Genomic DNA, 67,016 nt, shown 5'->3' with positions numbered 1-67,016 from the left:
ATTTAAAATGTTAATTTTTTTTTAACACAGAACCGAATTTAAATTTAATAGAAAAAAAAATTCAGATAAAGCGAAAAAGAGGACAATGACGACTGTGGGGGGCACCACGTACATAAAATCTGGTGCCCCGAGTAGCGGTAGCCTAGTAGATCTTGTCTCATTCTATTTGATGATCGGGTATTGTTTCCTCCTTATACGTTTTTTGTCAACATTTTACGCATGGGGGATCCTATCTATCACATCACGTGGGGCTCTTTGTACGTAATCTTCATTTTTATTGATACATCCCCATTTAAGAATTTTTTTTCTTACCACGCAGATATTTTCGCATTTCACAAAATTTATTGAGCTATATACAAAAGATTTGTTTTTCGTTTTATTTATTTATTTTATTTTTAGTGAATTTCTAATCTTGATCTTCTCTTATTATGAGTAAAGATTTATTAGTTATTTTATTTTATTTATTTTCTCGATAAAGATTATAGACGGAAAATTTTATAGATATTGTTTGAAAGTATTTTAATTTAATTTTCAGAAATATTGTTCTCATTGATCATTAGAAAACAACTATATCCTGCCACATTTCTCTTTGTCAATGTAAATTAAAGTGCATGTGCTATTCTTCTGGTCTATTATATTTATATGTAGTTATTTACTCCTTCTTTTTGTATTGATCATTTTCATATGAATTTTATTATTGACTTGTATTGTCTTATATTTTATAATAAAGAAAATACAATTGTATGCTGCCGATTAAACAGTGATCAAACAGTTTTTTCGGTGATGTTTGTGTATTTTTTAATTTTTGAATATTTTATTTAGTTTGAGTTAGTTTAATTTAATTTAATTAATTTTTAATTAATTTTTTTATTTAGTTTAATTTAGCCTAATTGAGCCTTATAAGATAACTTTCAATTTCATCTATTCAATATTTACAATAACCATAACAAAATATATTTATTTTAATTTTCATCTAGTGTTCATGCAAAGCCGATCCTTCCAGCGGATTGAGATGCTGGGTCGTAGATTGGATGGACCTGTTGATATTTGGTCGCTAATTTGTTTCCATTAAACTTGTACTAATGTCGGTTTTCAATTTAATTTTTTTTCCAATTGGAAAAAAAAAAAAGAAAAAAAAAAAGAAAAGAAAATGACACTCTATGGAAGAAGCGTGGACCGGCAAATCAGGGAATTTACTCGCATCATTTCCAAACCCGAACAAATAAAATAATGCCATTCTTTCACCGTTAATAGGTACTTTTCCGTTAACGGTCACGTTAGATATAAAAGCCATTGTCCAGTGCCCACTGCCCATACCGCCATGACTGTTTTTCTCACCCTCCAACGGATCAGAAGGCAAAAATAAAACCCAACAAACAGATAGAAATCCAAAAACGGAACCTGAATACGTCAAAAGCTTGAAACTTCTTCAATACTGGTGACAGAGTGAAACCAACGATATCTTCTCCAACAGTCATTAGAAAAAAAGAAGAAAAAAACTCTGTTTCTCTCTTTTTCTGTAAGCTCCAGTTCTGTTTATTCGATTCAACTCAGTAATGGAGAGTTTGGCACTGAGTTATGAGCTCCGAGTTGCGATTTTCAGTATGATATCTCCGCTCTTGGATCCTCCTCCATTTACTGTCACAGACAAGTCTTACTTGTAGTGTTTCGCTTTCTCTTTTGCGTTCTTATGCTCGCCGTAGCTGTGATCTCGCTGTTGATTCCTTGAAATCTCTCAGATCTAACCTGTATTTTCTAATAATCAACGGCGTCGGTGATGTCGGTGCTTGCAGTCGTAAATACCATTGGTAAATTTTTGCCTCTCATTTCTGTTTGCTCTTTTTTACTTATTTTTCTTCTCTGTTTTGATGGTAGATGGACTCGAGCGTTTATCAAATATGCTTTTGGTAACTGAGGAAATTGAAACTCATATTTTATGGGTTTTCTAATTTAGGAAGTGCTGTAATGGAGATGTTGGGTTGAGTCGAGGCATTGTTAATTTTTGCTCCTTGATCATACTAACCTTGAGAAATTTCCTGGGCCAATAATGCCGTTACGGTTTTCTCGAGGTGCAATTTCTTGCCAAAACCGAGGCAAAAGAATTTCGATTAGTTATTTTTGTTTTTCTCCTTACCAATATCAGCAACCAAAATTGATGTAAAACTGGAAATTTTCGAAATACTCAGCATTATGAACGGAAGCGCTGTATTGATTGACTAGTAGATATTGCAGTCGGTGTTAACTGTCGGTTAATGAGAGAGATAGATTTCTGTCTGTATCTATATGAGTACAAATGTGTGTGGGGTCGGTTCAATATTTGTATGATTTTCAGGAGCCAATTGAAGTCTGAGTCATCCAAACTGAATTTGCTATTACTTCTTCTGTCTTGATTTCTTGCTCTTGTTAGATTGAAACTGATTTGAATATGAGGTGCAGAAGTATCAAGAAATATCCGCTGTCTGTTGCTGCATCTTTTGTTTTTTTCTTGTTATGCAATTACCACTACCGATGCCAACTTGGTTGATGATCAACACTTCAAGGAACCAATTGTACTTCCAAGCAGACTGCCTGCCGCTGCACCTGCTATTCATGATCAGCCTCTCCCAGCCAAGCTTCCGCAGTTTCGTAAACCACTAAGAAAACATTTATCACCACTTGGTGCATCATCAATCGCGGAAGCACCAGCAGGACCTCCTAATTATGGTCCATTAGTAACTTCTAGTCACCCCCCTACTAGTTCAAATTTGTTAAAAACATCAATAAAGAAGAACGTTTTAGTGCCTCCCAGTGTTGGATTGCTAGACGTTGCACCAACACAATCCAAAGCTGGTGTAAATGCTTCTGGTTTAGCTCAGCCACCATTATCTCCGTATGTCTCTGGTAAGACATTCTTGATCTAACTTTAGTTTTTCTATTTTTCATGCTATCCCTTTTACTTCATAACGATTAATTAACCATCTAAAATGTAAGTGGGTGAGTTATGTATTGTTTCCTACTGAGAACTACTAATTTAGGGAATGAAAATGTACTGAATTTTATGCTTGTAATTCACTTAGGTAGTAAGGAACCTGTGATTATGCACTGATCTTAGATATTAACTATAATTGATTTCTCGTTTTGCCAGATTGTTGCAAACCTAACATGGTGATGAAACAAGGGAGTCATAATTGCCATTGCGTGTATCCCATAAAGCTTGACCTTCTCCTTTTGAATGTCTCACAAAGTCCTAACTGGGGCAAATTTCTGCAAGAATTAGCTTCCCAGCTTGATTTGCTAGATTCACAAATTGAGCTTATCAACTTTTATGTTCTCAGCTTGTCAAGATTAAATATTTCTATGGATATTATTCCTCATACGGGAATTGGCTTCTCTGCCACTGATGCGTCTTCAATAAATTCTTCACTTGCATTACATAAGGTTCATTTCGACTCCACCCTCGTGGGTGATTACAGACTCCTCAATCTTACCTGGTTTGAACCTCCAGCCCCTTCCCAAGGTAACTTTTATCTTGCATTCTATTGCTTCATTGCTTTGAGCATATCAATGTGACCTTCAAAGCAATGGGTGGTTTTCTCAATCAAATATAGTTTGGCCATGCTATATGCTTTTCTTGATCGCAATGAACTTTGCCTCAGCTCTCTTCCCCCCTATATTTGAATTATATAGATCCATGCTATCTCATTGCTTGTGTGTATTTGCACACCCATTACTGCTCACAGTTGCTACTAAAAAAGTTTTCCTTATCAATTAAATTACTTTATCCATTGCTATCTTCTGATACATGATATGTAGTATTGTGAAAAGGCCTAGTCGGCTGGTTGGATCATCGAAAATTAGGATATGGCTTTTGTGCTTGTGGTGCTCAATGGTTTTAATTTTTTTAAAAATTTTTTTTATTATTAGCTTTACTAGCAACCCTTGTGTAGTTTTGTTAAGTAATTGCCTTGGCTTTGGCAAAATCATTATTTAGTGTTGAAAATTATAGCAGTAAACATATTATAGATGTTGGCTCTGTTATTTGTATGTTGAAGTTTCACTTTTCCTATGCAGCTCCTAGCGTTGCTTCATCCCCTGTGAAAGCACCAGCACATCAATTTGCAGCTTCCTCATCACCCAGTGCTTCAGGCAGAGGCAAACATTCAAATCTAATTCTTATACTCAGTATTGGCGCTGGCATTGTGATTATTTCTATAATACCTATGCTTATAATTTGCTCATGTGCATTTTGTGAAGGAAAGCCTGAAGGATCTCCTAAAAGAACTGGTATGTATGATTAATATTAGGTCAAACTTTTTTGTTGTTTCTCTGATAAAGTTTTTTAAAGAACCTTTAAAAATATCAGCAAAACAAAAAGTCAGTGTCAGCTTTAGATAATAGCTTCAAAGTTTGCATTACTGAATATATTATATATGGCATTGAGAAAGACAATCATTCAGATTATCGTCATTGCTATTTGCTATCCCTCTCTTTCATTTTGGACATGGTCGTTTTTCTCAGAAAGTGTTTTTGCTTGAATTGCAGCTTTTCTGATTTGCTTTTGTAGAATGAGCTGGAAAGTTCAGTTTGACACTAAACTTCATGAACCTTCTCGAGCCTTTAAAAACTTAACTAGAAGACTTCTTAGTATGGATGAATTAGGAAAGCTTGAACCTCCAATTGAGAATCCAAGATAAATATATTATTGCTGTTATTGCAGGAGTACACTATGCATAATGTGCAGTCACGGGCTTAGCCTAATGGCAATTGTACCAAAGTTGAACCAGGAAGGTTCTGGGTTTAACTCTCCCAATCCCCCTACCCCTTTAGCGGGAAAAAGAAAAAAATACTATGCATAACGTCCAATCTTTTATACTACTGGTTGCCAAGGTCCAATCTTTTATACTACTGGTTGCTAAGGGGCTTCGTATAATTGTAACTGCTTATTGATGTTAGATGACTATTTGTACACAAATTTCAAATGTTTCTTTGTTAATTTATTTTATATTTTATCTTTTGAATAAAAATTGTTTTATCTTTCAGTGAAGCCAAGGACTACGGATGCAGTTCCAGCAGGAGGGTCTCTTCCACATCCTAGCAGTACACGGTTTTTAGCCTATGAAGAACTTAAGGAAGCAACAAATAACTTTGAACTTGCAAGCATACTTGGAGAGGGAGGGTTTGGTAGAGTTTTCAAGGGTGTCTTAAGTGATGGTACAGCTGTAGCAATTAAGAGGCTTACTAGCGGAGGGCAACAAGGTGATAAAGAATTTCTAGTTGAGGTTGAGATGCTTAGCAGGTTGCATCACCGGAATCTTGTGAAGCTTGTGGGCTACTGTACTAGTCACGACTCTTCGCAAAATCTACTGTGTTATGAACTTGTTCCAAATGGAAGCTTGGAGGCCTGGCTACATGGTAATTATCTTAAAACAAAGATACTCCTATCATCAAAGAGTTTGCTATTTTGTTTTGTCATGATTAACTTTCATGGAGATAGAATGTTTATTGTTGAAAAGAAATAGATATTACCTGCATTACACTGATTCAGCGCTTCAGTCCATGGTGCCCAAACTTGATGTGACATTAGATGTATGAGATTGAACATGCTTGTCTTTAGCCATGATCACCTGACACCTGGTACCTTTTACTTGAACTTCCTTTGGGCTTTGGATGCAGTCTCATCAACATTAATGGCAAGAAAGTGAAAATTTCCATCCCTAGTTTGACCCTTTGTTGGTGGTCTATTTGTTGAACTTCAACTAATTTATGGCCTCGGTGAATATCAAGTGGCCTAATGATCTAAACCCAATTATTCATAATAATAAAAACACTAATTAGCAATAAACAGGCAATCATGCCCATACACAACTTTTTGGATTATTGTGCTGGCCGAAAACCTGAATTCTAACATGTTGAGTCTCTTGTACATATCTGCGCAGGGCACTTTCAACTGAGTTCACGCAACATCAGGATATTTCATACTGTATAATATAGTATTAGTACACAATACTGACACAGGGAACTTGGAGCTGAGTTCATGCAACATTGGATATTTCTGATGTATAATATATGGTACACAATAGTGATGCTTCTCTGATTTTTGCCTCAGGTCCTCTGGGGGTAAATTGTCCTTTAGATTGGGACTCTAGAATGAAGATCGCACTTGATGCTGCAAGAGGTCTAGCATACCTGCATGAGGACTCACAACCATGTGTTATCCACAGAGACTTCAAGGCATCCAATATATTGCTTGAGAACAACTTTCATGCAAAAGTTGCTGATTTTGGACTTGCCAAACAGGCACCTGAAGGCAGAGCAAATTACCTTTCCACCCGTGTCATGGGCACATTTGGGTTAGTATCTGCCTCTTCTCCTTTCATTCATTGTTTATTTTATTCAAGGTCATTGAGAGAGGGGAATTTTTTTTAGGTATGTAGCCCCTGAGTATGCTATGACTGGACATCTACTGGTAAAAAGTGATGTTTACAGCTATGGAGTTGTTCTCCTTGAGTTGCTAACAGGGAGGAAACCTGTGGATATGTCACAACCATCTGGGCAGGAAAACCTCGTCACTTTGGTTAGCAGGCCTCATCTTTTACTTATTGGCCCTTTTGATACTTGAAAATTTGTTTCCCTTGTCATATAAATAGAAGACTAAGCCAGTTAACACAATTGAGTTGTATTGACTACAGGCCAGGCCAATTCTTAGAGACAAGGATAGGCTAGAAGAGCTTGCTGATCCAAGGCTTGGGGAAAAATATCCAAAAGAAGATTTTGTACGGGTTTGCACCATTGCAGCAGCTTGTGTTGCCCCTGAGGCAAACCAACGACCCACCATGGGTGAAGTGGTCCAATCGCTTAAAATGGTGCAACGTGTCACAGAATATCAGGATTCTATGTCAGCCTCCAATACCCGGCCGAACATGAGACAGTCATCGGCTACATTTGAGTCTGATGGGACATCTTCAATATTCTCTTCAGGTCCTCACTCTGGTCTAATTGCTTTTGATAATGACAACATCTCTCGCACAGCAGTCTTCTCAGAAGATCTTCACGAAGGACGATGAATGCTTTCAAAGTTGGTTAACCTGGATCCTTCACTTAATTTGAAAAGCCTTCATAGTCCAATAATACAATCCAAGGAATTAGATTAATTGAATATAGCAAAGTATTAGTAGGAATTCTTTCAGGTAGTATCGAAGGTGTCGTAGTTGTGATTGGTGGAGCTGGGAGGGGAGTTTCTTGGCTGTGCCTTGTGGAAGACCGCTGCAAATTTTCCTAAAGGCGGTGGTTATTCTCTACGTGGTTGCCAACATTTTGTATATACGCTAGCTTTGTCTTATTGGATTGCCCTGTTTGGGTTCTTGTTTAATCTTCTTTTCTTTCATCACGCTATCAAATCCATGCAGTATTTTCCAGGCTTTTTCTGTCCCATTCCTCATGTCTGTTTCAGTTCCAGGTTCTCAGTCCATTGGAGAATACAGACATAACATTTACCAATCATGATTCACTATAATTTTGATTTCTGAAGTGACGAAGATCTGAATAGCACAAGCTAGTGGCTCTAGATTTTATCAAGAGTTTCCGAACTCTTCTCAATTTTGAAACCTCACTATTCCTCTTGCGTTAAGAAAAAAGGAAAATGAATATTGTCAATTTTATGTAGTGGTGGCCGCCGGTGGAAATCATTTGTTTAATTTTTGAGTTTTGTTATGGTCAACAATATTAGAGAAACTAAAATCTCAAGTCCTGCCTCCTCTCGAATCAGAGAAACTAAATATCCTCTTGTCAACAATATTAAGAGAGATTCAATGACCATAAACATGGAGCCTAAAAAGTCAATCCCCTTTCTTGTCTCTCTCTCACGCCGTCTCCTCTCATTTTCTTTGGAGGCCTTCGGCGTGTCAAATATGATTGCTCTTATACCTTCCGGCGCCCGGTCCATCACCTCAGCTTTACGTGAAAATGGTATCCCTCCAAGCGGCGAGAAGGCTGCTCTTTAAACCGGATTCGTGTTTCGGCACAAATTGCCCCCAGATCGACTACGAGAGTGATGTTATCCGTTACCTATGGCTAAGACCTCTAAAGACTGAAGGAATTAATCTATCTCCATTCATCATCTGTCCTTGTGAGATTCGTTTCTCTTAAGTAATGATCGAGAGCCACGAAATCTACTATTTTTATTGAATTGTTTTTCATTGCTTGTGCTATCCTGATTTTAGTTATATCAATGGTTTCCTAAGCTCAGTGTATTCTCTGGTTTTCAATTAATATCTTATTTTATCTTTAAAAAAAGTACGTTTAGAATTTTAAATATGTTAAAATTAAAATTATTTCGTAATTGTCGCTATTAGTAACTTAAGATAAATCAATACTGTTATCTAAATTCTTTTTGTATGAGTTTTATCCTCCGTTAAGGCAACTTGCATGTAAATTTTTTTTGAAAAACATTAATTAATTTTCTAGTGTTTAGTTGTAATATTTAAAAAATATTAATAATTTTATGTATTAAAAATAATAGTTGTATGAATAAAATTCTCAAATTATAAAAAACTACTTTTTTTTCTAAAAAAAATAAAATATTTTTTTAATTAATTAATATTTTTATTGTCTTAAATATTAAAAAATACAAATAATATTTTAAAAAAAATAGAGTTTTAATATTAAAATATTATATTATATAATTTTCAGCGCTCACTAAAATAAAATAATAAAAAATGAGTACAATCCACATTTTTTTTATTTCAAAAAAGTTATTTTCTTTTTCTTATAATCTATAATCAGAAACCAAAAATTCAAACAAAACAACAGTAAGGAGTAGAGAGAGTACAAGGAGCTTTCTAAAGGCGGTATCTCAAACGCTAATTTTCAAAATGATAGAGACATAAAAATAAGTATAAAATTAATTAAAAATAAATAAGAAACTTTAACAATTATTAAAATTAAATATTTATGTTGAAATATCTAAAATTAATTAAAAATAATTAAGAAATACATAAATATAAATCAAATATTTAAGGGAAAATTACTTTTTAGTCCCTCAGGTTTAACGTAATTAACACTTCTGTCCCTCTATTTTGGCGACCCAACACTTAAGTCCCTCACTTTCTCTTCCGTCCAATTTCGTAGTCCTTCCGTTCATTTAAACCGTTTGGTCAAAGAGTCAAAAGTGAGAGGTGATAATTTTTTCCAAAAATACCCTTCTCTTAATGTGAAATTCCTTTTTTTTTTTCTCTTTCATGCTTTCTCCCGTTGAAGAAGAAGAAGAAGAAGAAGAAGAAGAAGAAGAAGAAGAAGAAGAAGAAGAAGAAGAAGAAGAAGAAGAAGAAGTTGCTGGGTAGGAAGAAGAAGAAAAAGTTGCTGGGTAGGAGGAAGAAGAAGAAGAAGAAGAAGAAGAAAGAAGAAGAAGAAGAAGAAGAAGAAGAAGAAGAAGTTGCTGGGTAGGAAGAAGAAGAAGAAGAAGAAGAAGAAGAAGAAGAAGAAGAAAGAAGAAGAAGAAGAAGAAGAAGAAGAAGAAGAAGAAGAAGAAGAAGAAGAAGAAGAAGAAGAAAAAGTTGCTGGGTAGGAGGAAGAAGAAGAAGAAGAAGAAGAAGAAAGAAGAAGAAGAAGAAGAAGAAGAAGAAGAAGAAGAAAGATTTGCTGGGTAGGAGGAAGAAGAAGAAGAAGAAAAAGTTGCTGGGTAGGAGGAAGAAGAAGAAGAAGAAGAAGAAAGAAGAAGAAGAAGAAGAAGAAGAAGAAGAAGAAGTTGCTGGGTAGGAAGAAGAAGAAGAAGAAGAAGAAGAAGAAGAAGAAGAAGAAGAAGAAGAAGAGGGTTAATTTTGTCAATTCACGTGTCCCAAACGGCTATTTTGAACGGAAGGACTGCGAAATTGGACGGAAGAGAAAGTGAGGGACTTAAGTGTTGGGTCGCCAAAATAGAGGGACAGAAGTGTTAATTACGTTAAACCTGAGGGACTACAAAGTAATTTTCCCAATATTTAAACTAACAATTATTAACTTATTGTATTAGTTTAAGTGGTGCCGTTGTCCAGCTCGATCTGGTCCGGGTCAGTGTGAATTTAATTTCAAAATGAATCGAATTAAAAAATTCGTTAAAAAACAAATTTTTAATATTTAGGTTAAGCTCTGCCGCAGTGAATCTGTAGACGGTGGAATAGTACGTTTTTTTTTTAAATTGAATTAAAATTAAAAAATTAATTAAATTTATACTATTAATTAAAATTATATATAAATTAATAAAAAAAATATTATAACCAACCAATAAATTTTTAATTCTATATATTTTTTTAAAATCTAAATAAAATTTATTAAAATCATCTAAATAATAAAATAAATTTATTAAAAATTATACAAAATAAAAAATATCAATCAAATTATCTTTCTTTAAATTTAAATTGATACATCTTTCTCTAAATCAACATTTAAATTTTATTTTAAAATTGATACATTTTTTTTATTTATCATTTTGTCTTAATATTTATTTATAAAAAAAAAATGATATTTACTTTTAAAATGGATAGTCTGCGTATTCGGCGAATTCGTCCGATCTAATCACGCATGCTCGAGTTTCAAAATGAACCGAAAAAAAAAATCATTTTAAAAATAAATTTGAATTCTTTTATTCAGATCAAAAAATACGGAGGATCTCACATAATAGAGTAGTTCACTAAATAATAATGTGGTCGACAAGTTTGTAAAAAAAAAAAAAAAAATCCCTTGAGCTCCTCTACCTTTCTGAAATGTTATATGGTCCACTTTTGCATTTTGTTTGGCCGCCGCTCTCTCAGCTTCCTTGCTTTGAATCTTAACTTGCCTTGTCTCTAGTCGCAGGCTGCATATGGTCGACTCTTGCCTCTCATGCAAATCGATCGATTATCGAAATGCTAATTATATTTACCTAATTAAATTACTGATTGCTAATTATATTTTCCTAATTAAATCAATGAAAATTAAATAAGTTTTTCTCTCAAAACGCAGCCAGCCATATATATGTGGGCAACCCGTGGTCAATGACTGCTGAGAAGTTCGTTGATGCCGTGGAGAAAGTGAAGTCGACCTAGGAACCGTTTTGGGGCAGTGTAATTACATATCTAGAGAGCAAGTTGTTGAGAAATTAATGAAGAAGATGCTCCCTAATTAATTGAAGATAATAACGGGTGACTTTTCCTGGTAGGAAAGTGCTTGAATCGCTTAAAAGGAAAATTAAGGGGAAAAAAAAAAAAAGGCAAAATGCCATTTTAAATCCCTATCAAAAATTGAAATACTCATTTAAGCACTGGTCAATTATTTTAGACTATTTAAACCCTTGAGTTTTTGAAAAAAAGAAATAAAAAAAGCCAACATTATTGCAAAAGTGATTAAAGAAGTCCATAACGTACTTACATAGTCAACGTTAGGTTAACGTTATTAACAAAACGTTTATTTTATTCAATCTCTTTATTATTAACATAACCCAGTTAAATTCAAATAGTGAAATTTATATCAAGGGAATAGAGTATAATGATCTGAAATTCAGAAAAATAGAGTTTTACAATAGATTTGTGAACTTAGAAAAAACTTAGCCGTAGAGGAGGGTATTTCCTCCTTTTTATACTCTTTCCTCTTCCCACGCTAGATGGCCATCCCGCTATAGGACCACTTACCTCTTGTTGTAGGTTCGTACGTATAGATGACCTCAGGACCATCCCTGTGTCAGGCTACTATTTAATTCCCTTCGGCGCGTGAGTGGACAGGGCTGCGAAATGATTGGTCCCGCAATCATTTCTTCCTGTGCCCGGGTTTGAGGAAAAAGGACCGGAATCTAGGAAGGTCTGGCTTTAAAGCTGAACTGAGCTAGACCGGTCTGATCAAATGACTTAAATAGAGATCCAATCTGGAGGATGAACGGGTTGGGTCTGGCTTGTTCGAGGGCTTAGGAGCCTCCAGGTTGTGGGCTGCTACTGTCGGCCCGGTCTCATAATGGAGTGGAGAAGTCCAGCGATCATCAGAGTATACTAATAATATAAGAGTAATAATTTTCCATTCCTAAAATACACTAGTTTAAACTTTTCTTCTATGGAACGATAAAGCTTTCAAGCCAATAAATTTATTTGGGAATATGGAATAACGGGAGTGGAGAGAGTACTTGTTGCTAAAATTGAACTAACATGAAGTTGTTAGAAAAAAAAAAAACATAGATCAAGATCATCGAATTCTCAAACCAAGAAAGTTATAGATGCCATTTTATTATAAAATCAAAATATACATGCATATGCATATGTAAAATAAATTACAAAATAAAATTATATAAAATTACCAAAAAAAGCATCGTTTTATTGATATATCCATTTTAAATTTCTATTAGTTTGCGGCTAATATATGCTGACTAATTTTTACCTTAACATTGAGTTGGTAAATGTGAAAAATAATGACGCACTAAACTTAGAGAGAATAAGAAAAATGGCAAACCCTAATCCTCCGCATAACCATAAATCCATCCAAAGCCAACCAATTGTTATATATTTTGCTCATTTCATTAGCATTCCTCTCGTAGGTTAACGTGTCTTGTCTTCCCATTGTCTTTTTATATTTTCATACAATAAAAAAATAATAAAGAGAAGAAGATGATTGAGATCAGAAAGTTCATCCTCCTCCTCCTCCTCTCCTCTTCTCTTATTTCATCCTTCACATTCGCTCATAATGCCGATACTTCTCCCTCTCCAGAGAGCTCTAAAATAACATCATCCCCTCATAGTTCCCCATCTCCCAATAGCTCACCATCGCCCACTGCCTCACCGTCCCCTCATATCTCCCAATCTCCCGCTGCCTCTCCAGAAGCCCTAAACATGGATTCTCCAGGAGGCTTGCCATTGCTATTTCCAATACTTCATCCATTGCCTGCAGCCAATCCTGTGATAAAGAAGGTATGTGACGCAACTGATCACCCATCGGAATGTATGGCCTCCATCGCTCCTTTCCATAGTGGAGAATCCGATCCCATTTCCATATTGAAAATGGAAATGCAAGCTCTCCGTGAAGGTTTCAAGAAAGCGACAGTCAAGGCCACGCAATTAAATGAAGATCCGGCCATATCAAATCAAGTTAAAGAGTGCTTGGACACATGTCTTGAGACATATGATACTGGTCTTTTTGATCTCGATGATGCCCTTGAAGCAATCGCTGCTCACGATACGCCGAAGCTTAGAGCCGTCCTTAGCGTCACTATATCAGATATCCAAACTTGCGAGGAAGCTTTCATAGAGAAGGACAATGAAGAAGAATCCCCAATGAAGGCGTTAGATGAGGAGTTGAAGAAGTTAGCTACCAACAACTTGGCCATTGCTACTTCATTGCTCCATTAGATGTCGTATAATCATTATTATTATAGTGTAAGGAGAGACGTCTTTCTTCTTATAGCCTTTTTTTTTTTTTTTGTCTTGTTCACTGCAGTTGAAAGAACCATTCTTTCTGTACTCATAGTAATCAAATTAATTCCTTTAATTGTTATTATTCTCTCAAAAATACACCCAACATCTGCATAGGATAGATTAACTTTAACTCCAAATCAAAAGATAGCTTAAATTAAGATTGTCCAAGTTATATTTGAAAATATTTTGCTTAATGTCCAAATTGTGAGGCTTAACACATCAAATTGTAGGTTGTAAATAAATTTTATATACATTTTATAGTTAAGAAAAATAAAAATAACCCAATAAATTAAGTTATTTAAGGATTTTTTTTTCAATAAATACTAGTTTATTCATTGGAAGAAGAGGTTTTAAATTAAACCATAGATAACTTAAACATCTAAAAAATATTCAAATAAAGAAACAGCCGTAATCTTAAAATGTAGGCTCAATCTCATAACTTGACTCAGACTAAAAAAGAAAATAGCCCAAGTCCAATGGAGAATTCTAGTTCAGAAATCAATACAATAAAGAGAGAAAAATTATATAAAAAAAAAAAAACCGAAAAGAAAAGAAAAAGACCTGCTCAGCAGGGGAGAACACAGCTGTCGAACAAGTCTTCCAGGAAGATAAATCAGATACCATTAAATGCACATGCCAATCCAATGAACCATCTTCTCGAAATCTTATCAAACAAACAAAATATAATACAACTTAAATTATCTACAAGATTCAAAATACATAAACATGCTATTATCTTAAAAGAAACTGAAAAGGAAAATGTCCTAAGCTCAACAGAAACTCTAGTCCAGGAATCAATCCAAAGAAAAATAATGACCTGCTTGACAAAGGAGAAGCACAACGCTGCTCGCTCCCTTTGGTGAACGAGCGTTTCGGGGAACACAAAAAGAGACACTACTACTATGTGCACATGCAAATCCAAACAACTACGTCCCAAAGGCCCATCAAATAAATAAACTCAAGAACTTGGAGAAGAGCCCAAGAGCCAAAACATTGAGAACAAAGGACCCTGAAAATAGAAGTGATAATTTCATTTATTGTTGAGTTTAACTAGTATTTTAGTTAAAATTAAAATAATAACTTGTATTTAATTTAAATACTAAGAAATAAGCAGCTTTAAAAGATTAAATAAATTAAATGGTAAACTTGATAAATTTAGTGGGACAATATTAAAATGTTTTAATTACATGTAAGAGATTTTTCTAAAGAGTCAAGTGTCCCATGGTAATCTGTCCATGCATAGGGATACAGATTGTAGACTATTTGATATATAACTCTATTTTTTGGGACAATAATTAGACCACATAAGTTACTAAAAAAAAAGCTACTACCAAATGCTCGTTATTTGACCTACTTACTCAATTTCGAAAGAGAAAAAAAATACAAAAAATAAATAAAGATCAAATAATCTTAAAACAATCAAAATAGCTGCACCACAATCACATATTGAGCAGCCATCCACAGCTTTTCATAGACGGCATGAAGCTCAGCACTTGGGATGCCAGCTGACTCGGCCAACTCACAAATCCATGACCAAGGAATTGACTTTTATGATATTATCTATGGAAAATTTTCACTCAAAAAATATATAAACACTTGTTGAACGATAGAATCTGTGAATGATTCCGTTGTTGTATATTCTTTTCTGAAAATAAGATTATATATAGATATATTTACAACACAAAATCAGAAGAGGAAAAGAAAGCAATCCTATTCTAAGAAAACAAAATAAGCATATACAAGAAACAATATATATCAAATCTGTTAGTTGTACAAATCCCTATGATTACGTAATTTACTCCTAATTAGACAGTTTATTCCAACACTCCCTCTCAAGTTGGAACATGGATATTTATCATGTCCAACTTGTCAAACATATCATGGAATATCTTCAACGACATTGTTTTTGTGAGTTTATCAGCTAACTAGTCTTCTGACTTGACAAACGGGAACTGTATAATCTTATGATCTAGCTTTTTCTTAATGAAATGCCAATCAACTTCAACATGTTTGGTGTGATCGTATTATATGGGATTCTATGCAATCTCAATTGCAACCTTTGTCCATTTTAGATCTGCTAAGGCATCCTGAGTAGAAATATTGGTGTCCCGAACATTCTGAGTTGATTCTTTGGTCAATGGTTTTATCATGGGCAACTCTTCAGATGCTGGCGACTCTTTAGATGTTGGTGACTCTTTAGCAGATGTTGGTATTTATAATTTTCCATTCTGAGTTGATTCTTTAGTCAATGGTATTATCATGGGTAACTCTTCAGATGTTGGTGATTCTTCAGATGTTGGTGATTCTTCAGCAGACGTTGATATTTGTAATTTTTCATAATGAACTAATAAATCTTTATCACATCTTTCAGGGAGACCTTGTTGACTGTTATGCTGAAAACTTTCACTTACTTCCTCTAGTTCTAAGAAATCTGTCATGTTTTCTTGTGGCACATTCTCTTCACTAAAGCTCTCCCCCTAAAGAGAAGGAGGTGTGACTCCTCCAGAATAGTATGGTTCTGATTCACGAAAGGACACATCCAAGGTCACATGTAACTACCCTGGGTGGGTAACGTTAGCTGCGGGTTGTGATTTGTCCTCTATATTTTGTTGGACCTCTATTATGGCTGCCATCATAGGCGTTCCTGCAACCTTCTTTCTTGGTTTTTTTATGAAGTCCCACCATTCAAGATAGCCTATGATTTCATAGCACCTAATTTTGAATGCCCTATCTCGCCACAATAACTACATACTAAATTATTAGACTTGGCACTTTGAGTTTTTGTTGAGCCAGATGATGGTCCTTGCTGAATTCGTTTGGCTACCATAACATAGCTTTCAGGGATAGGTCGAGAACCTCTCATCGTCGTCTGTCTTTACTGGTATTCTCTTCGTACATATGCATAAGTGCTTTCTAGATTAAGTTTGGGGTCCTTCTGAAGGATTTCTCCATGAACGTGATCAAACTCAGGATCAAGCCCACTTAAAATATGGACTCGAAGCCTAGCCATTGTGAAATGCAATTGGACCACCCCTTCGACGGTTTCTTCCTAAGAGGTCATCCTGTGATCTATTCCTGAAAAATAGCAACAAGTTCATTATAATATGTGGATAATGGTCTACCATTCTGTGTAGTAGAGAAGGATTTTTTATTCAATTCAAAGAGAAAAGTCTCATCCGATTCGTCATAGAAGGTCTTTGCTACAGCTTTCCAAATTTCCTTAGCCGTGGAAAGACGAATGAACTGTTGCATCAGCAATAGATCCATTGAATCAATAAGCCAATTTTTCACTTTGTAATTTTCGGTGACCCATATTGCGTAATTAGAATCTTCGGGTGGTGGCTTCTTCACTTCTCCAGTGAGATATCCAGCCTTATTACGAGAGCCAATACGCATCTCCATGATTTGTGACCATAATGGGTAGTTGGTTTCATTAAGTATAACACTGGTGGAGAATGCAAAACTGTCTAGATTGATGATAATCGGTGGTATTTGATTGTTTCGTAGAGTTGGGACAATGGGGTTAGTCTCAGCCATTTAGGTAAAAAATGGGAACGCAAATGGTGGTTGAGCAATAATGGTGTTGGGGAATACAAAAAACGATGTTGCAGATGGTAAGCTATGGTGGTGGTTTCAAGATATGAAATTCAGGAAGCAATTCGAGAAAGATTAGAATTGCTATGGTACCATGTTGAATGATAGAATCTGTGATTGATTTTCAGTTGTTGTGTATTCTTCCGGAAATGAGGTTATATATAAATATATTTACAATACAAAATCAGGAGAGAAAAAAAAAAAGCAATCTTATTCTAAGAAAATAAAATAAGCATGTACAGGAAACAATATATATCAGATCTGTTAGTTGTGTAAATCCCTATAATTACATAATTTACTCCTAATTAGACAATTCATTTCAACACATCCAAATGATAAATTACCGATATACTTTAATAAATAGGTAGGGCAATGGTATTTTTAAATATTCAATCCATTTAATAGAATTAATTTGGATGGTTATAATCAGATTTAGAATGGATTTAGATTTAAAAATAATATCAATTCTGGATTCAAATTGAATTTAAATTTTATTTACAGGGTATTTATTACCGAATCTGTTATAAAAAATATATATTTTATAATAATATTTATAAATTTTTTATATATTTTTATTTAAAATTTTAAATTTAAATATTTTTTTAAAAATATTAAAATTTTTAAATAAAAATTATTAATAAAAAATATTTTTTATATAAATTATTAATTAAAATATATAAAACAAAACGAATTCAAATTTTATTCGAATAATAATCCAGTTTAGAATATGATTAAATAATTTAAATTAAATTTTAATTAAATTTAAAATAAATTTAAATATTACTAATATAAATTGAGTTCGAATAATTTAATTTTTATATGTATTTTATTCATTTACATTTCTATTTATAAATAAAATTTATCATCATTTTTATACATATAACATTTTTTTATTAATTTAATATATATAATATATCCTAAAATGTTATAGAATTAAAAGCAAGTTTGACTAGATGATAGGTAAAAAAAGTATTTGAAAATTATTTATTATATTTTGTCACTAAAATTAATATGTTAACTCAATATATTAAATGTATCTAATAACTCATTTTAATTCATAAAAATAAAATAATTTCTCTTAAAAAATTGCTAAAAAATAAATAAGTGTGGTGTATAGAGTAATTTTCAGAATTATAAACTATAAATTTATGATTTTTTTGAAAGTTATAAATTTTTCGATTAATTACAAAAGTATTAAAAATTGGAATTATAAAGTAGACAGTATTGAAAGTAATTCATATTTCATTTATTATTTCCTATTTGATATTTTTAATTGTCTCAAGGAAGACACGTGTCACACAACCTGAAAAATAAGAGAGAGTAAAAGCTAACGTGATCTTGTGGGTGCGCAGTATCTTAACATACGCACACATTTGCAGTGCAACCGTGTGTCGAAGAAGAGGGAAATAAAAGGAAAGGAAAAAAAAAGAGAGAAAACTCTAGAGATAGAAAGAAAGAAAGAAACGAAGGAGAGAGAGAGAGTCATTGGGTTCTCTGAGTGGGATCAGCCGAGTTGGGTGACCGAATCAATATAGGAGACACAACTCTACAACAACAAGACTAAGGCTAAAATCACCCCCCAAACAATAAGGAAAAAAAAAAAAAAAAAACAGAGGGTGCGGTGTGGCAATAGCCAAAAGATGGAGAACGAGGAGTGGATTATTAGTCCTCTTCTATGCCTTTACCTCTCTCATTCTCATCATTGTTGTTATCCTTCCTTCTCTAACCCTAATTCTAAGAATCCAACCATCACTAAAGCTATAACTATAACCAAACTCCACCAACAAATCTCTGTTCCTCAATTATTCTTCTTTTCATCTCCTCTTTCTAGCTCTCCTTTTCCTTTCTTCTCTCTGTTGCTTCTCTATGCTTTGCTTTCTTTCTTGCTGAGGGTTTTTTTTCTTTCTATTCTCTGCTACGAGGACCTCTCGGTGTCGAATTTTCTTCAAGGTAAATCCTCTTTGTCTGTTTGTTTGTGTGATTTTTGTGGGTGCCCGAAGGCGTTAACACTTGGTGTTGGGTTTTTTTTAATTTCTTTCCGGTGATTGATGAATCGTGAATGTATGATTTTGTATGTTGAATACCCGCATATTTGTCTTTCTAGGTTGGTTGCTTTCATTGCTCTGCTTCTATTATGGACTAAACTTGCTTTGATAATTTCATACTATTTTGTTGAATTCCCCAATTTACACCGTTCGCGTTTCTTACAGGGTTACAGTCCCCTGCAATTCCACCCTAATTTCGATTGATTAGATGATTTATGTATGCAATGTGGATCCGGTTGTCTTTTGAATTATATTTTTCTTGGTTCATTGATGTGAGCATAAGTTTGCTTGATGACACGTTATCCCTAAACTGTCATTGGCATTCGGGCGTGGTTAATCGTTTTATTTTTTGCCTTTCAATTTGGCTTACTTTAATCAATTTTGGTTGTATCATGTATTGATTGATGACTGCTCAACACTTTTACCCTCTTTTCCTCATTATCTTTCTTCTCTTTTTTTATTGTGGTACCTGAGGGAAGTGCTGCATTCTTAATTCTTGTTTAGATTTATTCAGTAGGACTTGAACACCGTTGGATACCTTTGATTTAGTCTTTGGAGCACGTGGTTTATCTTTATCTAATGAAACTGAGTGGAAGCAACTGGGCTATTGCAGATTTTTCTTCATGGAAGAGTTTGGTCTTGCTCGATTTGATGGTATCCACGGTGCTGTAAGAAAGAAAAGGAGTCAAACTTCTCGCCGGCCTAAGCCTGATGCACAGCCAGTAATTGACAGCTGTGGTCTTTCGCCCTCATCAACCACACCACCTTCAGATGATGTGAGCAAGGCATCCAGTGATGAGAATGTCGATACTAATTCTAGGAGGAAAGAGTTCAATCTTAATCAATGTATGTCCAGAGATTCTTCTACTACAGAAGCTGAGGGTGAAAAGTCCCATATAAGGAATAAGGAGAGCAGAGGATTGAATGCATTTTACCGGAATGATACTGGACGAAGTGCATTTAACAATAAACGCTCTAGTGAAGGCATCCTTGCTCCTGCTAATTGGAAAAACTCAACCAAGGTGAAGGAATCCTTTGACTCAGAGACTAAAATTGCAAATATGTATAGTGGAAGGAATGGTGAAAGCCAGAGTTCAGAGCAGTCAGGTGTTGTTCTAGATGCATTAGTTAATGATAACAAGGTTAAAAAAGTTAAACTCAAGGTCTGTGGTGTCACACGCACAATTCATGCCAACTCAACAAATGATGGTGCATCTTCTATTAAGAACTCACGACACTCAGAAACTTCAAGATCTCAGCAGAAGCAAAATGCTCAGGTAATTTTTTTCAGCTTGGCTCATTGGATCTTAGATGGTATGATTTATGTTAAAGATGGATGTTTTGTTGCGTAACATTGTTTTGTGTGTGTGTGTGTGTGTGTGTGTATGCACGCATGCCTGTGTGCACATGCAGGTCTGTGTTCAGTTATACAACTTCTCAGAATATTTAATTGAAACTGTAAACAGTAAATTCAAAGGTTTTGGGCGCTACCTATAGAAAGTAATTGGTGCTCTTTGCTTATTCAAGAAGTTTCCGCGATGAATGCTATTTCCTTATATAACTTCTATCTATTAATTTCACAATTTGTCTTGTATTTTGTAATTAGTTTTAAGGCTGATTTTCTGCTTGCGCACATAGATTTACATACGCAGAGTTGTTTTCTTCCAGGTATATCTTGCATCTTGCTTTACTTTTATGGAAGAATATCTTCTATGTGAATGTGCATCTTCTTGCCCAATTATTATTGTCATAAGTAACACCAGAATCCAATGCAATTATGTCATTTTGTCCTTATTTTCTTTTAATTTCAGGGGAATTTAGCTGAAGACCATTCCATTTTAGATAAGAGGACTGGTTTGCAAGGGGTACCCTGGAAGGGTTTTTCAGCAGGTGGTTTTAGTCTTGGGAAAGACAGTACTTTTATGGGGAAGGTGAAGAATACAGCATCAGGAAAACAAGGGGAGAAATCTGAACCAGTTCGCAAGAGCAAGCGAGTTCCAAAGAGGCGTGTATTGGATGGGGAAATTGGTGAGGACTCAGATGATGAGATTCGTTACCTGGAGAAACTGAAAACTCCAAAGATTGCAGCAGGATATAAAGATGATGAAGAATCAAGCAAGAAACAGCGAAAGCTGTCTAGCATGGACAAGATTGGTGCTTCAAAGTTGGTGAAGGATGGGAAGAAGAAATCCACATTAGACAAAGCATCACAGGACACAGATTACGAAGATGAAGAAGAAGATATAGTCTCTGAGGGTGAGGTGGATGGTAATGTGAAGAAGAAACAGAAAAAGGAATCCATTGATGCGTTAATGGATGGCAAGAGGGAGATGACTCTAACCACGCGCCAACGGGCCCTTCAGTCAAGCAAAGATGGGTCTACACCTGGTGCCAACTTAATTGAGTTTCCAAATGGATTGCCACCTGCACCATCAAGAAGTGAGTATTGATTACTGTCATTAAGCTTTTATTCTTTCTCAGAGTTTTGGATATTAATTGTGCTGTTAGTCCTTGTTATTGTTGTTTTCATTTTATGCAGAGCAAAAGGAGAAACTTACTGAAGTGGAGCAGCAACTCAAGAAGGCTGAGGCTGCTCAGAGACGTAGAATGCAAGTTGAGAAGGCCGCAAGGGAATCTGAGGTTTATTTCTCTCATAAATTTGACTTAACTGTCTCACGTATATTTGATATCTGTCCGAGTTTTAAGAAGTTTGGCCTTACTTTTTATTTTAATCAATTTCTGTAGGCTGAGGCTATTAGAAAAATACTTGGTCAAGATTCCAGCAGGAAGAAGCGGGAAGACAAAATAAAGAAGCGCCAGGAAGAATTAGCACAGGTAATAGCAGCTGTCTGATAAAATGTTTGTGTGGTCTTTAATTTAAGCTGGACATTTAATTTGTTTCCTTTGCTTTGTGCAGGAGAAGGCTGCTAATGCCTTGATGCTGGCGTCAAACACCATCAGATGGGTCATGGGCCCAACTGGGACTACTGTGACATTCCCCAAGGAGATGGGTTTCCCAAGTATTTTTGAGCCTAAAGCTTGCAGGTATAAAATTATGTGGTTGAAGGTTGAAATTTTTTGTTCCAATTGATCATGAATGCTAATGGTTTGAACTTTTGATGCAGCTACCCTCCCCCGCGGGAGAAGTGTGCAGGCCCCTCCTGTACCAACCCTTATAAGTATAGAGATTCCAAGTCAAAGCTTCCGCTTTGCAGCCTACAATGCTACAAGGCGATTCAGGAACAGATGCAAACTGAAGCTAGCTACTGATTTTGTCTGAAATCTTGCTCTTGCTATGATGCCTGAAGCTATTTTTTCATAGCTATGTTAATAATTCCATTTAACTATAGGCTAGTGAAAGAGCTTCTCCCCCCCCTCTTCCATAGTGTAGATGGATTGCAGAATGATGCTGCTTTATTTGCTCTTATTTACAGGCTATATCTATAGAAATGAAAATTTGCCATAAGTTTTGCTGAAAATGTTGGTATTAATCTGTTTTATTTTTTTTCATCAGTGTTGGAAGTGTATATATATGGCTAAGCAAAACCTTTTACCATTTTTGGGCTTTATTTTTTTTTCTTTTAAGAAGAGAGGGGATTCTCTCCCCAGCGAAGAGCATTTGTTAATTTGTTGGAATTTTGAAATGCCAAGTCATATTCATCAGTAATATTGACAGTATCATATCATGAGTGGTAACTAACAGTTGAAACTTTTTGGGATTTGAATCAGAATTACGCAACACAGTCCTGGAAAATTATCAAGATGCGTTGTGGATGCTTGGATTTATCCATTTATAACCTCTTAACGTTAATCTCTCTTTTCCAGAAGCTCAACTGGAAGTGAAAGGCATGCGTTTAAGATTGGGTTTCATAAGTTGGGCCTTGACCAGAGGGTGACTCCTCGAATTAGAAGGAATTTTGAATCTTGAGATGATATTCAATTTTGTGCAAACTTATGTTTTTTTCTCAATTTATTTAAATTCTTAATTTAATATTAAATATTAAAATAATAAATTAAGATACTAAAAATATCAAAGTGATGTTTTATGATAAAAAATTTGAAAATTTATTATTTTTATTTCGTTGGCAAAAATGAACTAATTTGATCCAAACTGAATAACTTTTAACGGAAAAAGAAAAAAAGATTTTTTGAAAAAGTTAAACGTCACCAAAAAATTCAGAGACGAAGATGAGATTTCTTCTCAAAATGTCAGGTGTGAGGACGTTCCAAAATAAAATTTCAGATTAATCCGACCCGTTAAGTAACGGATCCAAATCGAGAGATATTGAGCTTATCACTGTTAAACATCTTTCTTGCTCGAAGACACCACCGGTAGGCTGTAGCTACTAGGTAGTCGGCTCCTCTCTCCTTTTCTCTTTCTCTCCCCTTATCGCTCCCGAAAACTCGGTAGGATAAGACGCTAACATTTTAATTTAAAACGCATATACGAGCTGAGTGAAGCAATAATCGGTGAGTAATGGCACACTCATTTGTCTCCTCCTCGGCCTCCTCTCCCAGATTCAGTTCCCTCGGCTTCTCTCCAAACCCTAACACCACTCTCGATTCTCAGAAGTCTTCTCTCCCCGTCGGTTCCCTTCATTCCAGGTTTTATGACTTATTTATTCATTTGTTAGGATATGAATTATATTGCTGCCTGCTCAAGTGTTCAAATGAAAGGAATCGAGGTCTCAGCTTTTCATTGTAGTTTTCTAGGGAAAGAGTTAATGGGCATAGCATAAAGTAGTCGAATTATTTGTTTGATTTATTTTAACAATCTAAGAGCGAGCAAGCCATTGTTTTAAGCTGGCTTCTTACGTTCAATGAACTCCTCTTTATTGCAGGACGTTGAGAAAGCTTAGTAGTAGAAAGAATTTTCAGCTATCACCAGCAAAGGCTGTTTACTCTGGTGACTTGTGGGCGCCTGGGAAAAGTTCTCGACAAGGGATCTGGTCAATAAGGTAGCTGCGGTTAATGAGCGAATTCATGCTTCTATTCTTTATTACTGTATATTTAATTTTTCTATTCTATAAAGGGGCGAAATACTGTTTTGTTTCGTAGGGATGATTTGGAAATACCTTTGTCACCGTACTTCCCTGCATATGCTAACGGACAAGGTCAAGCGCAAGGGCCACCTCCAATGGTGCATGAGAGATTCCAGAGCGTTGTTAGTCAGCTTTTTCAATACGTGAGCGATTAGGTTTCTTTCCTCTGTGAATTTGCTATCGATCAAATATTGCACATTTAGATTTGCTTTTCATGAGTTCTGATATACTATATCTTGGGCTGTTAGAGAATTATACGCTGTGGTGGAGCTGTTGATGATGATATGGCAAATATTATTGTTGCTCAGCTTCTCTACCTTGATGCAGTTGATCCTAACAAGGTCTGTTTTAAATCCTTTTACAGCTGCTGATGTCTTATCTCTGTTGTATACAAAAATCTTCTTTTAATAAAAACTAAATGCTAATATCCGTAATAAATTTTCAGAAGATTTACTACTTGGTGCATCTTTTTCGTTGACAGGATATTGTAATGTATGTAAATTCTCCAGGAGGATCAGTTACAGCTGGTAACTTACTTTTACTCTGTTCGTCTTTGGAGTCATCACTTCTTTCTTAATTTCCTTTCTGTAATCCATTGTTTATTTGTTTTCCTAGGTATGGCGATATTTGACACAATGAGGCATATCCGACCTGATGTATCCACTGTCTGTGTAGGATTGGCAGCTAGGTACAAGACTCGCTGGTTTAACTATTTCTTTCTTTCTTTATTTTCTTCTTCTTCTTCTCCCTCTCTTTTCCCATTTGTTTTTTGGGACCTTGCTGAATGCTGGACATAACGATATCACATTCTGATGTTACTAGTGATATTACCCCCTGGGAATTTTTGGCAAGCAATTGCTAAATTTGATTGAACAGTAGCACTTTTTTTCTGGATGAGTAAAAAGTTTATTGGAACGTGTGAAATCAGTTGCATCCTATTCCACTGAGATAATACAAGATAGCTATCAAGAGAGAAAAAGAGGTAAAACAAAACGAACAACTCTGAACAGTGAAATAGCTTCTAAACACTAAGAGGTCAATAAAAACTTAATAATTGACTGAAAAAGCAAGCCTTAGGAATTGATGGATAATTGAGTAAGATACCATATTTTCTATCTTTTGCATATTCTTGCACAACTTCAACTTTGTTATTGCACTTATTTTCTTTCATTTCCTTATATTTCTTGCTTGCTTGCAGTCCTGTTTGCATGGCGGCTTCTGAAACCGATTATGGGATTTCACAATAATATCATGTAGCTGGAGCTAGCTCTATTCAGTGCTTGATTCTACTATTTAAAACAGTCTAGGGTGAAGCAATGTTATTATTTGGAACATCAATGGGGTCTATTAAACCTGATAATTAAACATAATTAGGGATTTTGTGATGAATATACTCTTTGAAACATATATTAAACCTGTTCAGGGATCTATCCCCTGAATAAAATTTCTGGTATTTATAGGTTAGTCTAATAGTTTTAAGTTGGGATCCTTATTCATCCTTAAATTACTGCTACAGCTCTCTGTTCTGTGCTGAGGATTGGTGGTAGTTGCACTGATCTCTTAATTCTGGAACGAACCTTTGAAGGTAGATGATTTGTAGCAACATTATCACTGTATAACTTTGGCCACTCATTGCTTTCTAGCTGAGAGAAAAGCTGAAAGTTTTCTAGCGTGAGAATGCAATTTACTTTTTAAAATTAATCTTCCAACTGTGAACATGTAGGCAAGGGGGGAAATGCTCCTTAGAATACTCTAGTTGTTGCTTGGTGCACTTCATATCTACGCTTACTAATGTGTGTGCTTCTAACAGTATGGGAGCTTTCTTGCTTAGTGCTGGGACCAAAGGTAAAAAAGCTGTTTCAATTTGTTGATTAAGCCTCCATTTGTTTCATGAAAAATATTTTTTTACGAAAACATTTTTCACATTTTTCGATGTTTGAGACATCCAGAAGATCTAGTCAACGGACAATATTTTCTAGTCAAAGGAAAAATTAAGCCATTTTAAAGAAAATGACTTACTTTTTTTCAAAAAAGGATTGTTCCACGAAAAATATTTTCAAAATACAAGTTATTTTCTACAAACAAACAGAATAAAACTTTTAATCTATTCCTATGGTGGTGGTTGCTAAATTACTGGACATGTTTCTGTATCCTATCTCCTGTGACTGAAGGGAAAAGATACAGCTTGCCAAACTCAAGGATAATGATCCATCAGCCTCTTGGTGGAGCGCAAGGTGGACAATCTGACATAGATATCCAGGTACAGCATCCTTTTTCGCAGGTGTCTCTTTGATGGTGGATTGTGCTTCTATCTAAAGTCGTATGTTTCGGGAAGGGAAATAAACTTTCTACGTATAGTTCCTTTTTAAGATCAAGAAATTTCAAATATAAATATATGTTCTCCTTTCCTTTTATTTTATGAAAAAGGCATAATTTACATGTGCATTTTTGGTGGTATGAGACTCTTGGGTTTATATATATATATATATATATATATATATATATATATTCTCATGCAATTGAAACTCTTATTTTGAGATGGTACTAACTAGCAGGCATAATTGTCAGGCAAATGAAATGCTGCATCATAAGGCAAACCTAAATGGGTATCTCGCCTACCACACTGGTCAAAGTCTTGAGAAGATCAACCAGGATACGGATCGTGATTACTTCATGAGCGCAAAGGAAGCCACGGACTATGGCCTTATTGATGGTGTCATCACAAATCCTCTCAAGGCCCTCCAGCCACTCTCTGCTGCACCACATCAACAGTGACCCTCTTTTTTGCCATGATTGAAATATCCTGTTCTCCCACTAAAACCAAAAAAAATTTTTTTTTATTCTATTGCTTTTGAGTTTTTGTTTTTAAATAAATACCCTTTTAATTTTCTCATATTTTAATCATGTAAAATGCTAATCCGCACATTTCAATTTTTTAAAGAGTAGAAATTTTTAAATTTTGAAATAAAAGTTGTTTATAATTAATTTGTGATGCATGTTTAAAATCTTGAACGACAATCCCAAAAGTCGAGGAGTTGATTAAGAAACGAATTTACTTGTCATTCTATTATTATATAAGAAAATAAATTAGTGAAATGTGAAAACTAATTTAATGTATATAAAAATTATATAACGTCCTTTTTCATGAATATGTTGAATAAACCTTCCTGCGCGGTAGTTGACAAGCGTAATTATGTGAAGTTTATATGAATTATTTTAAATTTGTGAATGGAAAAGCTACATGGCATTCTAAAATTTTTTTAATTTTAGTGATATTAAAATATAGAATAATTCATAATGAATTAATTTTCTGCGCAATATAAAACTGACATAAAGGTTAAAAAAAAAAAAAGAAAGGACAAAAGGAAAAGTAGTTTGCTTCACATTTCCAACAACAGTAACTGTTCATGAATCCAAAAACACAAGTACCATAAACTTTTTAGAGTAGTAATGCACTGATGCTTCTATTTCACCTGAATCAATCAAATTTCAATAAGATTGTTCTAGGAAAAAATATCCAAAAAGGCCAAACATCTCTCTTCCACCCAATCAATCACTCAACAAAAAGCAAAAGTGAGCCTTATCTTCTAAAAGGTCTTGGAGCACTCACTCGTGAAACTCGTGCCTTCTTTAATTAACATATGCAAAAGGATACAAACCACTAAAAGAGGCCCCTCTCTCTCTCACACACACACTCTTCCTCATTTGAGCCTCAATCTCAAGAAACCCAATAAGAGATGACATGAAAGCTCTCCACTAGCTCCGTTGGTGCCAAGTTAGTGCAACTTTTTGTAGTCACTTGCTGAAAATAAACAACAAAACAAGAAGCTAGCAGCCAAACAAGTAACAACAACAACATCAACTGCTACTACCAGTAGTGGCCATTTATATTATATTATTACCATCTCATATGAACATTTTTGCAAGTACATTTTTCTAGGCTGCAAGCCCCAGGAACACAAGGATCAAGAAGGGACAACAGGAATCCTTTCATCGTAAAAATTGCCCCGCATGAAGCTAGTGAAAGCTGAATATGTGGGCAGCTCTTCTAGCTCATCAAAGAAGTCATTTTCTTCTGATTTGGGCGTCGCAAATGTCATCATTCTAGGACAAGAGATGGGCTCTTCATCTAAGAGAATAGTCAATGTGTCATCAGTTTTTTCTGCAGGGTTCTGAGTGAAAGGATCTTCTTGATTTACCATGATATCATCAGAACAATTTATTGAGGACTGTAAGTAGTGAAAATTGTGGCCTTCATTGTCATCTTTTGAACTGATTGCAACAATGGGATGATTCTCATTCTGATTATCCTCTTCCTGTTGTTCTTGTTTTGGAGTTGTAGGATGAGGTTCATAAGTGGATTCTGTTTGGGATTCTTTCAGTTGTTGATTGAGGTTTGTATTGTGGAGATCGGGACCTGTGTGATTGTGGGTAGAGGTGTACGTAATGATCAGCACAGAAGCATCTGTTCTGCATCTCTCTACTTGTTTCTTGGCTGAACAGCCCTTTGATGTGCTGCACCTGTAATAACCCCTGCATAGAATCGAAGAAGCATGAAACCAGTGACAACTCTTGATGTGTGTTAGAGCAAAAATCATGGGAAACGATGATGTAGCAAGATGTTTTTGGCAAAATCAAGAATTAAGTTAATTAGCTGGACAAGAGAGATTATCCATAGGATATAAGAACTAAATTAACCTTGGATAAGGAGATCCTTTAATAGGTTTTTGCCCATATTTCCTCCAAGACCAAAAATCAGAAGGTGGCCCTTCATGCTTTTCTTTCCCAGCATTTGCTCCAATCCTCACTGTAACAACAGTCTTCTCAACCGCCTTCCTACAACATCAGAAAGAAAAGAAAATTCTGTTTGTCAGACAATTTTTTTGAAGAATCAAGCTAGGAAAATAACCCTAATTACATTTAATTAGCTTTTTAAATTATAGTATCCTGCTTTCTGAAAAGAATTTGTACCAGACAGAGAGTAAATAAAGAAAAAAAAAACTTAAAAACCTTCTTTTGGATGCCTGAGTTTCTGATTTGAGGTCTGAAACTCTAGAGTCGAGCTTTGGAGAGCAGGGAGAACCATCCATGACTAGATTTTGCGATTATAGCTGCTTCTTTACTTATTATCCAATACCAAAAAGCTTTAGATTAGACAGAGAAGGTAGTTCTGAGGATTTAAACTTTGAGAGAAGTGAGCGAAAAGGGAAAAAAGAACAGGATGGAGATCATACTTTAATTGATTAAGAGAGAGAGAGAGAGAGCAGCAGCAGAAAGAAAGAAAGAAGAAAAGGGCAGTTAGCTAAGATGCAATAGATGAAAAACAACTCCTCATCAAGTTGCTTTTTTCTCCTTTCTTTTCAGTCATTAAATATGAAACAATGAACAAAAACAACATAGATCAGCATCACTCTCTGACATTTCCAATAAAATAAAGAAACCCAACCTCTTCTACTGCTCCAAATTTAATGTATTGATAGAAAAACATGCTGGCACCCATGCACCCTCTCATTTGATTGGCTAGACCAAACCACTGGCTTCCATACTCTCTATTTTTAGATTTGCCAGTGGATATTATCATTCTATTCTTCTAAGTTTTTAAATAAAATAAATTAACAGTTTTAGGCAAATTTTAATTTAAAAAAAAAAAAACGTCAAACAGAAAATTTTAAAGGAAATATATACATATATATGAATTTTATTTGTGCAGCGATAAATATTTTGTAAAAAATATTTTATATAAAAAAATTCTTTAAAAATATTTTTTAAGAAATAATTTATTTTTTGATCATTTAAGTGTAATTTAAAAAATAAATAATATTATAAAATTTATATATAGTAGCATTAACAATATTTTTATTAAGAAAAAATATTTTTTAAAAATAAGTTATTTAGAAAAAGTTATTTCGCTTTAATTAAAATAATATTTTTATTAATTAATTTTTTAAATTCTCTATATATTACAAAATATAAAATATAATTTTAAAAAAAATCGTAAAAAATATAAAACCTTTTGAGGCCTAAGTCCCCCAAAAATCATCTAACGGACCCCTAGCCATCTACCTCTCCTTCTCTGTATCCGGCTTTTTTTTTTTATATAAAAAAAGAAAATCCTCCCTTTATTTAATTGATAAGTTTTGTTGAGAGTTGAATATTTTATATTAATTATTTTTTCGATTAATTTAATTTAATTATTTTTATATATATCTGAATTTTGCACTTATTCTTTCCTCACCCTCATTATATTTTTTATTATTTTAAAAATTAGCGTTTACATTCTCATAATATATTTTCTTATGTCATTTGAAAATATTGATAAATAATAATTTGTTAATAATTAATTATTTTAGTTATTTTATATGAGTAATATATATATATATGGCTGTAGTTCTTCTATACTTTATTAGATGTATAGTAAGAGAGATGATAATACAATTGAATTTTTTTTTAAAAAAAAAAAAAAGTTGAATGATAAAGTAGTGGGTATTTTGCGTGGCTTACGGCATTGACTTGCAGCCTGATCATAGACCGTTAGTGGCGAATATTGGCGTTAATTGGACCCAATGGCTATTTTGACCCAATTCCAGCCTAAAAGAAAGAAAGAGATATGTTTGCTACATTCTTCGACAGACGCAACACAACAGAGACTTGTACATTAACCCAACTGCACAACAACTCAAATTATTGCTAACCGTCTTATAATTTAAATAATATCTAGTATAGATTATTTAATTTACAAATATGAATTTTTTTTAATCAATTAGTAAATTGATGTGAGAGTAGTGCATCTTTAAAAAACTTATTTTAATTAAAATTTTAACAACTAAAAATACCTTTCGTCATGGGTAATAAAATAAAAAAGGTTTGAAACTATCAAAATTCGTCACACTTTTTATTAAAATGAAATTGAAGCAGTAGAAATCTAGATATAACTGGTTTCAACTAATATAATCAAATCAATTATCTGACTAGTTCACCCAATGTACTTCTCCATTACGTCTGTATGATTGCAAGCAGCAGGCAACTATTTATTCATTTGACGGGCAGCCAGCCTCCCAATGGGCAACTTGTTTTAATATATAGAAAGTTATTAATTATATAAAGATTTTAAAATAATTTTCAAACGTGGCATTTATAAATTATACCAATGAATTTATATATTTGAAACTTTGATTTAAATATATATATATTCGAATGCAAATAATGTTGATATTAATTAATATAGTATTTTTTTTGTTAATAATAATTGAATCGATATAAACCGTAATATAAATATATATTGTATATATAATAATTTATTAATAAAAAATATATTTTCTGAAAAAAACAAATACATATGTATATTTGAAGCAAAATGTGTGTATACACAGCATATGAAGAACATGTCTTGGGTAGGTAACTTCAAATTTGGAAGTGGGAACCACTTTATAATTATATTTTATTTGCCGGAGCTACAGCTTCAGCTTGGTAACAATCACATAAATTATTTAATGTAAGTTTTCTTTCTTAACATCTAATTATCAAATTTCATTTCGGGACAAAATGGTTTGGCAGCAGATCAATTGGCGACACAAAGCTCAAAATCTCTATGCCATCTCGGCGGAACCCTTCCAAGTTCTCACAATCACAATCCTCAGTATCTTGCTTCCTCTTTCCTTTCTCCTCCTTGCCAGGCTCTCTTGTTACAGTTATCTCTTGAGCATCAGATCTGGTCCTACGCCGCCATTCTCTTCTTTGCTCTTCTCTTTGTTTCTCTACGCCAATCCTCTACTTCTTTATTTTCTTGTTTCGATTCTTAGCGTAGCAACTCTCCTCCATGGCTTGACTGCTAGAGTTACCCTTCTAAGTGAGTCGCCGCCTGGTGATCAACTTTACCGACCCCGACTGTGCACTGCATGGATTTTACTCTGTACTTTACAAGTATGCGTTGGCTTGGGAATAGAAGGCAGCATAGCAGCTGACATCGATGGTCACACTTTTGATGTCAAGAGAAGTTTGTTAAATAGGGTAATATTTTTCGTGGGTTTGCATGAGACTATGCTTCATTGGTGTAGAACCGTGGTTAAGCAGGTGGTTGATGACACGTTATTTGGGGTGACTAGAGCAGAAAGCTGGTTTCAAAGGGTGGCTATGGCGGCGAGTTTTGGTATACTGTGGTGGTTGAAGTTGAGGGATGAGGTTGAATGTCTGGTTATCGTAGCAGAGGCAAAGAGAGATATGTTAGTGGGCATAGGCATGGCTGATATGCTTGGGTGGTGGCTTTACTACCTCACAGTAACAATTGGTCTGGTGAGAGTTGTGAAAGGCTTAATGTGGATAATGATGGTTTTGCTTTATAGAGGCTTGAGAAGAAATCCACAAGGGTCTTCTCCCGACCCTTGTGGAAATGAAGACAAGGTCTGAATGTTGAGCAATTCCAGGAAATTTTAATTCTTAGGTCCATTAGGTTGTATAAACACTTAAGTGAAAATAAATAAATTAAAAAAAAAAAAATCAAATTTTGCATTGAAATCCACCTTCATTTTGACGATATATTAATTACTGGTTGAACAGGTGTATATAAACCCTAATGTATATTAAAAAGAAATTCTCCCTGTCCTCTGTAGCCACTATTTAGTTTTCTTTTTAAAATAATATCTATACCATAGTAATCTTAGTAATATGTGTAATCTTAATAGTGTTAAATTAACAGTTTAATAATAATTTAAAAGTAATTTTAAGAAAACTCAATTTTTTATTATATAAAATAATATAATTTTTCGACTACAAATAAATAAGTAAATATAATTTTCGACTATTATCATTGATTATAATTTAAATATAGACGTAAAACAATCTGCTATGTTTTGCTTTAAATTGATTATACAGGATGAGATGTCCATTGGCCAATGCATAACAAACCAATCTACAGCTAGGTGGAGCAATTAAAATCCTTCAATATTAACGTTCTAATTTTTACTGTCACCCATCAAAGAAGGAGAGAAAGAAGAAAAAGAAGAAAGAAAGAAATAATAATAATAAAAAAGGAGACTGTTTAATGTATTATATACACTAAAGTTATTTAAAACATTTATTTCATGTAAATTTCAATTAAATATAGAGCTAAACATTATGGTGATGTGACCCTGTGAGTTGAACCCTTGATTTTAATAGATGATTGGAGTAGACTCACTCAGTTTTGAACCACCGAACTAAGTAATAACGCCTTGGTATGTCCAATACTGAGTCATGATTCGCTCAAATCATCCATCCATCCATCCAAATTTCCTTCAACATTACAAGGTTGACCTCATCAAAGCGGACCACTAAGCCAATAATCTTTGTACTTTCGGTAATGGATAACAAATAATATGAAAAATTTTGAGGTGAATTCTAAATTCAAAATGGTCTTATTTGAATTTTGTATGTTTTAAGTTACGCATTTAAAGCATCACTTTCCTATGTCCAAAACTTTTAAAAACATCATCATTGTCCAATCACCTCATTTTACTTTAAAAAATAAATTTATCAAAGAGAGTACAGCCACTATCATATCCATTCCGTGCCTTAATAAGCTAAGTATTATAATATAGTATGAAATTCATTGAATTGTTTTGCAAAAATAGTGTAATTCACCAAATTTGAGAAAAAGGGAAAAAATGCCACCAAAAATAATTGGATTTTGCAGCTTAAGGAACCCCCATAAACCATTGCTTTTTCTATTTCATAATCCTTTTTTGTGATGACTAGTCTTTTTCTAATTAACTTTATGTACTAATAGCACTAAAGAATTCCCAGCTTTTCTTTCTTTCTTTTTTTTTTTTGTTAATTTTGACATCACAAATTAGAAATTCAAAATTTAATAAAATTTTATTTAAATTAAAAATAAACTTAGAGAAAATGTGAAGAGATGCAACAATATGAAACATATAAATTGGTAGGTGAAGTATAAGATCCTCATGGAGAATTTAGAGAAAGATAAGGAAGGAAGATACTAGGGATTTAAATTTTAGAGATTTTTAATTTTAGTTGGGATGTGTTGAGTATAAAGGAGTTGAGGTTGTTGGGTTGAATTAGTTATGTTGATATGTGATCTGAGGTCTATTGATAGAACATAGGCTGCCACACAATCAATCTCACTTTTTCTAAAATTATTTTTTGATTCAAATAAAATTTCTTAAAATTTTGAATTTTGGGTATGTGGTATACCACAAAAATTAAAACTTTAGAATTAAAATATACAAACACGTAAGGGGAAAAATTTTAGTACTATTAGCCCTAATTTTATTAGTTGTGAAATTATTATCACATTCCCCTTGAATTTAAGGATATTTGCATAGTAATTCTATTAGAAGGTGATATGGCGTTTTTGTATGAATTTTTAACTAAGAGATAAGGTGTAAATTGCAAAATATTTTAGGTTCAATTTAATTTGCTTTCTTGTGAGTTGAATTATTTAATAAATATATTAAATTTAAATTTATTAATATTAGGCTCATAAAATTTCTGAATGAATTTATTTATAATTTATGTATAAACTCAGTTAATTATATTAGTAAACTATTCATTAAATAAATTTTGCAAACTAACTGGAGAGTAGTTATTTATCGGTTTTGCTTTTCATTATATTAAAATAATTATTATTTAAAATTATGATTTATCGTATTAAAGTAAAATTGAATTGAAATGCAAAATTCCATTATTGTAAATCCAATATGGACACGCGTTTGAGAAGTCCAGCCCAGAGAAAGCTCCACCCTCTAGTTGGCTCAAACCAAACAAAAGATTAGTGCCAGCAAAGAAAGGAAAAGAAAATAGTGATTATTATTAATTTCCTCAAGTAATTTGTATAAGTTATCCCTTTGAATTGTGTCACTAATTTATTTTATTTTCTTCAATTTATAATTTAATTATTTTTGTCTAACGTTGCTTGGCCCAACTTAGGAAACGTGGTCGTAATTTTGTTATCATCATCCATTTGGATCTTCGGCCTTGTTTTATCCATGATAACATCTCAAATTCTATTCTAATCCACAGTCTGCTTAATCCAAGCAGGCCATGACGGCTATGTTGAAACGTCACCTTCTCTGTCACAATCCTCGCCTTTTTTGGGTTTAGCTACTTCGGACTTCTCCATGATTAATGCCAGTAACCAAACCAAGAAAACTTAGACAAATATGAAACCTGTTAGATAACCATTATTGTCTCATTTGTGTGTGAATTTGCCGATCTGCTTCTTTTCTGAGATGGCAAATGCTTTGTTCTCTTTCACTCCATTCGACTTCAATGGAATCCAAGGTGACTATCTTCCTCAACATTATGAGAAAGGGGAAGCTGTCATCAAAGAAAAACAGAACCCTTTGTTTTCTATGGAAGAATTGGGCCAAGTCTATCCTATCTGTTCTGAATATGGTGCTTATCAGGATGATACCACCAGCAATAAAGGATTACATTTCTTTAAAGATCAACAGCAGCAACCACCGCCTCCCAAATCAAACTGTTTGACACTAGATGAATATTTCGGTTCTTGTTTCCCAGCACCAGCACAACCAATTCAGAAACTAAACAAGTCTGAGATTAATATTGCCAAACCCAATAAAGAATCGCCACATCCTTTTGTTCTATCCTCATCTCTGGAACTCCTCAACAATTATGGAAGCAGTATCAAGAAACTGAACATGAACCAATTCAACAACGCAAGCAACCAAACTCATCGGGTAGAGACTCGAAAAAAGCTATCGACCGAGGAGGTTATGAGGGTAGCGGGAGCAAGGTATATACAATTCTCTGATCCAAGGTATGATGATTTTTCTATGCTCATGCACCCTTTTGGCTATGCTCTCTCCGGCCTGTCTGAGGAAGAAACAAGAGATGTGGAGCTTGCTCACCTTCTTCTGGCTGCTGCAGAGAAAGTAGGCTACCAACAATATGATAGAGCAAACAGATTGCTCACCCGCTGCGAATGGATTGCATATGAGAGAGCTAATCCAGTCCAGAGAGTGGTGTATTGCTTTGCGGAAGCTCTGCGAGAGAGGATTGATAAGGCGACTGGAAGGTTTACCCAAAAGGAGAGACAAGCAAAATGTGAAATTGCTCATGGGTTGGGTACCAATCTTGCTGTACTTGATTTCCACCAAAGCGTTCCTTTTAATCAAATTACGCAGCTCACGTCAATCCAAGCTATAATGGAAAACATTGGATCAGCTAGGAAGCTCCATGCGATTGACCTTGAAATTAGAAGTGGAGTTCAATGGACAGCGATGATGCAAGCACTTGCAGAGCGCGAACAACGCCCACTAGAACATCTCAAGGTAACTGCGGTGGGCTTGACAGGGATACACAACAAGATAGAGGAGACTGGTAGGAGCTTAGAAAGGTTTGCTAAGTCAATGAACTTTCCTTTCACATTCAAGGCAATTTATGTATCAAACGTGAATGATATCAAGGAGGATCTCTTCGAAATTGCACCTGATGAAGTCTTGGTGGTTGTCTCTAACATGTTTCTGAGGACATTGATCTCAAACCCTGATTGTTTGGAAAATTTAATGAGGGTGATTAAAAATCTCAACCCATCAATAATGGTGGTCACTGAAGTTGAAGCAAATCATAATTCACCTATATTTGTGAATCGTTTCATTGAAGCACTGTTCTTTTACAGTGCATACTTTGATTGCCTTGAAACCTGCATGAAACAGAACATTGAGAATAAATTGATCGTTGAAGCAGCATTCTGTCATGGGATACGAGAAATTGTGGCAGTGGGGGACAACGAAAGGATTGCTAGAAGTGTGAAAATAGACGTTTGGAGGGCATTCTTCTCAAGATTTAGAATGGTGGAAATAGGATTTAGTGAGTCATCATTGTACCAAGCTACATTAGTTCCAAAGCAATTTCCTTGTGGGAGTTCATGTAGTCTTGATAAGAATGGCAAGTGTCTACTTGTTGGGTGGAAGGGAACAACATTGCATTCCCTTTCAGCTTGGAAGTTCTCTAGAGAGAGATTAGGGAGGTTCTTTGCAAATTATAGATTCTGAGGTTGCCTGAAATTGAATGTCTGTGGATTCTAGTCTTCTTCAAATGAATAAAAAGGCTTCGCATTTTGGAATGGAATCATTCGAGACTCATAACTCCTTAATTGTAGTTTTCAGAAAAGAAAAGAAAAAAAAAAAGAGCAGGTTTGTTATTAAAATTGGAGTTAAAAAAAAGCTTTTTTTATATATATAAAAAAATCATTTTTAAATATTGTAAAAAAAAAAACTATTTGCAAAAATTGTTTTGCTGTTCTTATGTCAAAATAATTTTGATTTAATTTTTAATATTTATTAATTAATATATTAAAAAAGTGTTTTTCTTAATGAACGTATGAGGATTAACTCACTTGGAATAAAATATAGAGCTCAATTGATAATGACGCCATCGTTCTCGTGGCTGCAAAAGAAATCACTTCATTATTTGAATTATAAAACAAACAGGAAATCTGAAAATAATCAGCTCTCACTGCGATATCCTCAAACTTTTATCTTTTAATTATAAAACATGCTTATGTTGGGCTTGCTACTAGGATGATGGGTCGAGGCTCGCTCATCAAATTCCGGTGTGTCATTTTGGGCCGTAAAGCAATTGTAAGGAGGTTGAGCCACGTCTCTACATGACATGTATCTATCCAGCGTCAGAGATTTGTTCTTCCCTTTTTCTGAATCGAGGTGCAGTGCAAAGCAGAGCACGGTAACTATGGTGTCGATATCAAGCGACTCTGCCTCTATGCCCAAAGTCAGTTCCTCTCTATAGCTCTTGATGTAGTTGTCTTTGTATCTGGGCGTCGCTTTTGTCTTGATTCAGTTGGATGAGAAACTTATGATCTGAATTAACCATAGTAGTAATGGAGATTAGTTTAATTTTCCGATCCTTTATGTGTTATGAGGGACTGGTATGTTCAAGTTATCATGAACTTAAAATTGATCACTAAAATCTCATTAGATTAAGAATTTGTTGCAGGTAAGCCCTGTTCGGCTCCTGTATGTGCTATAATTCTTCTAATGTTTTCCTTGTGCGGATCCTTTTGCCAAAATCTGATGTTGCTTGGATGGGGTGCCTTTTCAAAGGTAGAATTGCATATACAGTTGTTGTCTTCAATGGTAATATACGAGTTTTATTCAACAAATTGGATGATGTGATTTCAGAACCCAGTCAACAAAAATGATTATCTTGGAGAATATACTGGTGAACTGATCTCCCATTAGTGCGAGAAAATCTATGATAGTGCCAATTCATTATTCCTCTTTGACTTGAGTGATCAGGCAAGTGATGGTTGCTTTCTTCCTGCCCATTTTATTTAACTCCTCCTTTTGGCTATTGGGAGACCTGGTAGAACTTGGACTAGGTATCGCCACCATCCTATGATGAATTCAATTTGAGACCTCCAAGCTCAAGTCCGAAGCACAAAGCATTCAAGCATCCATTAGGGACATGCAAGTGATAGTAGCTGCCCACAAGATTGACAGCATAATATAATGGCATCCATTCACGTTGGGTGGACATAGTGTTGAAAATGCCAATTTTTAACAATTAAGAACTAATATCAATAATACCACTGATGACAATTAAGAACTATAGGTCATGTTTGAAATGAGAAACCAGTGTCAACTGGCAAAATCTATTCCTCGCGGACATTATTTTCATGGTTTGATGTGGCATGCCTCTTCTTCTACAGTATGTTCTTGATGCCTACTGCAAAGGAGATGAGCTGAAATTTGCAAACCCCTCATCAAATCCTAATTGCTATGCACAGGTATGCTTGTCTTGATGATCCTTCTTTGCTTCAGTGAGCTAATTTGTTGAGTGGCCCAGGTGATGCTGGTGGCAGGAGATCATCGAGTAGGCATCTTTGCCAAGGAACACATTGAAGCCATCACTGAGGAGCTATTCTATGATTATCGTTATGGGCCAGACCAGGCTCCTGGGTGGACTCGTAAGCCTGAGGGTCCCAGAACTAGAAAAACAAGCGTTTCAAAACCTACATAGCAAGTAGCTTGTTCGAATGTATCAGAAGCAGAATATTTCACTAGATACTTGTAGAAAACATGATCCGTGAATGCGGAAACTTTGCATTTGCTTTACCACCTTCAAGATTGAGAGGCAGAAATGATTAAAAGAATATACAGAGCTAACAAGCTGAATCTAATCCTACTGAAAACTGTCACCCTGTTTGTATAGCAAGTGAAAATACAACAGTTGATTCCATGTATCAGGAATGCCAGGAAGACACCAGTGGCTGCAATCTTGACCACCTGAAGCATAGCGTTTTACAGGTTTTTTCCCATATTTGGATGGATGGCCATCTATGCGAAATTCTGATAAACCAGTAATGTTCAAGAAAGTAACCGGAGTTCTCATATGCTTGATGATATCTTCTGTGATATTATTCTTCTCAAAAGCGTGTACGCAAAAGGTTTCGTTTAAGGGCCTTGTAGCCTCCTCGCAATGCCCACCTGAATTCCATTGGCCACCCCTGTATTTATATATAATAAAGACACTAGTCAGCGCAATTCAATATTTGGAATAATTTACAATATAGTCCTTAAAACTAGCAAATCTACAATTTAATTCTTACTTTTTTAATGAGAAACAATTTAGTTTTTGAATTTCATTTTTGTTAGCAAAATAGTTACTATGTTAATATTTCACTATTAACCTATAATAATTTAGTCCTTGGAAATCTACTTTTTATAACAATTTGGTCCTTGTAATTTCAATATTTAGAGTATTTTAGTTCCTATAGTTTTAATATTTATAACAATTTGGCATTTTCAATTTTGGTTAACTTCTTCAGTATATTGTTGACTAAAGGATTATTTTATTAATAAAATGAAAAATCAGAGCCTAAATTTTTTGTTATTCAAAAAACAAGGATTAAGTTGTGGTTTTTGTCAAATTTAAGGGACTACACTTCAAAATGCCCTTGATATTTTAAGGTTAAAGTGAGCTTTGAAACATGGCAGTATCAAACCTGAAATGGGAAGGTGCTGAACTTCTAAAGAAAACTCGGGTCTTTCTAGAATTGATATGTTTATCAACCCATGATGCCCACGTCGTCAAAGCTCTTCTGAAAGCTGTGGAAACATCGAGCTTGGGATAAACTTGGTTCCCTTCCTGATAGTAGTTGATCCTGTTGCAGTGGTCCAGATATTACAAATGATGATAATAATAGATAATAAAAGCAGATAGTATGATAATTTATAGTTACTTGTTCTCCTTGAAAGCAGGATATTTTTCTCAGCTGAAATTTATCCATTTGCACTAGTCTTTTTCTAAGGGCTCATCAAGCAACAATCTTCCAATTGCTTGTTTAGCCTAGAAGTAGAATCATGCCATCTTAAATTAGGATCTCCTGGTGTGGCAGATGTTATACTAAAGCAAGGGAAAGAATAGAATTATTTTTGAAACAATGCAAACAGTTGTGCAATTAAAATTCCCAAACAACTCTCAGACTAATATGGAAAGTTTGCTTCTGAAAAACAGATGAGACTTTAGTAGTTTCAGACCATTCAAAACACCTACATCTTCAAGTCATTGCCTTTCATTATTACCTTACCTTATTAGACCTCAATTTACTTTATTTGAACATACTGTAACAGCACCAGTTTAGGTTGGTTGTAAAGCCTAATCCTAATAGCTTGAGGGACTAACCCAGCTTTTGTTTTGAAATGAGACCACCAATGGGCAGTGTTGAAGATCAGAATATCAGCTCCTCTCCATCTTGATGATCCATGATCAATGGCGTCAATTCGCAAAGTCTGCACACGCTTCTGCCCTACTCTTGCTTTGCTCTCATGAACCAAAAAATGTGATACATAGTATTCAACGGTACATTTGTAATCCTGCAAAACAAATCTCAAAATCAAATGCTGGTCCAGAAAAAGAAGAGAGCAGTGCTGAACTTTTAGCATAATAATTTGGTCATTACCACAAATTTGAAGCAATAATTCCCTTTCTCCTTGGTGATTCTCCTTCCATGGGTCTCATACACCATCTTAGGATCTCTAACAGCTCCCATTAACATACAAAGCATGGACTCCCACTGATTCCTATTAATCGAGTCTCCAACAAAAACCAGCCTTTTCCCTCTGATTAGTTCCAACATTTTGGTTGCATTAAACCTAATGAACAAATCCCAATTCGATAAAGACCAGAATTATTCAAAATCACATCGAATTGTCAACAAAATTGCATTACCTTGCAATCTGAGTAGACATAAATTTTGAATTTTAGAAGAAAAGGAAACAGCAGATTGCATCTGGCAATTAATACCTTGGGATGTCACAGTCTTGAGGTTGCCATCGCCACTTCATGTAATCTTTATCCAGTCTCCCATTTCCCAAACAATCGAACCCTTCATCTATGAAAGGACATGAATTATTCGTGTATAAAGGATAGCTTTCATCATAGACCCACCGGCCTTTTGTAACGTCACATCCCCTTGTGTTTCTCTCTTTAATCCGGCCTTTGCTTGAAGCTTCAATTTTATCAACTGAAGTTAATCTAATTTTCTTCTCTTCGATGCGCCCCTTCCTTGGAGCTTCAATATTCTCAACTGAAGTTGCTATCGCTCTCTTGCCTCCAGTCCCCTCTGCCCTTGGGGCTTCAATTTTTCCAATTGAAGTTACTTCATTCTCCTCTGCAATCTCACCACTGCTGGAAACTTCAGTTTTTCCTCTTGAAATTCCTTTAATCTTCTCATCATAAACCTTTTCACTACTTTCTGCGACTAGCAATTTCTCAGATGAAGATTGCCCTGCTAGTACAGTCTCTTGTACTGTACTAAAATTACCATTTACACGGTCTTTGTCTCCGTCGACTTCGGCTTTTAGCTCTTTAGATTCGTCATTGTCCGCCGCAACTGAAATGATAGCAAATCCAGAAGTATTATCAGATACAGAGAAATGGGCATGTGTGAAAATTGTATTTGTCAATCCACTGGCCGAGAAATTATTAGGCAAGCCAGAGAGAGTCTGCACAGAAATGGGTGTGACACCCACAAGGGAGGTTGTATTGAACCGAAAACTTGCATCTTGGAGGATCAAAGTGCTGGATTTGAATAGGCAGACGGTAAAAAATGCGAGGAAGATTATAGAAGATGAGAGTGTGAAAGAGAAGACCAGGAATTTTGTAGATTTGAAGAAGAAACTTCTCTGTCTCTCCATCTGACTGAGCTCTTAGCTACTCAGCTATCTGAGATCGAGAAGTTTCACTTGAGAAAAGAAAAGAGAGGGAGGTAGGTCAAAGACTGTTGAGTTGTGATAAAGAAAAAAGCATACATTATATGTGAAGAAGAAAATAGTTGAAAAATGGGAGCACATTGACAAGGGATAGAAGCGGAGGCGAAAATTGTGGGAGTAGGTGCTGCTTCTTCTGGTGATGCCGGTGATGGAGAAGTGTGTGGCAGTTAATTACCGGAAACGCCCCTACCCTCAACAGTAATTTTGCATATTATACCCATCTCCTCGGAGCTATTCGAGAATCTTACCTTACTTGTAATCTTATGGCCAAATCTGGCTTTGTACATGGCTTTTATGCCTTTGTGGTTTTTCTTTAGCAGGGAATAATGTAAGTTAAAAAAGTGAATAATATTCTTTCAGCCATTGCATCAAAAAAAGTTCTGCGTAAGCTAGTGTTTTTTCATCTCCATCTGGCTAGGAAGACACAGATAGTTGCCACTTTTTGCTTGGATTCCAAGCGATGCTAACCTTGATCAGGCTTTGCAAAAGGAAAGGGATACATGCGTCTTTTGGTAAATGCATTATTTTTTTTTTAGATGATTGATCTCATTTGAATTTGAATAATTAAGCTTATCAATAATAAATTAATTGATTTGATATATATTCTTAAGGTTGTGAAAGACTATCCAATAAAAAAAAGCATATGATTAATAAAAAAAAATAATAATAAAAGCAGGAAGCATGAGATGTGGGACGTCACCAAAATAATGAAGTTGTATCATGACATGTATGCATGCGCTGGCGGACATACTATATATAAAATTTTAAAAACCTCCCTACGCTTTTTTTTAAAAATATTAATAAAAAAAATTCAAACATTTTAAGATAATTTACATTTACATTTATCATTTTAAATTTTAAATTATAAAATTAATTTTTTTCAATTTACTATAATAATAGCCTATAAAATTAAATTAAATTTTAAAAATTAATTATAAATTACAATATAATTTTTAAAGTTTTATATTATTAATAAAATATAATTTTATAATTTAAATTTTATTTTGAAATTAAATATATTTTATATTTATTATACGTGATATTAAATATATTATATTAAATAGATATTAAATAAATTTCTATTATATAAAACACCACAATAATATATGTTAAAGTATTCCATTAAATATTTATACTCAAAATTATAAATTATAATTATGTGTATATATTTTATATTTAAAAATTTTATTTTTATTAATAATATTTTAAATAAAATAAAATATTATATATTTTAAATTATAAAATTTTATTTTTTTCATATTTAAGTTTTTATTAATATCTATATTATTATTATATATAAGTGAAAATAGAAAATAAATAATAAAATTAATAAAAAATATTATTAATTATAATAAAAATATGTATTTAAATACTATTTTATTATTCAAATAAATTTTTAAAAATTATATTATAATTTAATATTAACTTATATAAATTCAACTGTAATTATAACAAATTGAAAATATTTAGCGTTTATTTTTTTTTCAATAACTCTTTACAAAATATATTACTTTTTTTGTCCAATATCTCTTTATAAAATATATTACCTTACCTTCTCACCGAGATTAGGTATCTGACCATTAGGCGCTGCAGGAGAGTTCAATGCCTCCATGATCTGAACCTGCTCAGTACCTAATGGAACCTGGGTTCCAAATTCTACGTGCTAGGCTCAAGCTTGGGCTACAAAGCCTTGTAAATGGCTTGAGATTTTGGCAATGGAGGTAGACGAGTATAATTCAGATTGGTAAATGGCCGGTGCTCAGTAGAGGTTCATAGCTTCATCAACTATAGGCCAGAGCAGTCTTGCAATATTCAAATAACATAATACAACCCTTCACCAGTCAATTAGAATGGTCAAGCTCTGTGGATTTCTGAACGGATATAATAAAAATTAAATCCAAAATAACAAGTTAAAATTGCCTCGTTCAATTAGAAAAAACTGCCTCAACAATGGCATGCTTCTTCTTAGGATATCCCATACCAACCATGTGGTTAAGATACACCCTCCCATCTTTCACAGTTGCTGCAGTGGCCAACCGGTGTGCTGGCCCTTTAAACTTGGCTACAACAGTAGCAGTCTCCCACCCATCAGAGCTCTCCACTAATCTCGCTGAAGGATTTCCTGCAACCACGAGCTTAGTAGGCGACAATAACTCCAGACCATCTCCAAATGACAGCGAGCCTCCGTTTAACTTAATTAACTTCACTTCATCATCTTTAGCTATATCAATCTTATACAAATTGCCAGAGAAAGTATGAATGACGATCAAGAACCCATCTGGGTGGTAAACAATTCCATTAAGTGCAACCAGGTTTTTGTACCATTCTCTTTGAATGAAAAGTGGGTTTCTGATTACGGATAAAAGTTTGCCATCCTTCCCTACCTTCCAAATTTTACTGGCTTTTGCATCAGTAACGTATGCATTTCCTTCGGCATCAACTGCAACATCATCCGCAAAGGATTTCTCATCATCTGCAAAATTGATAACCAGAGGTTAGATAAAATATGATTTCTACAGTGATTGGAAACTAACAAGCCATAAATCCCACTCTAAGTTCTGAGTATGTACAGTACCATCAATTCTGGTGAGTCAAGCCTAAAACCTTTAAAATTTAGACACATATTGAATGAGGGATACATCTCATCGTAATTAACCTAATGCTGCTAATCAAATGTTTATATTAAATTTTTTGTAAAAGTTTATATAATGAATGAAAAGAATCTAGATGAAATATTTAATCAAATGATTATTTAAATTAATTTTTATATAAACTCGAGCTTTATATAGTTGCGGAAAGAATAATGCCATTGCCGGTTTGTGGCATGCGCACAGGCACAGCATATGTAGTTATTATTTAAGAGATGTTTTTTTTTCCGGCTTCCGTCATAGGTGTCAAAACCAGCAATGCTTGTGTACGTTATTCGCATTTAAATGGACCATCTCAGGCATGGGAAGGCCAATGTATTGATGCAAATGTACGGGTATACTAATGACAAGGACCAACCAGCCAAATTGCTTTGACACAAAAAAAAAAAAAAAAAAGGGCACTGCAAGGCCAAAAAAAAAAAAAACAATAATCAAAAGAAATTGAAATAAATGTTGGGACTGGTTCACTAAATTAATCCAAGACCTTATTTGGTTGAAAAATCATCTTCCACTAAAGTTACTTACCAATTTGAACAGCCCAAATGAGAAAATACAATTTTTTTTAACTCTTAGGCCTAGTGTAAATTCTATATAAATGGTATATTTTATATTTCATAAGAATTCATGATATCAGTAAAAGCAATTATAGATTAGATTTATTTTTTAATAAAAATAATCCAATTAAAAACTGAATTTTTAAAAATATTAATCAAACCAATTAACAAATAAATAAAATAAAAACTTTTAATAATTGTAATGGAGTTTTGCCAAATGTAACCAAGGGCATCTCCCTAGCCTATTGACATTCCCCCATAAGCTTGTCGTCACAAACAAAGCTTCAATTTTAACCAAGTGCTTCTTAATTCCCAGCTGTTTGTCCCCTTTCTATCCTTTTCCTTTTTCAACTTTCACAAAGAAATTAACGGCAAGGTCAAGAAACGTGACCCACTAAGCACCATAAAGATGCGGTACATGTGCAGCTCACATATACCGAATAATCAGGGTTAAAAATCATAATAATATTTTTTTTAAAAAAAATCCTTACTAGGGCCACTCAGATGTGTGAGGAACAGACGCTGCCAAGTTGACAAATCATAAGCCGCAAGCCCACTGTATTTGTTCCCAATGACATCGGCATTTACCACAAGCAGCCGATTCCTCGGCCGGTCAACGACGATACCAAGCGAAGAGTTCCCGGCTATGTCAACGTCTTTCACCGCCGTAACCTCCTGTAAAACAGTACCCGGAGAGTAATCGTCGGGCACGCGAATTTCTCCTACTCCGCCATCCATGAAAGCGACGATGAATCGACGGTTAAGATCGTCCCACTTGCCGCACTCGCGGAAGAAGCCGGAACTGTGATAGTGGAAGACATGGGTGGTGGGCTTGGCCAGCTCGAGAGAGATGATGAAGGCGATGGGGATGGCCGAGAGGATAAAAAGAAAGATAAGGGATTTGGCGGAGCAGAGGGAGAGAGCCATTGTTTGGAGCGAGAGAACTTTAGTATCGTTGGAAGCAAGTTGTTGACGATGGAAATGTCGAGTGTGAGACTTCGGAGAGAGTAGAATTTGACAAAAGGATATATTGTATTTAAATCCTAATCCTTCTGTCTATCCTAAATAAATTTATTTCTTAATAAAAATAAATTAAATTATATATTTTTTAGAATGAAATCACTAAAGTAATTTGAGATCTAATCCCATAAAAGTAAGTTTTTATCTTTGAATAGTGATGTAATCGAAAATGGAATTGTGCTCTTTTAGTTAATGTATAAAAAAATAAATAAAGAAAGTAAAGTGGTTGTTATTTATGATGATCCTTTGTGTCTAAGTTAATAAATCCAAAAAAATAATGAGATTAATGAATTTTTTTAAATTTAAAAATAATTGTATAAGATTGTATATTTAAATATTTATATTTATCAATTTTTATATTATAAAAATATAAATTTAATTATTAAATTTTTTAAAAATTTAATTAATATAAATTAATTGATATGAAATCTCATAATTATAAATATAATTAAATTTATTAAATTATATATTTTAACAGTAACTTTTTATAAAATCATGAGTTTAAATTTCTACAAAATACCAAAAATTATAATATTTAAATCTTTTTTTTAATGAATAAAAACTCCATATCACCTAATTAAATTTTTATTACATAATTTTATTTTATAATAATAATTTATAACTTACTATATCAAATAATTTCTTGAATATATATATATTTTATAATAATAATTTATGATTTATTATATCAAATAGTTTTTTAAAATACGTTAAAAAAATAAACGCTTTTGATTCTTTAAAATATATGTCAAAAATTAATATTTAAAATGACATTTTAAAAAATAGCATTATAATTAAATAAAAATTATTTTTAAGAAAATTTAAATATATCTCATATATAAATGACTTTCGTGAAGGCACTAAAGCAGAAAAGGTGGTGTTAGAAAATAAAAGTCTACTGCAGCTTTGTCGGAATGACGAAGACATAAGGGAGTTTTAAATTAATTTTTTTTTTGAAATAATTTAATTTAAACTTAAAGCTTAAGTATTATATTATTATCTACATACCAAACAGAAAGAATTTGGATTAATTGATCTTCCCTATCCTCCCTTTTCCATGAAATCAAACTTAGCGTAAAAGCTTGTTCATGAGATCGTATTGCACAAACACTATGATCTTATCATATAAGTATACAATTTTATTATTTAAGTATAATGATTTCTCTGTTTAATGCAGTCTTTGATGCATTTCAAAAAGAATAACTATGATTTTATCATTTAAATAGTAATGATAATATTGTAAAAAAATGATAATGATAACTGCAATTAGTAAAATAGATGGCGTATTTAAAGAAAAATATAAAAATCATGCAGATATTTAAATTCCAGTCTCTGGTTAAAAAAATTTGATGTGCAAATATAAACAGTAGTTAAAGGCCATAGCCCATGTCCCCTTTATGCCAATCCCATAGGCCTTAGAGCTCAGAGCCAATGGTCCCCGCTTCCCCATGGGCCCAAATCGGACGCCTATACCCAATCACAAGCAGAACTGATGAGAGGATATGATTTGCGCTCTCCATCGCGACCTTGTCTGATCTTTCTCAGCCTCGCCCAGGTAAACCCTAATTCCGATCTTCGATTACCTCTCTTTCTCTCTCTATGGTTTTCCTGGTTGTTAGCATATCACTTTTAAGGTTTTGACCGGTGATGTTTATTTTTCTTGTCGTCTATGGAAATGGCTTGGCTTTTTTTTTTTTCTTTTTATCTCGCAAATCTATTATTTGTGTTGTTCCGCCTTGTTACTCAGAACTTCTACTAAAATATAGGAAAAGAAGGAGTAGTAACAAGTTTCTTTTTTTTTTTTCTTAGTTTATCGTTTTATTAAAAAAAATCCCCTTCCTAGTATCTGTGCAGGTGTTATATCAACTTGGTCTATATTTGTCTCACTGATTAAAGTATTCTGGTTCTGTTATGAGCTAAATTGTGCTATTTTTTTCTTGACATTAAAATGGCTTGTATTGAACATATGAAGTATAGATGTTAAGTTTCCTTCTAATTAGAACGATCTGATGAATGAGTGATGTAAATTAAAACCGAGCAGGATTTGAAGCTATTCAATACCTTATAGGTTCTTTGTTTTTACAGTGGCATCCAATTAGAGTGAGTAAGATGGGTTTTCTTGCTTTGCTTAAATTCTCTTAATTGGTAGTTTAGCTTAGGAGTTTGTATTAACTAATGTATTATGATTTTTTGTTGGTTTTGTTCACATTTTTCAATTTAAGATAGTGCTTTTTTGTTCTTAAATGAAGATTTAGTTTCATATCTTCTTGAGTGGCATGTATTTAAATCCTATTTAGTTGATTCATTTCTTGTCAATCTTATGTTTGTGCAAACACTTTGCCTTATGCATTAAGAACAAAGAAAATATTGGTTGCAGATTAATATAGAAGTGAAATGGCTGGCGGTAGGATTGCTCATGCCACCTTGAAAGGACCAAGCGTTGTTAAGGAGATAGTTTTGGGGATTGCACTTGGTCTGACTGCTGGTGGTCTTTGGAAGATGCATCACTGGAATGAACAAAGGAAAGTGAGAGCATTTTATGATTTATTAGAAAAAGGTGAGATCAGCGTGGTTGCAGAAGAATAAATTATGTTTTATGTTTGAACCATGATTTCTTTGAATAGCTTCAGCAATATTTCTACTCTTTTGCCAAGATTATTTTGCTCTTAAATTGAGCATACTTATTCTGAAGAATAAATTTATTGTTTTGAACTGTGGATTACACATTTGTTTTGCATTAATGTGTTAAATTTAATGGCTTAACCTTTTTGAGGTTTCTCTTCCTTGTAAGTTATTGATGTGGTGCTATCAGTTTTGTGATTGCCTGTGCTGTAAGTGCTGCGCTAGAGCAAGAAATGCAAATGGAAAAAACTAAGTACATTAGCATGATAAGCAGGGTATGCAACCTTTGGGACTTCCTTCTATCTTGTTATATTCTCCCTTTATCCATGAATGCAACTCTGCCGTAACTATCATATGATTGCAACGTCTTTCTGGTGCAATCACGAGTGTTTGGTGCAATGGAGTCTGAAGCTTTGTTCTCCTGAAGGCCTTAAACCAAGGAACGGTTTATGCGTGCTTCCCTGAGGCCGGGGGTTTTTGATGGAGACTTTGATGCATGCTGTCGAAGAAATTATGAAAATTCTAAACTCTAGAATACGATAATTAAAAAATAAGTTTAATAAATTCTTGCAAACGACTTGGTGTTATTTATGCAAAACCCGCAAACTGGAGTATGTGAAGCACACGTCCAAGATCATTGTGGACGGCCAAGAGCAAGACGGGCAGGCATGTGGATGACCAGCAAAGAGCTTTACTTCCATAATAAAAGCACGAACTGGGATAGCAATTAAACAAGTGCCAGACCACAGTAAATAATTTTGAAATTAAACGAACACTCTATGAAGCAAAACGATGTATTCATATACCTTGTGAAAAATAAGAACATAACTTTAATGATATCATCGCAGATATCATAGGTGACTGAAATAATCGTCCAATGTTTTTACGCCCTCTTAAGATACATGCTGCTGATCAGCTTGAGGGAGCACAATAACTTTCAGAATCCAATGGTATTTTATGAATTTCGCAGCACTTGGTGTGTTATATTGATGCACATTTTCATATTCAAGTGAGTAGCACATGCTATTCGCACATCACTGGGGGCTCCTGTTTTTAGTCAGCAGCAGCTACAGATCCGCAATTCCATCTACACAGCAGAGAGAAGACAGTTCAAGGTTTGTTAATTAAAAAATTGTAGGTGGAAAATAGAACATAGAACAAAATAAAAATGACGATTTGAAGCTGAAATTATGCTGGACGGAGAAGGTCGAGGTCGCTTGCGGTTGGTGACCAACCGCAATAGCAGAGGAAACAATTTCTTGGACAGTAAAGACGAGGATGTTGAAACAATCGGGCATAACAGGCCAAAAATAAAAACAACAAAGGCAGGCGCTAGAATGTATTTTAAGCCTTCGTAATAAATAAGCAGATATTTCTTTCCCTTCCAAAAGGAGTGAGGGGAGAGAAGTGGAATTAGCAATCTCATTTTTAAGGGAAAAGACAGGAGGAAATTACCATAATAATGACCTTGGCACAGGGTGGAACCCTTGATGCTCAAAATCTTCCAGCTCCGGGTCACCGCCTCCACTGGCAGCAGCTGCCTTGTTTTCAGAGTCTGTAACGTCTTTGTTTGCATCACATTTGCAAGCATCAAGTTCTGTGCCTACGTCAGATGCGTTTGATACACAATATTTCTGCAGCCATCTATCTGTTTCCCAGAGAACATGCATGATGCTCTCGTACGCAGCGTACCCATGGCTCTCAAAAGGAAGAACAACCAGGCGACACAGTGCACCATGACCTTTCAGAGCATTAAAGAAACGATCCGACTGCATCAAATTGAATGCAAATAAGATGCAGGGGTGAACAAATTGACAAAGAAGACAAGACACTGATCAGCGACAAACAAACCCACGCTTGACCAGAACTTAGAGAACGTACTATTTAACATTAATTTGTGATAGTAAAATGAAACAATTAAGCTGCTTTTAAGGTAATTACAATGATGGGTCATTTTCAATGTAGGGTTGAAGTCAGAAGGTTGGAAAAATCAATAAATACAAAAAGAGGAAAGGGAAAATAAAAAAGCAAGAATATGCAGCACCTGCATGGTTAGAGTTCCGGGATTGTTATCTTCTTCTCCATGAATAAGTAATATGGGCTTTTTAATTTTGTTTGCTGACATGAAAGGGCTCATCTCCACATACGTACTCGTGGCCTCCCAGAGTGTTCTGTCCTCATTCTATGCCAATACAGTGAAAGAAGTCAATAACCAGCCAAAAGTAAAACACGAAATAAAGGGAGGAGAAATACAGTAAACATTGCCCAATTGCTGAAAATCATAAGAGATCCACCCATTTCAACTAGCAAAGCTACCTGAAAACCAAAAGGTGTAAGTGTTCTGTTGTAAGCCCCAGAGCGTGCAATTCCACAGCAGAAAATATGAGGGGCATGTGCCAAGAGGTTTGCAGTCATGAATGCACCATAGGAATGTCCTCCAACAGCAATTTTTCCAGGATGAGCAACCTTAAAGAGTGTGAATCAAAGATTCCATCACAACTTTATTCAGTATCATACTATTATGGTCATATAGAGAAGAATAAAGCAGCTTACTCCACGTTGGATAACTTCCTCAACTGCTGCCTCTGCGCTTGCAACCAGTTGCTCTACATACCTAACCAAGCATTCACTATACATTAAAATTCTTGGACTTGAGTAGGGTTCAGTTCAGTTTTTTTTAGTACTTAGCTGAAAAAGAAAACCAAAAGTATGGCCCACCACCGTACACTTGTGTTTGGACAACGTATACATAAATGATTTATAACATACATAACCATAAAAGAGTTTGGTTTCCACAAGTATTCGTGCAACTTGCAACAATCAGTGAACATATGGTTACAAGGTCCACATGAACTGGCTACAAACCAAATTCCACAACATTGTCATCAAGTTACCTGTCATTTGCCTCCTCATCACCCTCACCGATAATAGGAATCGTTGGGCCAGACAAAATGGCAAATCTACAAGATGTAAAACAAGTTAAAGTAAGTTGCAATCAGAAGAAGGTAATATTGTCAAAGATGTAAAACAAGTTAAGGCAAGGTGCAATAAGAAGAAGGCAATATTATCAAAGATGTAAAACAAGTTAAGGCAAGGTGCAATCAGAAGAAGGCAATACTGATATATGGACACACAAGGACATCAAAATATAGAGCATAAAAAAGGAGAGGGAGAGAGAGAAGAGAACAGGAATCTCATGCCTCCTAGCTAGCCAAAGAAGAGCTGATGTTGGGCCTATGCCTGCAAATTCATTAGGAGAACCACGAACTTGTCCCGCAGCATCTTTGCTTTTAAATTCTCCAGGGTAAGACCAGACAAGACATGGAAGAGGGCCATCTTTTGATGGATCATAGCCTGGTGGCAAGTATAAGGTTGCAGTAAGCTGAACTCCATCCTTCCGCTGGTACCTAATCATCTCTTTCTGCAATGATGCCAACTGCGGGTATGGATGAGGAAAATTTGTAATCGGGCATGCTTTCTTATCTGGCCAGCTCTGGATATAATACTGAGTATTTTCAGTTTTTGACTCCTTTGAAGTCAACAATTTCAACTGATCAAGGTATAGATCCCCTTCCTTGTGATCAGACATTAGAGCAACAACAGTCTCAAAGTATTTTTCTTTATCACTCTGCCAAATTCGTTCTTTGCTGCCTGTATTTCTGAAAGAATTTGGTTTAGAACATTGGCATCAACAGGGATTGGGGACCTGGTGAGGAACACATTACTGAAACGTGATTCTAGTACTCACATGTCAAACAGATCAAGGAAAGGGATGTTCCCTTCAGGGGTTGCACCAATTCCATTCAGTAAAACATAAGTGCCTTCATCATTTTCCTTCTTTATCTTTGCAATCACATAAGTTCCAGAAGGTGTTCTTCTCATCATTGGGGAGCCAGGATCAGAGTACGCATCTTCTGAAGACCTGTCAAATAGCACACGTGGACTTGCATCTTTAAAGCCAGGTGATATTACCCAGGTTCTTGTTCGCCTTGTCTTGTACCATGATTCATAAACTAGAGCTAGAGAATCATCAGACCAAGAGATTCCACTGTGAAGGTCAAAGAAAACACATATCAAGATAAGATTCTAGGCTAAAGTAAATCTTTTGAGCAGGTTTCAAAAACAGAGCTATAGCTGGCCATAAATCATGTACACAAGTACACATATAAAGTGTTACACCTGTGCCTTCAGTTAACCATTGCCAAAGTTTGATACTTATATTCCAGTGAAATGGTAAAGATCCAGATATTCAGGGATGAAATAATTGCCCAAGGCATGATAATTACATGTATACATGCATTTCCTGTATCTCACAGCATTATTCAATGATTCTTGGTAACTTAAAATCCACAGCCTTTAGCATGTCACAAGCAACATAGACAAGATTTGCAAAAGAAATTACTCCACATTAAGAAAGGAAAAGGCTAACCCTACTCAAACTAGGTTTTGGCCTATCTTTATGAGAACTAGGTTTTGCTATTAAATTTTTAAGGTTATCAAGAGCAATCTGTCTTTATTATAAAGTCAGGAACATAATGTTTGAAACAAGTGTGTATATGTGTGTATTAAAGAAGAAGAAGAAGAAAATCTAACAATTCCAATATTCTCCTAGCAACATTTAATTATCTATCTGAAGATAATTTTGCAGGGAAAAGACATCAAATATATAGCTATTAGTCATACCCATAGCGAAGATCGAGTTTGTGTAAGATTTCTGGCTGTTCACCTTCAAGTGGCTCAGCAGGCTGTGTATAAATTATATCTCGAGGAGAAACTTCTACTTTCGCATCACCCTCATCTTGTGTCTCCGCCCTAAAACCTCAAAGTGCCATACAAAGAATAAATGCAAGATACACAAAAAAAAGGTGGTTAGATTGATAACATCCCACAACAAGCTTGAGTTCACACCGATGAGGAGAGTTTAAAAAACATCACTTATATACCAGTAGAGCGTCGAAGGCTTGTCAGCTCTCCAATTGATTGATCGCATCCCTTTGCGCACGCTATTGAATGCTATAGGTATGTCCTCAGCAAGGGGCAAATCACAGAGCTCTCTCACAAACTTTCCATCAGTTGTCCATAGTTCTACTCTTTTGGGAAATCTACCACATGGCACAATAAAAGAGTACGGCCTGTGAATAGAACTAATTAAAAGATATTTCTGGTCCGGGGAAGGGTCCATTGAAGTATACACAGCTGGTGGGCCAATTTCCTTCACTGTACCATCCAAAGAAACCAACACAAGTTGTGAGGTGGCATAGTAGTCAAATAAATCTTCATCATACTCATCTTTCAGCAAATCCTGGAAGGTTCGAACTTGAACAACATTTTTTGTCTCATTAGATTGTATCTTTGGACCAGAGGGAACCAAAGGTTTCTTTGGTGGATCACCCCGAGATGATGGAATGGTGCAAACTAATAGAGAAGAGTTATCTACCCAAACAAAATTATCAAATACAGCATTTAGATAGACATCTTGGGACTGAAAGAGGGGCCTAGCTTTCCCTGTTTCCACATCAGCAACCCATACTCTAAGCATACTGCTACTGTTATCTTCTTCATCAACTCGGATGCTGAAGGCTAAATGCCTACCGTCAAGAGACCAGGTAACAAAATTGATCTTACCACCATCTGGAAAGCCATGTACCTCCTTCTCTGGCCCCAGACTACCATCAGGCAATAATTGATGGATACCAATACCAATGTAGAATGACATTCGGCTCCTGGTATTACATTTTCCATCAATTCGCATGCCAGCCAGCTTTTCCTCTGGTCTAGCTAGTTCTGCCAATGGAGGTAAAGATCTCCTCTTAAGGAATAGTATTTTGTCTCTTTGTGGTGAAAATGACAATGCAGGGAGAGGCGGTGCATCAACAATATCTTTAATCTCTGGTGGAGGAAGTTGATACTTACCTCCCAAAGCTTCTACGTATTACGAAATGAAAGAAATGTTGTCAATTACAAGCAACAATCAATGGGAAAAAAAACGGAAACACTATATGCACATGTGAATCGCATTGTCTTGGTAAAGAAAAAGGCAAAACAGAACCATCAGCATTAGAAGAAAGATGAGGGAGGGTACTTCTCAAATCCACTTATTATTAATCAATTAACGCAAAGAAAAGCAAAAATGCAGGAATTCTCACTCACAGAACATACGAAGAATTCAGCAAAATAGAGAAATAACAAACTTAGATACAATTCAACTTCCTCTAATGACTTCTCCTACTGCATTAAATAATCATAATAAAAATAATAATATGAAAGCAACAATGAACAAGCTTCAAGCAAGCTCAGTCAATTACAAAAGATGCAAAATCAATCATCTATCCAAAGGAGAAAAGAATCAAGCCGAAAGAAACATACAGGAAAATATCAGTGTAAACTAAAAGCAGAATAATAGAAAAGCAACAGAAGAGATAGAGTACCATCATCAAGAGTTGAGGTACCAGTTGAAGAATTAACGGAGACATTGGAGCCACCGCCACCATCTTCGGCTACAAAAGAGGTTGCAGAAACAAGATTGCCGAGCCTAGAAGTGGCAGCAGCCATGATTGACCTTAATCTGGCGGAGTTTGCAGAGTGATGAGTTCTCAGGTGGCCAAGGGTGAATCTGGAAAGTTTGAGAGAGGGGAAAAGAGGCGGAGGACAGAGAGGGAATAGGGAGAGGATAGTGAGGCGATGATAGACTTTGTGAAGGCCCATCATTTGATTCATTTGATCCTTTTCTAGTGGAGTTATGTTAAATTGTAATAGTGGTTGGTGAAACCGTGCATCCAATCAAAATTAAATGAAGTCAGCCGCAAACCAAATCCTTTTCCAATTATTATTTTATTTTATTTTATTTTATTTTATTTTTATAATAGTGAAATATATTTTTCTATACATCAAAATACATGTCCTCATTATTCCCTCGAGTCTGCCCATTCCAGCCATTCAAGTGGTGCCTAGTTTATTTTAGTGCGCCATGTCAACACCATGAGCTAACAAATTATTAAATTTTAAGTGCATTGCTTTTTTTTAAATATAAATATATAATTCACTTCTCATAATTTATAAATAAATAAATAAAATTAAAATTATATGCTCCCCCTTTACCCATAATGGATAGTAATCGGTGAAAATGGTTTCGGTCTTTATACCCTAGGTCCATAGATTTCAAGCAAGCAAATTCCACTATTTGTTCTGAACTCTTGGCCCATTTTATGGGTGAGGTAATCATTTAAGCCTCAAAAAAGAGCTAAAATATCTTGGATTTCAAATTTTATTGCTAAATTTCCTTAATGGATGCTGGTTGCAAAACACGACGCCTTCGTTGTCCTCATTGTCCTGATATTTCATCCTCCCATGCGTTTCATTTAAAATATCTGAACCTTATCCAACGTGGAAGAATGCAATTGGTTCTAAAATGATAAGAAATTTGTGTGCGTAAATCCTTGCAAACCCCAATAATATAGCTATACATTGTCACCTTCCATTACCCATTACTGGACCATATCATAGCAAATTAGAAACAACAATGGCAACTCTAGCTGGTCTTAACCTCTCAACTCCCAGAGTCTTAGCCAAGGCCACCGAGGCACCAAAGGCTCAACCCATCTTCAAGTTAAACAACCCATGGAAGAGGGCCTACCGATTGGGGTCTGGACGCATGCAAATGGGAGCAGTGAGAGCAGCCCCAGATAGCATATCAGAGAAGGTGGAAGAGAGCATCAAGAGCGCAGAAGAGGCCTGCGCAGGAGACCCAGCGAGCGGGGAATGCGTGGCGGCTTGGGATGAAGTGGAGGAACTGAGTGCAGCTGCTAGCCATGCGAGGGACAAGCAGAAGCAGTCTGACCCTTTGGAGAATTACTGCAAGGACAACCCGGAGACAGATGAGTGCCGCACTTATGACAACTGAAAAAAATGGCTTCTTTTATATATGTTTCTTCATGGTTTTAAGTAATCAAGATTTTAGATGTTGATATTAATCCTTTGATTATGTGAGGAAATTGAAGTTATTGTATGATGGATTCAGCATGGTGTTATCAGATACATATACCATACCATCTTAGAAGATAAATTGCTTATTTACTACTTATCTGTGTTTTTGTTAATTATTTTTTAAATTATTTATAGTCTAAATTCAGAAATTTAATTGCATAATTGATATATAAGTTTATAGTTACAATTAAGTTCAGCTCAATGTAATTAATCAACTATATCCTATTAATTATATAAGTCAGGGTGCATGACAGAAATATTAGTAAATAATTTTTATATATTTAAATTTAAATATGAAATTAAATCATAATTTTTATGAATAAAGGTGGATTAATCACTCATGCAGTAAAATAGAAAAAAAGTTACTTCTTCCGTTTTATTAAACATAATTTAATAATATAAGTGAAATGATATATTGATGAAAAAAATAAAAATATATATATATTATTTATGAATATTTATGAACAAGTAGGAGTATGCGTGTGAGGTATAGACGCCGGCAGATGAGGTTGCTGCGAAGGACGCTAGCTAGTCTGCACATATATTGTTATTATTTTTCTTTTTTTATCTATGTATGTATGTATGGAGAGAAGTCTACATACCCTTAACTATTTATTAAGAATTAAAATAAGTTTAATTTAAAGTTTTTTCCAAATAAACCTATAATTTTATAATAAAAGCTAAATAATTCCATGTTTTGAAAAAAAAAATATTCTAAATGTTTATTAATTTTATATTTTAAAATATTAAAACTCTTTATTCTCTCTCCCATAGGCCGTAACCTTAAAGTCTTTGATTTCTTTGTGAGTAAAAGAACTATTCCATACATTCAAGATGGAAGGAACTGATTTGACATGTTACCCCAAGGTATGTGGAGGCTGGAATTCTCTCAAAAATATTGTTTTTAGCAAATTTAATTATTTCCTTTTCATTGTTTGTCTAATTTCCAAATAAGAGAATATGTTTATATATTTATGTATAACAAAAAACTAAGAAACTAACAACTAAAAAATAAAATCTACTTTTCTCTAAACAAAATCTCCAAACAGCATTAATATATATATTTTTTCATTTATCATACGTGTGTACCTTTTAGGCAAATATCATTAATTTTTCCACTTTTTGGCAAAATATCATCAAATTTTCATTGAGAAACAAAAAAAAAAATCTCCAAAAGTTTGATAACTTACAGAAAGAGTAGTTTGGAATTTGATTTCTATAACAAGGCAGCAATTTGAAAAAATAATAATAGTAATAAAGAAGAAAGATTTAAGATAGAAAACGAGTAATAATACCTTTATGAGGTAGGATTGTTTGTTACACAATGAATATAGAAATTGGATTAAGGGCTTTATTGTTGTATTTGGAAGTACCTCAGTCCTCGGATCTGAACTTGGGGCTATCCATGAAGGCATTAAAGTGAATGTTATGATGCATATTGATCAACTAACCGTGGAAATACGCAGTTGAAATCATCAACAAAAGGAAAATTTGCCTGTCCAAATTCAAGGACATCGTGGCAACTATTCATAGCTTGATGAGACCAGATTGGGTAGTGGAGGTCAAGCATTTCTATTGAGAGAGCAATTTTAAAGTATAATAAGTTAATAAAAATTGATAAATACATATATATATTTTAAAAAATAGACGAGAGAATCTTTAAAATATAGTAATTGCCTTTTTTTTTTAAAAAAAATAACTATGTTTTACACATATTTTTATATTATTAATTTATTGTATCATGAAAATATTATATATGTTACAACCATTCTATAATTTTCTTTTTCTTCTGACAAAAAAAAAATCTATAATTTTCCCCATGGAGAGGCCAATTTTACATTAAAATAAACTAGCATAACAGGCCATTTTGAGTCCAGTCTGTATGGTGATGCTGGAAAACCTTTAAAGTCGGGGGTAGTGCATTTAGCTTGGTTTGTTGTGATTTGTGAATTACTTCATCTGGATTTGCTTACACCAAAAAATAATCTTTAGGGGCTTTTCATTTTTCACTTTTTTAAAGTTAATAATTATTATTTAATTTTTAAAAATATAAAATATTTTGATTTTACATTCAAAATGTGTTTTATATTTTTATTTAGTTTCACAAATGTGATTTTTTAAAAATAAAAAAAAAAAAGTTCAATTTCAACTAATTTAAACCCACACAGCTGTTATGCTCATTAAAAAAAAAAAAAAAAAACCACAGGTGGTATTTATATGTGATGGTAATTATCACAGATGCATTTAAATCACAGTTCTTCTTATCAATTTCAAACTATAAACGAGGTTTTTTAAGTTGAGAAGAGTAATGGAATCCTGGTAATTGTTTTCAAGCATATTTTACCATATATATATATATATATATATATATCTAACCGCAGTTGTTTAGTAGGCTGATTTGAACTTTCAGTTGTTATCATTTAAAAAATAAAAACCATCAAAGCTTACGTTCGCTGCTTGCAATTTTTACACGAGCGCTGATGGTAAGTACAACAGAATGGCAGGCTAGTTTCCAGATAAGTAGCCTAAACATTCTAGATGAAGATGAGCCACAGCAAGAATCACAGTTCACTACGCATTCTCTTCCTTATCACGGAGAAAATAAGTATAAAAGAAATTTGTTTTACTTTTGTTTTTCTCTTTTTTATATTTGGATAATTAAAAAATAAAACTATTTATAAAATAAAAGAAAATAATTCTACTTCCCTTTATTTAAAAAGAAAGATAAAAAAAGACGATAAATTACTATTTTAACCACACATTGTAATCATAATTTTTTCAACATAAATGATATGTACATAATTTTACATATTTGAATATATTATTGCGTCTAAAACGAAAATAAAAAATAAATTTTTTTACATATTTGAATATATTATCTTCTCCCACATCTTTTTCCAATTATTTCCGTTTCCTAAAACTTTTCCACATCGATATCCAAACCTCCTCCATCCCTGCTGCTAGTCAACAATCTTTACCATGACACAACATCGACTTGCTCAATTCAAAAGTTTGCCTCAGCATTTGTGTTTCAGACCCTATCCACAAATCAGCTTCCAGGAACCTTCAGTTTCCAAATCTCACATATTCTATGCACCACTAGTACCAAAATTACAGAAGATAGCAATTACCTGTTATAGGTAGGAAAGATAGGAAAACAGACACCATCCTCCCTCTCCTACCCACCGTGAAATATCTCTAGTCCAATAAGTACCAACATTCTAAGGAGTTGCACAGTTATCCAACCTGAAATAAACACTTTGAACCTATCCATTGTATTACTACGAATCATGTCTGGCGTTAACAAAATTCTTGTAACACCACCAACTAAATGGACTTGCAATTGCACCAAGCAAGGCAAATTTAACTATTTCCAGTTATGACTTATGAGCACAAATTACAATGTGTCACTGAATAACATAATTAAAAACTGAACACCATTTATTGTCACAAAAGCAACCAACATATAACTAGCAAAATTGATCATAAAATATGCTTCACCACTCCGCTCTCAACTCTCCACTGCTGTGGCAATCGAGTTTAATCTAACCATCAAACCCTCAAGAGAGTTTTTCTATCAATAAATATTATCTCCTTCCACGCAATTCATAAATTTTGCATACAACTACAAGAGATGACGAATAAAAATACACAATTCATCCATACCACATAATTAACATGAGAAATGAACTCATATCTACATCCAACACGATATTGAATTGCATAGAATCAAAATGACGAAATTCCCAGATATTGAAAACAACTAGTACATTGCAAACCACTATAAACATTGATAGAAATAGAAGTTGCCATGTGGCAAATCACATTACACTTCATGCCCAACAACAGTCCAATCAAAGACACAAAGCTACCAAGATTCGCCTAACACACCACTCACACCACACCAAACGAACCCATAACAAAAAGAACACCCCCCCCCCCCCCCAACAAGAGGAAATATATCCCAGCTTCCAGCAACTCGATAAACAGGTACAATATCAATACTGAAGTATATCAGCAGATGCCATGATGGGTTGCACTGGGCAAGGGAGTTGCCATGGTTTCAGAAGGGGATCGGGTATCTCAGGGATCTCCACAGCGAGGCCACTAACCTCCTCCACGATCTGGAGCACCGAGTTCATGGACCGAAGCCTCTCGGTCAATTCCATGGCCTGAGCCCTCAAAACATTGTTGGCGGATTCTATCTCCACATACCGTTGAGTGTTGTCGTTGATATTCTGCCTCAGTCGACTATTCTCATTCTGCAAAAGAGACGCTTCATTAACCAGATCCTCCAACATTTTTTGCTTCCTCATCCTGGAACGCCTGGCGGATTCCCGATTTGATATCATCCTCTTTCTTTTCCTTTCGTCGACATTGGCATAACGCGGATCAGAATCAGATCCATAGCTTGCTGCCTGCCTTTGCATTGCAGAACTTACTTTTTGCCCAAAATTTACTACAGAAAAAGATCTCAAAGAGCTAGCAAGAAGTCTCTGTTAAATCAACTAGAAGTTTGATATTACTAATTGAATTAGAATTAGGGCTCTACAATAGTTAGGAAAGAGAGAAAATAGGGATCAAAATTTACAAGAGACGTTCAACACCCAAGAAATTAACCAATGAAAACACGTAAAACCAATAGAGAAACACAACCGAGAAGGAGTGGAGAATTCGAACTCCACGCATGAGAATAGCGTAATTCATAGAAGATCCAAAATCATTGATACTTTGTTAACGAAACCCTAATCTCCTATCCCAAATCCAAGAGTACAGAAGCCAATTAAGATCTACGAAGTACGAAGAGAACTCGAACTAACGCAGAGTTCAGAAACCCTAGATCTGGATAACGACCAGCGATTGTTTCAATGAAACAAAAAATACGAGTGCCGGGAGGGGGTGGGGGCAATGGAGCACGAAAGGGGAAGGAAAATATCGGAGATATTAAGATAAAAGAGAAAGGAAAGGGAGACTTAGCTGACGGCGGAAGAAAGAAACGAAACGCAGTTATACAAATCGAAAGGCGAGCGGAAGAAGGGTTAAAGAAATGCGGAGTAGGAGTTTTATAGAGGGGATGGGGCGGGTTAGGTGGAATTATAAAATTGTGGGCTTACCAGTATTTGTTGGAAATTAGTGGCGTCGGTGCAATTGCTGGCGTGAGGAGTGACGCCAGTTGCTAGCTGTTTTTTAAGGCACCCCTGTGCGAGAGAATATACTGCTACGATTCTTTTACTCGGTCTAAATTCCTAACCAAACATATGAGAGAGATTTAAATAAATGAAACGGTGTAGTTTCGCTTGTCCTCGGTGTTGACTGCGTTTGGGTGGTTTGGACCTTGCGTAAAAAAGGAAAAAGTTTGGTGAATCGAATTTCATTAATAATTAAAAAATTAAATTAGCATCGTTAATTTCACGCTGATTTGAACGAAGATATTGGAGAGAGATGAGATTGCGGATTGAGATTCAGAGAGTGAGAACCTCATTCAAGTTGCCTATTAGAAGTTGATGATTAGTATTATTGGGGAATTCAACGAAAACAGAGAAAGGGAAAGAAAAAACGAACAGAAAGAAAATGGTAAAGGAGAAGCAGAACAGTCGAGGATTTCAGTCTTTTTTATTGTGGCGGTTTTGCTTAGATCTGCTTCAATTTGGGTTTAATCAGTATTCGAATGGCGATTCTATGCGTGAATTGATGCAGCAGTGGCGTGGCAGTGCTAGTGCATGTGAACTAGTGCGGTTGGATTGATTTTGTTGGAAATAAAACTGAAATATGATGAAACTTATAAGAGAATTTGATTTATGAGAAAATTAATGGATTTGATTGGTTGATTGAGAAATAGATAGAAGAATGGACTGATTTTACTGTTTTAAGGACATTGAGAGTTCTTGGAGCCATTTTTTAGCTTTTAGGATTTGATTTTTTTTTTTTTTTAAATATTTCTCTATATATAATCAGTTCAGAGGTGTTAATATTTTGATCGTTCTTATGCGTTTTGACAGATCGTCCTATCTGATGAGATGATTGAGTGTTGTGAGAGAAGTGTCATGTGGTTCATTTATGGTGGGCAGTCGGCTAATAAATATTGAGCTGCTTCTGTCATGCCTGTTTTATCACTCACATCTTGTCTGTCAATCCTACTTACATGCACAATGATAACCCCGTTGGGGATCTTCACGCTTTAATGAGATCGGTCTGCATGTTCCGTGCATGAGTGAGGTCGGAGATGCTGAAGGTCGGACTTGCATTCCATTATGGGTGGTCCTCCCGCAGAATGGTCGAATCGGACGGGCTAGTACGGTCCTCTTTTCTTTCATGTACACATGTTGCGATCTTAAAAGATTCATTATTATTATGTTAGTTATTTATGACGGCGATTCGAAATCAACACTTTCATTATCAAATATGCACTCATTAACTCCTTTTAATTCAAGAGGCGTTGTCATAAGTATGCGTACACATCTCTCCAGAGATGTTTTAATGACCTCTACTGTTTGGATTTTCGAAACGCGGCTTCTTGAAAGCTCATAAATGCTTGACTTGGAGTATAAAACTAGACCTTCTTCTTCATTTTCTTACTTTCGACATTCTTGCTGCCTCTATTATGCTATTTCTTAAAGTTCTTCTCACTTTTTCCTTCTTCTTTCAAGTTTTTTGAATCTCAGGTACATGTTTCTTTTTCGATGGCCCTTCTACCATTCCCTCAGGTCGAAAAAATCGTTTCTAGGGTAACTTCTACTTCTCTCCGGGAAGCTTTCCATCAATATTTCCTTTCTACGAAGACCCATTACATTCGGGCTTTGCACCTAAACGAACGAATTGCCCTATTTTCATGGCCTCCTCCTCCTGACCTAGTGGATGCCCAATCGGAGAGGAGGCTTGTTTTTTATTTAAAACAGATTGACTATGGTCTTTCTTTCCCTTTTTTTGAGTTTGTCCATTCTATTTTTAGGTTTTACTAGGTCACTCCTCGGATGCTGACCTCGAATTCAATTTTGTTCATGAGTGCCTTTAAGGCGATATTTCGGGACTGGGGTTTTGCCCCTTCTTTAAATTTATTTAAGGTTTTTTTCAAAATTTTAAAGGTTAATAATGAATTCTTGAGTTTTTATCGTCGAAGTAGTCTGTCCATTTTTACTGGCCATAAAGATTCTATTAAACATTAGGTAGACAGTTTTGCCATAGTCAGAGCCAAAGGGGGCTCTGACTAGGGTCTAGAGCTAGGATGGGGGTTCGTGGACATATTTTGCAATGTTTTCCCATTTCTTTCTGAGTGGGAGCAGTTGTATTTTGCCCGAATCTCTTCCTTTCCCTTTAAGTATGATATTTTCAAATGTCTAGATATCCACCCGGGGGAGGGGTGTTATACTACTGGTATATGACTATTCCTTTATTTATGCTCTTTTGTTGATTTTATTGCTTTGTGTCTTTACTTAGTCTAGTGTTTTTGTAGCTTCTATCATTCCAATGGAGGACATTTTGACTCCCCATAATTTTTTCCTCAATCGTGATGCTATCCTGCAGGCTGTGGAGTTTTTCAAGACCCAGATGACTATGAATGTGGTCAAGAAGATATTGGGGGTAGAGCCCGTGCCAACTCAAATTGTGTCTCCTCTGCCTCCCTCTAAGATCAATATGGATTTGGCTCTGGTCAGTTCTAGTCAGGCTAATGTTGTTCCCGCAGCTGTCGAGGATGCCTCTATTCTTGAAGAGAACTTAAAGGTTGCTATAGTGAGGACTGTGATCAATCCGGGCAGGTCTTCTCCTGCTAAGGAGGTAGTGGGAGGCTTGAAGCAGAAGAATTCTCATCTTGCATAGGAGTCAGCCACCACTGCCATGGTGGTGATAGGAAAAAAGAGGCAGTTGGTGAAGGAATCCGAGCTAGTTTCTTCTCTGGAGAATACTTCATCCTCCTCTAATATGAGGAAGCCCTCCTCAGATAAGATCGGCAAGGGTAAGGGTAAGGAGGGCCGGACTCAAGAGATCAGTGAGGAGCTACCTACTGCCTTGATTTCCAATGAGGCTGGGCTGCCCTTCTAACTAGGTCCCGATTCCACTCCTATCTCAATTGTTGAGCTGCTGAGCAATCACGTTTTTGGGCTGTCCCCCAATTTGACTAACCCTCAGATGGTGAGTATGATTTACAGGCTAATTGAGTCAACCGAGCAGTCAAATTCTTTTACTTCTAGGGCGGAGGATGACCTTTTCGGGGCTTCTAAGAGACAAATTCTTCTTGTAAGTTTCCTTATATTTCTTTTACTCTTGGATGTTTTGATCATTTTTTGACTGGTTGGCTTGTTTTTGCAACTTGTGGGGGCTTTGCTAAAGTTCGAGAATAAGAGAGTCGTTACTCGGGAGGCTGTCCTCCGTGATATTGAAAAGGCCAAAGAGGAGGAGGCGGCCCGGGTAACTACCGTATTGAAGGCTCAGTATGAGGGGGAGATGAGCTGGTTAGAAAGGCTCCTCCGAGACAATCAAGCCCAGGGTGAGAAAATTGCTTTTCTAGAGGCACATATTATCGAGGAGAGGTCTGTTGCAGAGGCTAAGCTTGCTCAGGGGAAGGCTTTTCATACCAAGACCGCACTGACCGCTTGATCGGAAGCGACCAAGTAGATATAAAGGCCTTCTTGGCCTATTGGTTGGCTAAGGACTTTTGGGGAGCTAAGGTAGCTTTTTAATTTTGTGAAGGCTCACCGGCACTCCTCCGTCCATTTGAAGTTGGGGCATTTTCTCAAATTTTTGAAGAATGGTAGGCATTTTTATGCTGAATTCGACATAAATCGATTTAGAGCTATGACCCTTCCTGTTTGTTTGTGAACATCTCTGATGCAACTTGGTTTGGGCATTTTAAGAATGGCTTTAACCTTCTCCGAGTTTGGTTCTATTCCTCGTACACTAACCATGTAACCCAAGAACTTACCGCCTTTAATAAAAAATGCACACTTGGCAGAATTGAGTTTCATCTAATATCAATTAAGGATTGCAAAAATTTCTTTCATGTCTTCCACGTGTTCTTCAAAGGAACAAATTTTGATTATGACATCATCTACATACACTTCTGCATTCCGGTCTATCTGCTCTTTGAAAATTCTATTCATCAACCTCTGATAGGTTGCTCCCGCATTCTTCAGCCCAAACGGCATTGCCCGGTAGTAATAGGTCTCATCCTCGGTAATAAAGGAAGTCCTCACCTCGTCTATTTTATGCATGGAAATTTAGTGATATCCTGACATTACATTTAGAAAAGATAAATACTCAGATTTGGCCATAGCATCGATCAATTTATTAATGCCAAGCAAAGAATAATAATCTTTTAGACAAGCCTGATTTAAGTCAGTAAAATATATACACATTCGATATTTCCCATTGGTTTTTTTTTTTACAAGGACGGGGTTAGCTAACCATTCAGGATAAGCCACTTCTCTTACAACATTAGCCTCTGCTAACTTTTCTACCTTCGTCCTCATAACTTCTCTTTTTTCAGCTCCATACATTCTCTTTTTCTATCTCATGGGTCTTACATCTAATCGCACATTCAGTTGGTGGGACATGACTTAGTGGTCGATACCTAGCATGTCGGCCGGCTTCCAAGCAAAGTTGTTAGCATGACCTCAGACTTAGGCTTTCACAAACGTCTTTTGCTCTCGTGTCAGTTTCGCATTCATATTGAAAATTTTTTCTGGTTCTTCTTCATTTAAGATAAAACTTTCAAGCTCTCTTGTGGGTTGGGTTCTTTGCTCCTTTTCTTCATTCCTAACCTCTATAACGCCTGGGTGCACCTCCTTATTTTCTTCCTTTGTCGTAGTTGCCATGTGTACCATTCGAGATTCCTCTTGCCTTCCCCTTACGATAGCCACCCCAGCCTCAGTGGGAAA

At 35.0% G+C, this 67,016-nt stretch overlaps 14 protein-coding genes across 24 annotated transcripts; 9 read left to right on the top strand and 5 right to left on the bottom strand.

Moving 5' to 3' along the window:
• The first annotated feature begins 1,311 nt into the window (after positions 1-1,311).
• On the top strand, positions 1,312-7,397 carry LOC110615515 (receptor-like serine/threonine-protein kinase ALE2). Its single transcript, XM_021757393.2, has 8 exons — positions 1,312-1,808; positions 2,437-2,880; positions 3,125-3,496; positions 4,051-4,263; positions 5,020-5,391; positions 6,086-6,329; positions 6,406-6,553; positions 6,669-7,397. Exons 1-8 carry the CDS (start codon positions 1,778-1,780, stop codon positions 7,041-7,043), a joined length of 2,199 nt encoding a protein of 732 aa, XP_021613085.1. The 5' UTR covers positions 1,312-1,777; the 3' UTR covers positions 7,044-7,397.
• Positions 7,398-12,597: 5,200 nt separating this feature from the next.
• On the top strand, positions 12,598-13,382 carry LOC110614505 (pectinesterase 3). The gene has a single exon (XM_021756054.2). The coding sequence runs from the start codon at positions 12,801-12,803 to the stop codon at positions 13,314-13,316; it is 516 nt and encodes a 171-aa protein (XP_021611746.1). The 5' UTR covers positions 12,598-12,800; the 3' UTR covers positions 13,317-13,382.
• Positions 13,383-18,399: 5,017 nt separating this feature from the next.
• Positions 18,400-22,577, top strand: LOC110616312. Its single transcript, XM_021758699.2, has 7 exons — positions 18,400-18,926; positions 19,635-20,298; positions 20,833-21,460; positions 21,561-21,661; positions 21,767-21,856; positions 21,939-22,066; positions 22,147-22,577. The coding sequence occupies exons 2-7, from the start codon at positions 19,645-19,647 to the stop codon at positions 22,289-22,291; spliced, it is 1,746 nt and encodes a 581-aa protein (XP_021614391.1). The 5' UTR covers positions 18,400-18,926; positions 19,635-19,644; the 3' UTR covers positions 22,292-22,577.
• A 588-nt stretch (positions 22,578-23,165) lies between these two features.
• On the top strand, positions 23,166-27,048 carry LOC110614304 (ATP-dependent Clp protease proteolytic subunit 5, chloroplastic). Of its 2 annotated transcripts, none has more exons than XM_021755808.2 (9): positions 23,166-23,626; positions 23,863-23,979; positions 24,080-24,206; positions 24,312-24,404; positions 24,545-24,590; positions 24,679-24,751; positions 25,787-25,908; positions 26,235-26,323; positions 26,632-27,048. In XM_021755808.2, the coding sequence occupies exons 1-9, from the start codon at positions 23,499-23,501 to the stop codon at positions 26,836-26,838; spliced, it is 1,002 nt and encodes a 333-aa protein (XP_021611500.1). In that variant the 5' UTR covers positions 23,166-23,498; the 3' UTR covers positions 26,839-27,048. The 2 variants fall into 2 exon arrangements, with proteins under 2 accessions (XP_021611500.1, XP_021611502.1); XM_021755810.2 differs by having other exon boundaries at positions 23,168-23,626; positions 25,874-25,908.
• A 371-nt stretch (positions 27,049-27,419) lies between these two features.
• Positions 27,420-29,487, bottom strand: LOC110614246 (probable WRKY transcription factor 35). Its single transcript, XM_021755734.2, has 3 exons — positions 29,074-29,487; positions 28,762-28,899; positions 27,420-28,596 (listed from the first exon to the last, which is right to left on the bottom strand). Exons 1-3 carry the CDS (start codon positions 29,151-29,153, stop codon positions 28,029-28,031), a joined length of 786 nt encoding a protein of 261 aa, XP_021611426.1. The 5' UTR covers positions 29,154-29,487; the 3' UTR covers positions 27,420-28,028.
• A 1,966-nt stretch (positions 29,488-31,453) lies between these two features.
• On the top strand, positions 31,454-32,600 carry LOC110615480. Its single transcript, XM_021757328.2, has one exon. It carries the CDS (start codon positions 31,606-31,608, stop codon positions 32,464-32,466), a length of 861 nt encoding a protein of 286 aa, XP_021613020.1. The 5' UTR covers positions 31,454-31,605; the 3' UTR covers positions 32,467-32,600.
• Positions 32,601-35,032: 2,432 nt separating this feature from the next.
• Positions 35,033-37,165, top strand: LOC110615477 (DELLA protein RGL1). The gene has a single exon (XM_021757324.2). It carries the CDS (start codon positions 35,289-35,291, stop codon positions 37,074-37,076), a length of 1,788 nt encoding a protein of 595 aa, XP_021613016.1. The 5' UTR covers positions 35,033-35,288; the 3' UTR covers positions 37,077-37,165.
• A 237-nt stretch (positions 37,166-37,402) lies between these two features.
• Positions 37,403-39,196, top strand: LOC110615481 (histone-lysine N-methyltransferase EZ2). 6 transcript variants are annotated; one of them, XR_002487952.2, is made up of 3 exons: positions 37,506-37,812; positions 38,038-38,144; positions 38,223-39,168. XR_002487952.2 is itself a non-coding variant. In XM_021757329.2 (3 exons), exons 1-3 carry the CDS (start codon positions 37,696-37,698, stop codon positions 39,061-39,063), a joined length of 369 nt encoding a protein of 122 aa, XP_021613021.1. In that variant the 5' UTR covers positions 37,531-37,695; the 3' UTR covers positions 39,064-39,196. The 6 variants fall into 6 exon arrangements, 2 of the variants coding, with proteins under 2 accessions (XP_021613021.1, XP_043812871.1); XR_002487953.2 differs by having other exon boundaries at positions 37,509-37,812; positions 38,753-39,168; XR_006350819.1 differs by having other exon boundaries at positions 37,524-37,812; positions 38,038-38,830; positions 38,890-39,168.
• On the bottom strand, positions 39,112-42,861 carry LOC110615478 (protein trichome birefringence-like 6). Its single transcript, XM_021757325.2, has 5 exons — positions 41,350-42,861; positions 41,006-41,198; positions 40,729-40,919; positions 40,049-40,207; positions 39,112-39,550 (listed from the first exon to the last, which is right to left on the bottom strand). Exons 1-5 carry the CDS (start codon positions 42,240-42,242, stop codon positions 39,226-39,228), a joined length of 1,761 nt encoding a protein of 586 aa, XP_021613017.1. The 5' UTR covers positions 42,243-42,861; the 3' UTR covers positions 39,112-39,225.
• Positions 42,862-44,086: 1,225 nt separating this feature from the next.
• LOC110615479 lies at positions 44,087-46,564 on the bottom strand. Its single transcript, XM_021757326.2, has 2 exons — positions 46,011-46,564; positions 44,087-44,790 (listed from the first exon to the last, which is right to left on the bottom strand). The coding sequence occupies exons 1-2, from the start codon at positions 46,444-46,446 to the stop codon at positions 44,243-44,245; spliced, it is 984 nt and encodes a 327-aa protein (XP_021613018.1). The 5' UTR covers positions 46,447-46,564; the 3' UTR covers positions 44,087-44,242.
• Positions 46,565-47,774: 1,210 nt separating this feature from the next.
• On the top strand, positions 47,775-49,315 carry LOC110614339 (cytochrome c oxidase subunit 5C). 3 transcript variants are annotated; one of them, XR_006350685.1, is made up of 2 exons: positions 47,775-48,094; positions 48,917-49,315. XR_006350685.1 is itself a non-coding variant. In XM_021755855.2 (2 exons), the coding sequence occupies exon 2, from the start codon at positions 48,934-48,936 to the stop codon at positions 49,123-49,125; it is 192 nt and encodes a 63-aa protein (XP_021611547.1). In that variant the 5' UTR covers positions 48,149-48,173; positions 48,917-48,933; the 3' UTR covers positions 49,126-49,315. The 3 variants fall into 3 exon arrangements, 1 of the variants encoding a protein (XP_021611547.1); XR_006350686.1 differs by having other exon boundaries at positions 48,901-49,315; XM_021755855.2 differs by lacking the exon at positions 47,775-48,094 and adding an exon at positions 48,149-48,173.
• Positions 49,316-49,941: 626 nt separating this feature from the next.
• On the bottom strand, positions 49,942-55,893 carry LOC110614338 (probable glutamyl endopeptidase, chloroplastic). Of its 3 annotated transcripts, XM_021755853.2 has the most exons (11): positions 55,590-55,893; positions 54,105-55,086; positions 53,845-53,973; positions 52,910-53,209; positions 52,362-52,820; positions 52,056-52,121; positions 51,715-51,775; positions 51,478-51,627; positions 51,206-51,343; positions 50,617-50,930; positions 49,942-50,248 (listed from the first exon to the last, which is right to left on the bottom strand). In XM_021755853.2, coding segments are annotated over exons 1-11 (2,889 nt in total). In that variant the 5' UTR covers positions 55,879-55,893; the 3' UTR covers positions 49,942-50,247. The 3 variants fall into 3 exon arrangements, with proteins under 3 accessions (XP_021611545.1, XP_021611544.1, XP_021611546.1); XM_021755852.1 differs by lacking the exon at positions 49,942-50,248 and having other exon boundaries at positions 50,613-50,930; XM_021755854.1 differs by lacking the exon at positions 49,942-50,248 and having other exon boundaries at positions 50,613-50,930; positions 54,105-55,083.
• A 738-nt stretch (positions 55,894-56,631) lies between these two features.
• LOC110614555 (calvin cycle protein CP12-2, chloroplastic) lies at positions 56,632-57,237 on the top strand. Its single transcript, XM_021756114.2, has one exon. It carries the CDS (start codon positions 56,681-56,683, stop codon positions 57,059-57,061), a length of 381 nt encoding a protein of 126 aa, XP_021611806.1. The 5' UTR covers positions 56,632-56,680; the 3' UTR covers positions 57,062-57,237.
• Positions 57,238-60,842: 3,605 nt separating this feature from the next.
• Positions 60,843-62,232, bottom strand: LOC110616281 (bZIP transcription factor 53). The gene has a single exon (XM_021758657.2). The coding sequence runs from the start codon at positions 61,572-61,574 to the stop codon at positions 61,143-61,145; it is 432 nt and encodes a 143-aa protein (XP_021614349.1). The 5' UTR covers positions 61,575-62,232; the 3' UTR covers positions 60,843-61,142.
• Positions 62,233-67,016: the final 4,784 nt, after the last annotated feature.

Source organism: Manihot esculenta, chromosome 5 (assembly GCF_001659605.2).
Source record: "Manihot esculenta cultivar AM560-2 chromosome 5, M.esculenta_v8, whole genome shotgun sequence".
Classification (NCBI taxonomy): domain Eukaryota; kingdom Viridiplantae; phylum Streptophyta; class Magnoliopsida; order Malpighiales; family Euphorbiaceae; genus Manihot; species Manihot esculenta.
Note: the sequence above shows the minus strand (reverse complement) of the source record. Positions and strands in the feature narration are given on the sequence as shown.

Excerpts from the sequence above, each read along its gene's own strand:
- LOC110615480 (XM_021757328.2), top strand. The coding sequence starts at position 31,606 with ATGGTTTGGCAGCAGATCAATTGGCGACACAAAGCTCAAAATCTCTAT.
- LOC110614304 (XM_021755808.2), top strand. The coding sequence starts at position 23,499 with ATGGCACACTCATTTGTCTCCTCCTCGGCCTCCTCTCCCAGATTCAGT. Across the intron at positions 24,207-24,311 it reads TTAGTCAGCTTTTTCAATAC|AGAATTATACGCTGTGGTGG; the intron begins GTGAGCGATTAG and ends TTGGGCTGTTAG. Across the intron at positions 24,752-25,786 it reads TGTGTAGGATTGGCAGCTAG|GCAAGGGGGGAAATGCTCCT; the intron begins GTACAAGACTCG and ends GTGAACATGTAG.
- LOC110614339 (XM_021755855.2), top strand. The coding sequence starts at position 48,934 with ATGGCTGGCGGTAGGATTGCTCATGCCACCTTGAAAGGACCAAGCGTT.
- LOC110615515 (XM_021757393.2), top strand. The coding sequence starts at position 1,778 with ATGTCGGTGCTTGCAGTCGTAAATACCATTG. Across the intron at positions 1,809-2,436 it reads TGCAGTCGTAAATACCATTG|AAGTATCAAGAAATATCCGC; the intron begins GTAAATTTTTGC and ends TATGAGGTGCAG. Across the intron at positions 2,881-3,124 it reads ATTATCTCCGTATGTCTCTG|ATTGTTGCAAACCTAACATG; the intron begins GTAAGACATTCT and ends TCGTTTTGCCAG.
- LOC110616281 (XM_021758657.2), bottom strand. The coding sequence starts at position 61,574 with ATGCAAAGGCAGGCAGCAAGCTATGGATCTGATTCTGATCCGCGTTAT.
- LOC110615478 (XM_021757325.2), bottom strand. The coding sequence starts at position 42,242 with ATGGAGAGACAGAGAAGTTTCTTCTTCAAATCTACAAAATTCCTGGTC. Across the intron at positions 40,920-41,005 it reads ATTATTGCTTCAAATTTGTG|GATTACAAATGTACCGTTGA; the intron begins GTAATGACCAAA and ends TTTGTTTTGCAG. Across the intron at positions 39,551-40,048 it reads TCAGCACCTTCCCATTTCAG|GGGTGGCCAATGGAATTCAG; the intron begins GTTTGATACTGC and ends ATATAAATACAG.
- LOC110614555 (XM_021756114.2), top strand. The coding sequence starts at position 56,681 with ATGGCAACTCTAGCTGGTCTTAACCTCTCAACTCCCAGAGTCTTAGCC.
- LOC110615479 (XM_021757326.2), bottom strand. The coding sequence starts at position 46,446 with ATGGCTCTCTCCCTCTGCTCCGCCAAATCCCTTATCTTTCTTTTTATC. Across the intron at positions 44,791-46,010 it reads CACACATCTGAGTGGCCCTA|ATGATGAGAAATCCTTTGCG; the intron begins GTAAGGATTTTT and ends TCAATTTTGCAG.
- LOC110614338 (XM_021755852.1), bottom strand. The coding sequence starts at position 55,878 with ATGAATCAAATGATGGGCCTTCACAAAGTCTATCATCGCCTCACTATC. Across the intron at positions 53,210-53,844 it reads AAACTCGATCTTCGCTATGG|TGGAATCTCTTGGTCTGATG; the intron begins GTATGACTAATA and ends TGACCTTCACAG. Across the intron at positions 51,628-51,714 it reads AGGAAGTTATCCAACGTGGA|GTTGCTCATCCTGGAAAAAT; the intron begins GTAAGCTGCTTT and ends ACACTCTTTAAG.
- LOC110616312 (XM_021758699.2), top strand. The coding sequence starts at position 19,645 with ATGGAAGAGTTTGGTCTTGCTCGATTTGATGGTATCCACGGTGCTGTA. Across the intron at positions 21,857-21,938 it reads GCCAGGAAGAATTAGCACAG|GAGAAGGCTGCTAATGCCTT; the intron begins GTAATAGCAGCT and ends TGCTTTGTGCAG. Across the intron at positions 22,067-22,146 it reads TTTGAGCCTAAAGCTTGCAG|CTACCCTCCCCCGCGGGAGA; the intron begins GTATAAAATTAT and ends CTTTTGATGCAG.
- LOC110614505 (XM_021756054.2), top strand. The coding sequence starts at position 12,801 with ATGGATTCTCCAGGAGGCTTGCCATTGCTATTTCCAATACTTCATCCA.
- LOC110615481 (XM_021757329.2), top strand. The coding sequence starts at position 37,696 with ATGTATCTATCCAGCGTCAGAGATTTGTTCTTCCCTTTTTCTGAATCG. Across the intron at positions 37,813-38,752 it reads ACTCTGCCTCTATGCCCAAA|TATGTTCTTGATGCCTACTG; the intron begins GTCAGTTCCTCT and ends CTTCTTCTACAG. Across the intron at positions 38,831-38,889 it reads ATCCTAATTGCTATGCACAG|GTGATGCTGGTGGCAGGAGA; the intron begins GTATGCTTGTCT and ends TGAGTGGCCCAG.
- LOC110615477 (XM_021757324.2), top strand. The coding sequence starts at position 35,289 with ATGGCAAATGCTTTGTTCTCTTTCACTCCATTCGACTTCAATGGAATC.
- LOC110614246 (XM_021755734.2), bottom strand. The coding sequence starts at position 29,153 with ATGGATGGTTCTCCCTGCTCTCCAAAGCTCGACTCTAGAGTTTCAGAC. Across the intron at positions 28,900-29,073 it reads ACTCAGGCATCCAAAAGAAG|GAAGGCGGTTGAGAAGACTG; the intron begins GTTTTTAAGTTT and ends CTGATGTTGTAG. Across the intron at positions 28,597-28,761 it reads AAAGGATCTCCTTATCCAAG|GGGTTATTACAGGTGCAGCA; the intron begins GTTAATTTAGTT and ends GATTCTATGCAG.